Source organism: Emys orbicularis, chromosome 1 (assembly GCF_028017835.1).
Source record: "Emys orbicularis isolate rEmyOrb1 chromosome 1, rEmyOrb1.hap1, whole genome shotgun sequence".
NCBI lineage: Eukaryota > Metazoa > Chordata > Testudines > Emydidae > Emys > Emys orbicularis.
In genome coordinates this window covers 85,886,870-85,949,327 of record NC_088683.1, presented here as the reverse complement: position 1 = coordinate 85,949,327, position 62,458 = coordinate 85,886,870, and the positions used below count along the sequence as shown (strand labels likewise).

The following is a 62,458-nucleotide window of genomic DNA, read 5'->3' as shown; positions in this document are numbered from 1 at the left end:
CACATCAAAATACCACACATAGAGCTGTAACGTAGACAGTATTATACACAGTTACCTACTTTGCACCTCATTTGAACAGCTGCATAAAACTTGAAACAAAGAAAAAAACTCTCATATAAGAGTAATATTGGTAAACTAGGACCCATCTCAACAAATATATTGGTATTTTTACAGTGTATTTACTGTACTTCAGATGCCATATACAAACCAATACTTACTGTTTATTGTTAATAATAGTATCTTATTAAATATGAACCCTTCTCTCTCAAGAGTCCCTGTTTTATCTAGATATTTGAAAATGTAATAAACAACAGGAGCCTATAATCCATAGATCCAAGTGTGATTTAATGTAATTTCTTGTCACATGTCATCAAAGTACTTTCTTCTGAGTGAGGATAGGTGTCAGACATCATGTGTGCTTGAGTGATGACAGGTGCTTGCTTTTTATAACCCAATTTATTTTTTAAACTCAGTTTGCAGCACATATTGTATCTGGGGACTGCAATAGGGATTAAAGAAAAGAGCGGCTGTATTACCAGAATGTGTTGCCTTGAAGATGTAGGCAGTCACAGCAAGCCTGCTACCATCTGCTCTGAATGCTGATGACTCTCCTTTAAGAAACAAAAATAGCAGCTGCTGCAGCTGCTCCTGAAAATTTTGCCACCTTGTTCTGAAAAATCTGATTTGTAAGTAGTTTAAATCACTCAGACAATTAAGCAGATTTGAAGTTGTTTATGGAAACTTTTCTCAGCTATTTGTTGGAGACTGTACTCTGGAAATATCTGCGACAAGTATCTGCGACAAGGCTAAGAATATATAAACCAAAGTATTACTGGTTAGAGTTAATATACTGCATGTGCTAGGCGTATTTTGCATTATTGAGATGAGACTGACTAAAAAAAAAAAAAAAACCCAAAAAACCTCCATACCTTTTTTCCTTCAATTCTTTCACTGATGTATGGCTTACAGCAAAGTTAATACTTTATGTGGGCCCAGGACACATTACAACCTAAAAGGAAGGCTTCAAGATATACTGGGTTTGAGAAGTGTTTAAAAAGAGTTAAAATATATACTGATAAAATATATTTTATCACATAGGTAGCATTTCTGAAGAGGCAGTCTGTTAGCAAATCTAAAAGAATATTTGAAAGTAGTAAGCCCCGAAAAAGTGGCATGCCCATTTTCTGGGATGATTTCAATGTGAGGCATTTAAATTATTTTAAAATAATGGCTAAATAGCACCTTACTCTAACACTTCCATAAATTCAGGTGAATGTTGTTACCCCACATACATGTACAGATTTGTCAGTTTTTCAAGAATAGACATTAAGATTAATAAAATCACTACTACTTGACTCAAACTGGTGTACCAATATATCATTTACACATTAGTGTATTTTATTGAGACAGTCATACAAATGGACAAGTTCTTTCTTCTTGTGTGCAGCAACAACAGTGACCTGGAAGCAGTATATTATAATTGTACCTAAAGTGCAACTGAGATGTTTGTCAGGCTTTCAGATACCACGGAGAGTTTGTAGGGCTGGTAGTGAGGAAATGCAATATTTGTAAACAGAGCAAAACTGACATGGAATCATGGACGACAATAAACAAGCAACCTCAGGATCCATTTATACAGTCACTCTTCAGAGCAGAGCCATGTGGTCTCTGAAAGCCTCCCTTCACAATTTCCTACTTTTCTGGTTGCCTGCTTGTTTCTCTCAGATGTATACAGAACATAGAAATCATATTATCCAGGCCTGTGGTGACCAAACACTGAGACCTGCAATGTCACATCACTGGAAGCCTCACATCTGTATTTAATGTGCATACATTTGAAAATTTTAAAAAAAACAAACAAAAAAACGTCTGACTGGACCTGTGCCTTCCTTGGCATGATGCAAACTATTACTTTGATTTATTGTATAGTACCCAGAAGTGTCACAGGCACTTCACAGAAGAGGGAGAAATTCATAGGGCAAAATCCTGATCGCACTGAAGTCAATAGCAAAGCTCACTGACGTCAGTCATGCCAGGATTTTACCCATCGTCTTTGCCCCAAAGAGCTTAGGCCCAGATCCACAAAGGTACTTACATGCTTAAGTCCCAGTTTTAGGTTCCACTGCAATCCACAAAACCCCAGCCAAACTCTGTAGGTGCCTAAACTCATTCAACGCCTCAGTTTTCAGGGTAGACGTTCCATAAGGGATTGTTTCTGCCTCCGGGGACAAAGGCTGCTGCCTCCCTCTAGGTAGCTCACACCTAAGTCCCAGGGCAAATCACAGCCTTGGGGAAGATAGGTATTCATAGTCATGCATGAGGCCTGGTCCAGTAGGTAGCCTCTGAACACTCCTATGGGATCAGATGCCATTCAAAATGGCTGAAGGTAGTGATGGGGCCCAACTTAGCCCAATGATTAGAACCCTCACCTGGGATGTGGATGACCCAGATTTACTTTCCCCCCTTTCTATCAGAGGGGAGAAAGGATTTAAACAGGCTTCTCCCACATCTCAGGCACGCTGTGCTATGGGACTCCCTCAGTCTCTCCTGTTGAAGCTGTTCCATGGTGGCTAACCAGTGAAAGTGACAGGAACTGGAGGACTGGAGCTAAGGGTCTCCTACCTCAGGTGGCTGCCCTAATTACTGGACTAGTTTCCTCTCTCTCTCTTGCTCTGGCCCAAAGTCCATTTAAGTATCCACAGTGGAATAGTCATTGGGGCTGAGAGAGAGCAAGCAAGAATGACTCTATAATCCCGTGGTTAGAGCAGTCCCCCAGCACCTATCACCCTTTCCTTAGCATCTCCCATTGGCTACCTTAGGTGGCTCTGCACCTAGTGTGTTGCCTTTTGTGGATCACATTCTTAGGCACCCATGTCTCCTCAAACACTATATAGGGAGGCTAGGTGTCTAACTAAGCTTTCTGGATCACAGTGTTGTTTGTGTGCTTTTCTAGGTGCTGAAAAGTTAGATGCCGCAACGTTCAGTGATGCTATGCCTAAGTCCCTTCATAGATCCCTCCTGGCCAAAGGAAGTATAGACATGAAGCAATGAGTTAGAATGACAATCAGGAGGAGATGGGGCAGGAAACGATGAGAGCAACATCAAGATGATCATGTGGTTAATCCATTTAACGCATGTGCTCATCTTGGTGTTTTCTTTAAATATAAAGCAATAACTGGAAATAGTAAATGCAGTTCTGGTTGCTTAAGTTCATCAGCAGCAATAGAAATCGGAAGTTGATTAGCTCTGTGTTTCCCCTGTAGTTAGGGCTAGAATGCAGAAGAAACACTTCAGGACTGCATGACTTCCTTTGGCTAAAATATCTAGATTAGGGTGGCCTGTCAAAACCAAACCGCTCAGCCTCCCACTCTGATAATGCTATTATTTTCTTTAAACATGGATTACTAGAGATCAAAATGCCAGACTTTACAAGTGACCACACATTTAAAAAATAAAATAAATAAATAAAAAAGCATTACAAAGTTATTGATTCTTTTAGAAACCGCCTCACAAATATAATTAGTAATTTAAAAAACAAACAAATAAACAAAAACCAACAACCCACACCTTTGGGAGGATTCTTTATACAAAGTAGCGTCTGGTGCTATATTAGCATCTAAATATTTTATTTATTTTCTACATGATAAAGAGTTTTTTTCCCCCAGTGATAAGAGTGAAAATGTACTTAAATTGGTTGTACCAGTTTTACAATCAATTAGGACTATACTTTGTTTTCAGTTGGCAGTAGAATGGCATTCCACTTTAAGGACAAAAAACGTGAAATCTGAGCCTCTACATTTGTTTATTTAAAACACACCTAATTCATTAAATCTCTCATAAAACTTCTGAAACCAAGTTGGGAATAGAAAAATACACTACAAGGTCATCAGTTTAACTTAGAACAAATAATACAGGTCATCAGTTTAACTTAGAACAAATAATACAGATTCACAGAAAACATTTCTGAATGTGTCTAGAAAACTAAAATTTAATGTCTTGAATTAAATTTTAAATATAACACTTTACGTTAAAACTAAATAATATACACTGTGATATAAAATGGAGGTTATATTTTCAGGAATTCTCTCCCCTCAGGACATGTTGGCAATAAAAGATCTAGTATATTAGTTAAATATGGCACATGCACTATTGAAGTACATATAAGTTAAGCAAGGAGACTTGATATAAAAAAAATCCCTTGCTGGCAAAATTGAGACCCAGGAACAGAGGCAGGTAACAAGAGAGTTTCAAGTATAGTTTAGAGAAGGAGTTTGGAAGGCTCTCTTTCCAAACTCACCTCTACATGCAATTTCATGATGACCAGCAATGGAACAGTGGTGGTGACCTGCAACGGATGTGCCATGTTTTCTTTCCTGCCTGAAGCCATAAAGGTCTTCCTATGCTGCTGGAGAAGACTTGGATTGGAGGGGCAAGCAGAGATGCCACTGAGAATCAGAGATGCTGAGGAGTTTCTAGACTGCTAGGTTTAGGAAACATCTGTATCCCAGGTTCAAGGAAGAAAGGAACTGGCCACCAAGGAGTCAGAGAGGAGGCTAGTACTTCATAACCAGAGGCAAGAGTTCTCAGCAGTATTCTACATGGCTGAAGTCGGAAAAGGATAGGCTGGCTGTGGTCACCAGAGAGAACCAGGAGGAATTCCACACAGCTAGGAGTTTCCAATCAATACCAGGTCCTCAAGACAGAAACTGTGGAAGATAATTTTCAAGAGCCAGCTGGTCCATGGGAATGGAGAGGTGTACAGGACAACAGTGGACAGCAGCTTGGCCCAACCTTAGAAAATATTTGTCTACAAAGAGTTCTCCAACCATTCAAGAAAGATAGATGATCCTGGCAGGGGATTCAAAAGAACATTCTGCAAGGACAGGCAGACAAGAGGACGATGTGCTGGCTTCCAGGAGCTAAGACACAAAAATCACTCTAATATTGGATAGGCTTTTGAAGTTCATAGGAAAGGATCCACCGGTGACGGTTCCATAGGCACTAATGACATGAGATATCTCGCAGATAATAGATGATTTTATGGAACACGAAAGTGTGCTGAAGAAGAACATCCAAACTATCTTCTTGAAGATCTTTGCTATCCCACAAGCAGAAGGCAGAAACTCTGGAAATGATTGGGTAGGTAAGTGGGATAGAGCTGTGAGGTTTTGGTTTTGTGGAACACTGATCCACCTTCTAGGTGGAGAGAGGGCTGTACAGTTTGGATGGCCTTCCCCTCAGTGGAAGTGGGATCAATCGTCTCAGGGACAGACTGGCTAGAGTAGTCAGATGAGTGTTAAACTAATAAAAGAGGAGGGTAAAAAGAGGGAAGAGACGAGTGCTCAGTACAAAACTGAGATGTTGAGAATAAAATTAATCAAGAAACCAAAGGGCATGAAGAGAAGAAATTACTGAATTGCCTATACACCAATGCTAGGAGCCTGGGTAATAAACAAGAGGAATTGGAATTGCTCATTTATGAGCATAAATTTGCTCTAGTTGGTATTACTGAAACCCAGTGGGATGATTCTCATTATTAGAATGAGAAAATCAATGGTTATAATCTATCAGGAAGGATTGAGGGGGGGAAAGGGGAGGGGAGGGTAAGTAGCACTGTCAAAAATGGTATTATCTGTTTCCAAGTCACTGATCACTCGGAAGAAAATGATCTTGATTGCTTATGGACCAATGTCCTTATAGATAAAGCACAAGATGGGGTACTAGTTGGTGTCTGCTACAGACCACCAGATCACACTAGGGTTTAGGATGACTGGTTCCTTATGCACCTATTTATAACGTATATTAGAACCTCAGAGTTATGAACACCAGAGTTACAAACAGACCAGTCAACCATACACCTCATTTGGAGCTGGAAGTATGCAATCAGGCAGCAGCAGAGACAAAAAAAAGGGGGGGGGCAAATACAGTTCAGTGTTGTGTTAAATGTAAACAACTAAAAAAAATAAAGGGAAAGTTTAAAAAAAAATTGACAAGTAAGAAAACTGTTTCGGTGCTTGATTCATTTAAATTAAAATGGTTAAAGGCAGCACTTTTCTTCTCCAGAGTAAAGTTTCAAAGCTGTATTAAGGCAATGTTCAGTTGTAAGCTTTTGAAAGAACAACCATAACATTTTGTTCACAGTTATGAACATTTCAGAGTTACGAACAACCTCCATTCCTGAGGCGTTCGTAACTCTTAGGACATGTCTACAAAGTTAAGTCGACTTCATGTAAGTCGACATGGAGCCTCCGATTTAAGCAAGTCGATCTTGCATGTCACACTACGCTCATTGTGTCAGGGGAGTGCATCCTCACTAGCAGGGCTTGCATCATCGCATGGAGCACTGCACTGTGGATAGCTATCCCACAGTGCATGTAGCCGAGTGGAATTTTGGGTTGGGCTTGCAATGCCTTATGGGACCAAAACATTGTCACAGGTGCTTATGTGAATATGGCGTTAGCCTCCCATGATGCACTTACCTCCCTCCCTGAAATCAACAGCAAACAAACCAAATCTTTTTTGCAAGCCTGGGTTACCCACGCGGACACCACAGCACGAAAAGCATGGACCACTGTTGTTGTGAGTATTACAAACACCTCGTGCCTTATCCTGCAGTATTTACACAGCCGATACAGGAGCTGCTGCATGGAACAATGTGATGCCACACAAGCAGCTCTGCTGGAAGACAGAGAGAGGAGCAATTCGTAGTTGCTGATGCCAGTCACACATCAACTTGACATGGTTGAGCGCCATTTCTGGACCCGGGAAACAAGCACTGACAGGTGGGACCGCATCGTCATGCACCTATGGGATGATGAACAGTGGCTGCAGAACTTTCAAATGCATAAGGCCACTTTCCAGGAAGTGTGTGAAGAGCTTTCCCTAGCCCTGAAGCACAGCAATACTAAATGAGAGCTGCTCTGACAGTGGAGAAGTGAGTGGCAATCACTCTATTGAAGCTTGCAATGCCAGACTGCTATCGGTCAGTGGGGCATCAATTTGGAGTAGGTAAATCTAACATGGGATCCAAGTTTGCTGGGCCATCAACAGACTTCTGCTAAGAAGGGTAGTGACTCTGTGCAGGACATAGTGGATTGTTTTGCTGCTATGGGGTTCCCTAACTGCAGTGGGACAATAGACGGAACGCATATTCCTATCTTGGCACCACACAACCTTGCCAAAGAGTACGTAAACCGAAAAGGATACTTTTCAATAGTGTTGCAAGCGGTGGTGGATCACAGGGGCCGTTTCACCGACATCAATGTGGGATGGTCAGGAAAGGTGCATGACGTGCGCATCTTAAGAACACATGTCTGTTCAGAAAGCTGCAAGCAGGGACTTTCTTTCCAGACTGCAAAATAAGCATTGGTGATGTTGAAATGCCAATCGTGATCCTGGGAGACCCAGCCTACCCCTTGTTCCCTTGGCTCATGAAGCCATAAACAGGCAGCCTGGACAGCAGTAAGGACCGTTTCAACCATAGGCTGAGCAAGTGCAGAAGGGTGGTGGAATGTGCCTTTGGATGTTGAAAAGGTCGCTGGCATTGTTTGCTTACTAGGTTAGACCTCAGTGAAAGCAATATCCCCATTGTTTTTGCTGCGTGCTCCATAATATCTGTGAAACAAAGGGAGAAAAGTTTCCGCCGGGGTGGGGTGTTGAGGCAGATTGCCTGGCAGCCAATTTTGAGCAGCCAGACACCAGGGCAATAAGAAGAGTACATCAAGGGGCTCTGTGTCTCTGTGAGGCTTTGGAATACCAAACTGTCCCCTCTGTTTGCATTTTCTCCCCAGTAAACTCCACCCCCACCAACCACCATGTGTTGGATGAATAAAGAGCCTTTTCTCCTCAATCTGTTGAGTTTTATTATGCACACAAACACCCAGAGACAGCAAAGAAAAGTAAGATATCAGCCCTTTTGCCCCAGGTTAACACTGTGGGGGGAGAAACAAGGAAAGCTGGTTTACAGATGCACTGCAGTAACAATCAAAGGTGTGGGAATGGGCACCTTCTGGTCCTTGTACCCTCTCCTGGTGTGGAGTGAAAGGGATACCGAACTCCCCCACCTCATAGGATGTTTTAGGGAGGAAGATGTAGAACTGGGTGATTATAGCAGCAGGCTCAGCAAAGGCTGCAGAGGGACCGTAGCATCCAGCTGCCTTTCTTGAACCTCAACATGTCTGTTCCTTCATAATCCACAGCATCTCTTCCTGCGTGGCACGCTCTTGTTCCCTGCACACTCTCCTGTCCTCCCTGTCCATGTCCAGGTTCTTGGACAGTGTAATCCTCCATGCTCTGTCTTGTCACTCTTGGAGGTGCACCTTAACTCATTAAACATGTCTTCCCGAGTCGTCTTTTTCCACCTTCTAATCTGGGAAAGTCTCTGTCCCGGTGTGGAAGATGCGCTGACGGAAAAGGTTTCAGCTGCAAGGAATGCAAAGCACAAGGGTAGCATTGACACTGCACACATAGTTTTTGGTGCAAGGTTAATTTTTTTAATTTAAAAAAAAAAAAAAAAATCACCCCTCAATACAGTTCACTGCAAGCCACAAGGTAATCACAACTCCTGGCTATTGCAAGAGTCGGTTTGCTGCTCCAGCTATGGTGAGTAAGGTGGTAAGAGGTCTTGTGCTGCTGCTTTTGTGAAGACATCCTTGGGATTGGAAGTTGGAACTTGAGAAAAGCCCCCTTTCTCCTAGCAACCTGGATGGTGCTTGAGGGGAGGCACCATTGTAAAGCCCCCCAAATAGTTTGGTTTTTTTACAAAAGCAGCACCGGGTTGGGGGGGTAGGGAGACAAACAGGAAGCCCCCCTTTTTTTCCAAATGCTTCTTGCAATACACGGTGATCCCTTCCAACCACAACCCTGGCACATTTGGGAAAGCGTGGTTGTGTGACCCAGATGTCACCAAACGGGGCGGATTACTTGTTGAATTATTTGCGGTTTAAGGGCTAGCATTGAAAACTTCCCCATTTCCCCTATGTGATATCACTCTCCTGAGGATAACAGATGCTGCAAGCGTTTGGATGCAGACCAGGTCCTTATGCTGCAATAATGTGTTCTGCAATGGTGCCAGAAGAATGAATACTGAAGTGGTGTGGGAAAGTGTCCTACTCTGGTGGATGAAATAAGGCAGCCCTTCCCAGAAACCTTCTGCAAAGGATTGCATTGTACCTCCATGAAAGCTTCCTGGAGATCTCCATGGAGGATTCCTGGACCATCCCTGTGCACATAAACAGTCTTTTTTGGAGAGCACCCTCTGCGTAGCTGGAGTGGCTACCGATACCTACTACACTTACTTTTTTGTTCAGATTAAACATAAAAAATAGCAGCATGTAACCGCTACAGTTTGATTGGAAATGTATACTCACCAGAGGTGCCTTCCCCAGCATCATGCTCCACTGCCAACTGGTCCTATGAAGGGATGGGCTCTAGGGTTAAAAACAGTTCTTGGCTGTCGGGGAGAATGGATCCTCCGCTTGCCTGCCTCACATTCTCGTCCTCTTCCTCACTTTTGCTCGAGGCCACCTGGGGCTCCTGGGAGGTATCCATGGAGCGTTTTGGGTTAGTGGTGGGGTCACCACCGAGAATTGCATGCAGCTCCTCATAAAGCAGCATGTCTGTGGGGCAGAACCAAAACGACTGTTCACCTCATCTTCTGCTACCCTTGCTGAAGCTCCTTTATTTTCACGCAGCACTGCTGCATGTCCCTGGTGTAGCCCAAGCCTCGAGCAATCTTGGCATAGATGTCAGCATTTCTTCTGCCAGATCGGAGCTCTGCCTGCACAGACTCTTCTCCCCCCCTACCCCCACAGCAATAAGATCCACCGCCTCCTGTGTACTCCATGCTGGAGTGTGTTTGCGGCCTTGAGTCTCCATGATCAGCTGTGCTGGCAAGCTCGCCACGCTGAACAAACAGGAAATGAAAATTCATAAGTTCCCATGGCTTTAACAGGGAGCGGCTGTTTCCTGTATACCTGGCTGACATGCAGTGGAGTTGAAAGTGCTCTCCAAAGCGGTCATAGCGGAGCATTGTGGGACACCCCCTGGAGGCCAAATTACACAGTGCAGTGTCTACACTATCCCCATGTTGACCCGTGGATGTCAAATCAAGCGCTACGCCTCTTGCGGAGGTGGAATACAGAAGTCGACTTTACAGGTCACTTAAGTTGATAGAAGGGACTCGGTAGTGTAGACACATACATTATTAGATCGACTTAACGCAGCTTATGTCGACCTACATTTGTAGGGTAGACCAGGCCTGAGCTTCTGCTCTATAGGAAAATAGCTGTATAATCATGGAGGACTTCAATTTGAGTGATATATGCTGAAAATCTCATGCTGCCAATATTAAAACATCCTTGGAATTTCTAATGTTTAGATTAATTTCCTAACTCAAAATATGTTGGATGTCTTCTTGATATATAAAAAGTTAATGGTACCTTAGGTACAAGTGATCATGACATTTATAATGTGCAAACAGAAAGTCCAGACCAGTGATGATAATATACACACACTGCTTTAACAGGACCGAATTCACAAAGCTGAAGACAATTCTGAGCCAAAAATCAGCTGGGAGGAAGAATTTAAATCAGGAAAATGTAAATAATAATTGGGAATTGTTTAAGAAATCTTCACTAGATGCCCCCAAAGCCACAATCGAGGAAGATGGCTGTTAAAAAAAACCACTTTGAGCTAGAAGGGAAGTGAAGACACTTATAAAAAATAGTAATATGGAAGAAAAGGGAAGTGGATAGTAAGGAAAATAAATCACAAACTAGTAACTGTAGAAAATAGATAAGGGAGGCAAAGGGACATAAGAAGAAAGCTATAGACAGGAGAGTTAAGGACAATAAGGAGATGGTTTAAGTTTTATAATTAACTGTCAATCAACATGAGTTTGAGGAAAATAGATCCTGACAGACTAAATTGATGATTTTGAAGATATTTTATTTGAGATTACAAGTTTGATTGATAAAGATAGTTGTGTTGATGTACTATACTTAGACTTCTGTAAGGCATTTGACTCGGTACTGCATGACATTTTGATTTAAAAAAAAAAGATATAAAATTAACATTGCACACAGTAAATGGATTAAAAACTGGATGATAGGTCTCAAAATGTAAATGGGGAATCGTCATTGAACAGGTGTGTTTCTAGAGGAATTCTGCAAGGATCAGTTCTTGGCCCTAGGTGCATTAGCATTTTATTAGTGACCTGGCTGAAAACAAAAATTTGCAGAAGACACAAAAATTGGGGGAGTGGTAAATAATGAAGACAAGTCACTGACACTAAGTGATCTGAATGCTTGGTAAACTGGGTGCAAGCAAACAATATGCATTTTAATATGTCTAAATGTAAATGTATACATCTAGGAACAAAGAATGTAGGTCATGCTTATAGGATGGGGGACTCTATCCTAAAAAGCAGTGACTCTGAAAAAAGATTTGGGGGCTGTAATGGCTAGTCAGCTGAACAAGAGCTCCCAGTGTAAGAAAATGGGCTAATGTAATCCTGGGATGCACAGAGTAATCTTGAGTAAGTATAAGAGGTTATTTTACCTCTGTATTTGGACTGCTGCTAGAATACTGTGTCTGGTTCCGCTGTCCACAATTCAAGGATGTTGGAGAGGATTCAGAGAAGGCCCACAAGAATAATTAAAAGGATTAGGAAACATGCCTGATAGTGATAGACTTAAGGAGCTCAATCTATTTAGCTTAGCAGAGAGACGGTAAAGGGGTGATTTGATTAGTACATAACACAGGGAACAAATATATAATAATGGGCTCTTCAAACTAGCAGAGAAAGGTATAATCCAATAGCTAGAAGCTGAACAAAGACAAATTCAGACTGGAATTTATGCATACCTTTTTAACAGTGCAAGTAATTAATAATTGGAACAGTTATGAAGGGTCATGGTAGATTCTCCAGCATTGATCATTTTAAAATCAAGATTGGATGTTTCTCTAAAAGATATGCTCAAGGGAAATTCTATAGCCTGTGTTATACAGGAAGTCAGACTAGATGATCACAGCGGTCACTTTTGGCCTTGGAATCCATGAATAAAGCTTGAAACATTCATATAATATCTACATTTAAAATAAATTTCTACAAAATGTAACTCTTGATGAACAGTAGTGGAAGTCATTTCTTAATTATATTTAATCTGGTATGGTTAATCTCCGGCCCTAAAAAAGGTATTGTGTAGCTCTAAGAGCAGAACAACCTTCAAATGTGCATATAGCATATTCCTTACAGGAAGAAATCCCTGGAATGCATGGCAATAAATATTTGCAATACATATTTTCCACCTAAGCAATGTTTAGTTCATTGTTTAAAGTACATACATAATGTATTTGTAAATTTAATTTTTTCATGTTCTTTATGCAGTGAATCTACAAGTTGAATTTTAAAAGTACCTGGATGAAATATTGAAAAATCTCAATGTTTAAAATGAAAAGCAACTATTTTAATAGTGTGTGAATTAGACATATTGAACCATATATACAAACTAACCCTAAACGTCTGACTTTGACCTATAAGGGAAAGAAAATTAAGAGTCAGGTTGGGTTTGAAATAAAGTTTCAGCTCTATTTTATTTACAAAATTACAACATATCAAACATAAAACTAGTTGCCTGGTATTTTAAATACAGGGGAAGATTAGAAAGCTGGTTTTGTTATTTAAAGGAAGAAATTAAGTACCTTATTTTGGTAAGCTTATATTTCTTATCCCAATTTTGAAATGGCCAAATCAATATATGTTACATTTTTAAAAGGCTAAAACTTTCAGGGTACATTTTAAGAGGTCATTAAAGACTCATGAAAAGAACAGGAGTACTTGTGGCACCTTAGAGACTAACAAATTTATTAGAGCATAAGCTTTCGTGGGCTACAACCCACTTCTTCGGATGCATGCATCCGAAGAAGTGGGTTGTAGCCCACGAAAGCTTGTGCTCTAATAAATTTGTTAGTCTCTAAGGTGCCACAAGTACTCCTGTTCTTTTTGCGGATACAGACTAACACGGCTGCTACTCTAAAGACTCATGGAAAGTTTTGCAAAGCAGTCTATTCAGAGACTTGTCATTTTCTATATTTCTTCCCAAAACCCATTTTAAAACAAAACAGGCTCCTCCAATTCTCTACTACTCTATTTACCCTGGTTGTAGTGAAACTAATTTTTTCTTTGACGCTGCTGTGGATTGATTATGTTGTCAGAGACAATCAGGAAGCAAAGAGAAAGAACAGATTAATGTCTTCAAAACACTGATCTTAATGCAAGTAATTTTCTTTACAGATAACGTCCCTCTGAAGTACTTCAACTAATTTCCCTGCAGACAGGCATTCTGTTACTACTGCTTGTGTAATGTAGTTACATATGATGCTTGGTTTCTTATTTTCAATCTCTCCCCATCAAAGCATACCCATATAAAGACATCACCACCACGTAGCTTAAATTCATGGCAGATGTTAAAGTATAACTGAGTTTAAAAAAATTAACACAAATGTAATAATTAACAATACAAACCTTTACAATCCTTACATATAAGCACACGCAGACTGTATCTTGTACAGGCTAAGTCCTGTATAAAACTGCTTTTCATATAAGAAAGTGAAACAACAAGGAATTCCATAAACAAACAAACAAAAAATCACAGAAATAAGGAAAAAGTCATGGATCATTACTAAAGATGGTATTTTAATTATGTCCATCTTTGCTGGGGAAGAGAAGGAAAGTTGTCCCATTATATCATTAGTTATGGCTACAGTCCCACAGTTAGATCGATACATGTGGAACTTGTGTGCTATGTATTATGGGATGAGAAATGAGCAGAGGTTTTGTGGAGATTCAGATGATATTACGTGGAAAATTTTCAGCAATGAGTGATATACAGTACTACAGGTTAACAGAAAAGCCCACCCTGAAATATGGACCAAATCCAAAACCTGAACTCAATGAAAGACTGACTCCATCTGATTGTAGGACTGGGGCCTGAACATGTATATTTAATTTTAACAAATACAACCACATTTAAAAAGCTATCTTACAGTGGTTCTGACAAAGCAGTATACCATGCAACTGTTTCTCACACGAAGATTATAGAGCCTGATCTAAAGCCTATTGAAGTCAATAGGAATTTTTCTATGGACTTTGGACTGGTCCTATATGAAGCAATTTCAGACAGACATTCATTTTTCTGCAGCAGGCAGAATTTAAACCTCAATTATCTAATGCTTAAAGCCAATTTGATCCAAAACAAAATAATCATTTACATAAGCCATGCCAGTGAAAGAAAACTAGAGGCACACATTTAGTTTGGTTATTTTCTTATTTTAACTCTGTATCAGAGTCAACACTGAAAGCTTCCTGCATAATATCCATCCCAATCTTTTCTAATAAAATCTCTGCTTGTTTCTCATCCCCAACTACACAGAGCCCTGCACAGATACAAATTTTGTATCCGCATCCAATCCGCAAACATGGTCTGTGGATATAAAGTAGATATCTGCAGATTTTCAGGGCTCTACAACTACACAGCTTTTGTTCTTGTATTGTAAATTTTTTCTTAATGCAGCATTCAGCTTCTGGAGCATTTTTCAAATTTATTTATTTATTTTTGGTTGGTCCCAAGTGTGTGGGGGGGGCGGGAGGGGGGAAAGGGAGGGAAGCAGGCCCTCTCCTTTTTAAATAGGGGTTTCTTTTAGATTTTTGACTGCAACAAAGAGCCACACGGTTTATCACTGAAGTCAGACACTACAAGTCTGAGAGTTTCTTTGTGTACCTTATTGCTCTCTAAAGCAATCCTTGGAAATATGTAGACTATTATGCTGAAGACCTTGCCCTCTGGTCCTGCTGAGAGCCCAACAGCCACATGTTTTTACCATGTGCTTGGTTTTCCTAAAATTCAGTCTTATAGGCAACGACATATATGGATTTCAGTTATTTCTCCCCCTCCCCCACATCTTTAAACTCACTTTCCACCTGCACTATTAGTATTATAGTACCTAGGAATCCTAGTCACAGCCCAGGACCCCATCGTGCTAGGTGTTGTACAAACAAAGAATAAGACGACAGTCCCTGCTCCAACGACCATACAATATAAGAGACAACAGATGGATACAGAGGGGAAACAATCAGACAATATTGGACAGCATGAAGAGGTGGTTTTCATGACCTTCAGATCAAGATAATAGGCATTATCACACTCACTTCCTTTGTGTGGACTGGCTAGCTCACTCATCAAGGTGGTTTCTAATGGTTTCCAACAAAAACCCATCTAGCTACGCTGGGAGGCCTGCAAGACACCTGCTGACCCATTGTCACTGGCAAGCCATGACTCACATTCATTGTACTAAGTCAATAACTTACTGTTGCTTCCTAACAACCCTGCTCCCCAAAACAACTCTAATTTGTTTGATCCACTTTTCTAACACATGGTAGATTCTTTAGGGGGCAAGGACTATCTTTAGGAGTGTGTAGTCTCTCCCTCAACTTAGTACAATACCTCCCCTCTACCCTGTGGCATCCCTGAAGTCAAATGACCATTAAATATCACATTCCCCCCCCCCCCCCCCCCAAAAACAAACCAACCCATCAACCAACCAACCAAAAAAACCCAGCAGTTAGTTATCAACAAGCATAAGAGCTTGCTGTTGGCAGTAGTAGCACATCTCAGTGGATCGGGGGGGGGGGGGGGGGAGGAAGAGAAGGAGACAGGAGGAGACAGAAAGCACTAAAAGCAACTGGGGCTAAAAGATTGAGCTCATGGGAGACTACCATCCCCTACCCGGCTGGAAATTTCCAGCCAACAACTGTAGTGCAGTCATGTGTTTTCGATACAAGTGAATCTGCAAACACTGAAAATAGAGGTGCAACAAGTTGCAGAATAGAGGGGTACTGTGCTTTGGTAGCTGCTGCCAGATGTTCTGGCTTGCTACAGGGGGACAGAGCCTTGCAGCAATCTCCAGGTCCAGCATGTCATACATATATCAGGCCTTGGTCCCAAGGTACTCCAGAATTAGGGTTCCCCAGAAAACAGACCAGTGGTTAGACCAAGAAGGCATGATGGGATCAGAGAGCTCTACTCTTGCACACTTCTAGGAAATCAAATCAAATTAAAAAAAACTTCAAGTGGGCCTTGGAGCCTGAGTTGGGGGATTCTTGTCATATAGACTGAAGTCTCTTTAGATTAGTGGATATTGGGTCTGGACAGTAGCATAAAGGAGTTTTGCTCAAAAACAAGAACCCCAGTTTGTTTTGCATTTCAACCTGGGCAGGTTTAGGTTATAGTGAGTCTTGGCAGTCCTTGTTCAAGCTCTGTTCTATTTGAAAAAGCAGACATTAAGATAATCTTAAACCTTTGCCGGTTTATAAAAAAAGTGATGACTGAGCAACAAAAACTGTGGACTAGTTCCCCTATGTAACCACATATTTCTATTACCCTGCTCTGTTAGGGAGAGTGAGTGAGTGTGTGTGAGCGAGCGTTTATCAGAGTAGGGTCTTCATCCCATTTGCAGCTTCTGGGAGCTACTGCAATACAAGTATCATCTTTGCTATTTTCTCTACCACCATTTCATTTACAGAAATTCATCAAACAGTCTCTACTCCACTAATATGAATAATCCAACCATCTGATATTTGTGCACTCACTTGTATATTAGTTGGGGGGAAAGAACTGAGGTTCACAGGAAACATTACTATCAGAAAGTAGCAAGTTTCAACACAAATTAGAAGGAAATACAACCTGTGCAGTTAGGTTCACTTTATTGAATACAGTCTGAAATCTGATAGCTACAGCAGTGTATAAACAAACTTTCCTATAGTTCTAGGAAACAAATTGAAAAAGGTCTTCTACATTGTAGAAGGCAGCCATAACTGCTGAGAGTCATGCTTAGATATTGAAACTGAGCAACTGCAGAGCTGCAGTGTCGAGTCTATGGCCTCATCCAAAAGAGGCTAAATAGTAAGAAGGGAAGATGTTAACACATCAACAAAGATGCTGGTATACCAATCTGATATATCAGTGACACACTGGGGTCCCCTGAAAGATAATGAAGTGTTTCCCCTTAAATCCAGTTTTAATAGCTTATTTCCAAAAGGTTTTTAATTTGATTACTGCAGTACTCTTGTGTTTGCAAAAAAACAAAACAAAACAAAAACAAGAGCTAAAAACCCCACAGGATTATGGTTCAGTACAGACTAAAAATGGAGGTTGATAGCTTTTTGGCTTGGTTGATTAGTTGCATAAGTTTGGCCAGAGAATCACAAGCACAAGCCACTTAACATTGCAAAAGCATACCAGCATCAGCACCTAACTAGCCTTGGAATCAGACAACTGAGGCCATTTACTTATTCTATGACCTTTCCCATCTAAAGCTGCAGTCTCTCCCACTGCCTGTGGATCACCACTTCAAATATCACTTGGTGGCCATTACAGTGCTCTACACCATTTTCTTCAAACATAACACTGTGCATCTTGGACAGGATCCCAAGGATCTGAACATACCTTGTTAAAGAGACTGCAGCCTCACCCCCTCCACTCCCATCAAAAATATGATTTGGGAAGGCTCTGCGCAGAACCTTATTTGGAGGCATTTTAAATCCAAATTTAAAATGCCTCCCCCCAATAGACTGACGCTATTTTGATGATAAATTCCATGCTGAATTGTACAGCTGGATACTCAGTTCTTTGGCTGATCTTAATAGTTGCATTCAAAGTTACTCTACGTGAGATATATTTAGAAAAGATATTTATACCTGGTATTGATACTCTTTCAAGTACTCTTTTAATCTTGTTGGTAAAGGCAGTTCCAAGATCTTATTTGTACATTTGTTTATAGTTATTCTACAGCGATGTTGCAGAGATGGAGTTGAAGTATAGAGAGGTTTGTTCAAATAAAGATGCACTATTCCATTTGATGAAGTTTCAGGCCCAGTTTTTCTATCCTTGCATGTAAGAACGTAATATTCAATCAGATGGACCACACTATCAAATTGTTTAAGCCGAGATCTGACACATATGATGGAGTCCAGTCTGAATTTGCCGTCTTGATACTCGATACGCAGATTGGTTGGTCCAGCTGATGTTTTTACGGAGATAGTCAGTAGATACTCTGAATGGGAGCTGTCTCTAACCAAGAAAGTACCTTCAGGAGTATCTTGTAATCTCTCTTTGGCTTCAGCAACATTCATACTGCCCCAGTACCACCCTGTTAGAAGAGGGAGATGGTTTGTTGTTTTTTCTCCACACACAAAAAAGTTTTTGTAGAATATTATTTCCTTTAATCACTAGAAAAAGCAAGTACTATAACTTGCAAAGAAGCAGGCATTGTATAATGTCTATTAAATATTTAACTTAGTTTATTGTATGGTGTCATCATGACCCTGTCAGATCACTATTTCCATGTGTATTCCTGTGTGAATAAGTATTAGATTTCAAAATTTGCTGACAACTATCATGTACCATCCTGTGTACAACATTCCAAATAAGTTCATATCAAACTACATAAATGCTTGAAGTCAAGAATGATTCTACTTTTAATAATTCTGGTTAGCTTATTAGTCAAATGATACCTGTATTAGTTAGAAATAAGACAGTATAAGTAAGAGGAAATCCATGTTATGAGACAAGGCTTCCATTCTGGCAGTCTAATGAAGATAAAAATTGTGCATTTTGTAATGCCTTTGATTGTCCCTTGACCTGCAAGTATCCCTCACTTTAAAAACCAATAATTTCTAGAGCTGTATGATGAGCTATTTTTCCTTTTCCACATTTGAGTGATATAAATATAACTGAAAAGGTTTTTAAAAGTGTATGGGAACATAAGAGGGCTAAGCTAAACTCTTCTGGACTTTGGGAAATTCAAGTTTGATACTATTTTTAACAATTTATTTCCCCCTGGACAGTAATTCTGAATTCCATCTGGGATAACAATGCTATTTAAGTGTTTCATTATTTTATTAAGACTTAATTTTTATAGATAAAGTGAAGCTATCTTTAACAAAAAAAACATGGTTCTCACAGAGAATTTGGAAGAGTAGTTTTTCCACCAGATACCATCCTTCCAGAACAGGCAACTTGAAGTTATTGAGGATTTTAAAAAAGTTTTAAATTTATTTTAAAAATAGAAACCCAGTAATCTACAATTGGATTTATTCCCCCGTTCATTGCTGCGTATGGGACTGAGGTTTTGTCTCTTCCTTTTCCTCTACCTAAAGATAGAGAGAGAGGAAACAAAGCCCCCTGAGCTGGTTTCTGAGAAGCAGTCACCACAGCAAGACCATTTTTTTTTAAAACCAGAAGTTAAAAGCGACGTGGTTCCATGGCGCGCAGCACTGGGTGATCCAATGGAGAGCGGATTAGCACGAAATTGCTACAAATCGCTAGTCCGCCCGCAGCCCGAGGGAAGGGAGTCTGGGCAAAGTGGCTCCCCCGCGTCCCGCTGCCTAGCGGAGAGGCTGCTCGGCCGGGGCTAGCCGGAGGAAGAGGCCCCTCTGCCCGCGGGGTCGGAGGGGAGGGGAGCCAGCCCCCGCCGGGATGGGGATGTGACCCAGCCTTTGGGCTAGTAGACAGTTTATTTGCCACTGAAGGGAGATACGGGACGCTCCCACCAGTCGGCCGCTGGCCAGACTCCCAGGGCCGGGGGAAGCAAGCCCGGCTCCGCAAGGGGCAGCGCTAGGTTGAAGCACCTCCACGCCGAGGCCGCCAACACCTCCGCCTCCCCAGACAGCAGACACGTGCCCCGGGGCTAGGCCCTGAGCTAGCCCGGCCCAGCCGCGAGGTGCGCGGTGCATGTGCCCGGCCGATCCCCCGGGAAAAGCGCCTGCCCCCCCACCCGCTCGCTTACCTGCCCGCCTCAGCTCCTCCATGGCCGCGACCAGGCGCTCCGCCGCCGCCCTCTCGGTCACCTCAGCCCCGGGACCCCGCCACTCGGTCCCGGCCCGCTCCGCGCCATCCGAGGACTCGGAAGAGCGCAGGGTCATTTGGGGGGAGGCAGAAGTCACCCGCCGGTCACAGCCCGGGAAGGACGGGGGGCTCCGCTCCAGCCCCGCGGCGCCCGGCTCTCAGCGCCGCTCGGACATGGCCCCAGCTCCTTGCCCGGGGCGCCCGGCCGTCCTCGCCCGCCGCAGCCTGCAAGCCGAGAGAAGAGCGAGATTTACCGCCGAGCCCCAGCCCGCGCTTCCCCGCACCCAGCCCAGCGCCCACCTCGCGGGTGCCGGGCGGGCGGAGCGACCTCTCCCCGCGCCCAGTACGGGAAGGAGCCGCCCGCAAGCGGACGGGGCAGCCCCCCGCTCGGCGCGGAGACTCGCCTCTCCCGGAGCGGCGGACTTGGCTAGCAGCCCCGGGGGCGCAGCTCCAGCTGAGGGGCGAGTCCCCAACGTGTCCGCGCGGGGAAGGAGCGGAGGGGCCGCCTCGCTCCAGCCAGGGCACCGCCGCTGTTGCTGCTGTCGAGGAACACGCGGCCCCGCCAACAAGCCGCCTGACGCGGCCGGAGCCGGGCGGCCGCAGAGGAAGGCGCCTGGGGAACCGAGCCCAGCTCTTACCTTCGCCTCACCAGCGTCCCTGGGTCAGTAGCCGGGCGGTGGTGGGGGGGGGGGACAGGGGGCTTGGAGACAAGGAGAAGCCAGGTGGGGGTCGGCCCCTGGAGCCCTGCCCGTGGGGGCCGCCGGCGGGCTCAGGTGGGGGGCGAGCAGGTTGCTCTTATTCGCTGGGCGAGCCGCGCGCGGAAGCGGGAGGCAGACGAGGAGCCCCTCTCGCCCGCACCACCCAGGCCTCTGCTAGGGGAGCGGGCTCGAGCCGCCGGGACAGCGGGCCACCCCCCGGCAGCACGGAGACGCGTGCACGTATTTAGCCCAGGGCGCCCCCCGCCTCTCCGCGCTGGTGACTGCACAGGCTGCTTTCCAGGAACTTTCCAGGAACCGCATCATGTGACAGCGCCAGCTCTGGCGCCTCCGCGCTGAAGGGGAGCCGGGCCGGAGCCGCCGTCGCCAGGCGTGGAGTAGCCCCAGCAGCCGCCCCTCCCATCCCGCACGGCAGGGAGGAGACACACCCGGCTGGGGTACAACACCGACCCCTCTGGCCCGGGCTAGGGGAGGCCTCCCGGGGCTAGTGAATCCTCCCTACGCCGGCGCATCGCTGCCCTGCGGAGCCCCGTCCTCGGGCCCACGCGGTCTGGGGGCGCGGCCGGAGGTCGAGGAGGATAGGCTGGGGTCAGCAGGCGAGGCCGTACGTGTCAGGCGGCTGCTGTGATCGCAGCGTGGCTGGCGGACGCAGCCCGGGGCCAGGTGTCGCTGTAGGGTCGAGCCGTCCTCCCACGCCCTCTGCCCCCGTGTCGGCCACACATACCAGCTATTCCCTCTGTCCCGGGAGCCCAGCTCCGTTAGCGGGGGCCGGGCTGATTGACCTAGGAAACCCTCTTCTCCTCCCGGGAGTGATCGTTGCTTTTCGGGTTACAAAACAGGGTCCCTCCTTAAGAACCGGGTTGCGCTTTTGGACTGACTCCCGCGCACCGCCCGTAGCAAGCGGATCGCCCTCACCTGGGGGCACCTCACCCTGCCTGCACGCCTCAGGAGTTGGGCGTCCCAGCCTGTCTCTACGCTTGATGTTGCTTCCTTTTCCCAGGGAAAGTCGGGACTCGGGAGCTGTAGCAGCACCTGAGCCTTGCGCAGTAATAAAAGGGCTCGGGAGTTCTCTTTCTCTGGGGAAATCAGTCTCAGGCCCATTAGGTACTTAAAGGGACACTGCCAAGAGTTAGAAACTCTTTATACAGATATTTTTATAGTTGAAACTCCTGCCCCCACACATCCAGGCACTAAAATATCTTATTATTAGAACCATCTACTAGTCTATTTTTCCATTTTTATATAATCTGTAAACCGCTTTTGGTGGGGCTCATAAAAATGGTGCACTGTAGTCTTTCTGCTGGCTTTGCATTAGCTCCTAAGTAACCAACGCCATTCAGCATTGCTTAGGGCTGTTGATGTTTTGGTAGGAGGCTTGAAAGGATTAGATTTTTGCCTGGAAATGTTGATAAATATGGATTTCACTGGACAGACACCTGTGAAAAATATTTCCATTGATAATAATTGAAATTTACAGATAGGCAAAGTAAGAAAAATGCTGCTTGACAACTTTTGAAAGTTGATTTAAGGGTATTCAGTTCGTGTATTTTGATGTGAGTTGACAGCTAGTGTTTTAACAGTTATAAAGTTATAAGTCTCAACATCTACTGTCATTGAATAATTATTGTCTAACCCCCTATTGTCTGATTCACCATAATTTCTGACAGCTGTGAACATTTAAAATTGATAAAAATAGAAAAAGTACGCTTAAAAATAAACAATTATCTGTCAAATTATAAAATAAATATTGCTTTGTGCCAACCCTATTTATTATTTAAAAGCAAGCAAAATAATAACCATGTTAATATCAGCTCTATTCAAAACAGGAAAAATGTCACAAATTGCCCAACAGAAGAGGGCAAAATTGGGATGGAAAATTGTTTTTAGGTATCATGAGATAAAGGATTAGAAAGATTTTTTAAAAATCCTAGAGACTCCATTAAAATACCTAATTGTGTCTTTAAAAACTTAAAATCTGTGGCCCGGGAAAGATGCAAACATATGTATAACATTGCTAGGTTTTGTGGCATAGCAGGCAAAAGGGTGAGGTCTAGTGATAAGGTAATGTGAACTTTACTATTAATATGACTTCTGAATAAAAGAACGTAGGTAGAATATGTATATGGATTCACTGTCCATACAGAGAGAAAGCTCTGGGAGTGTCAAATGTCTTTTGAGTTCAAACTTTGGGGTAACTCCTGAAATAACTACTTTAACATCTGAAAGGGGGGACTGTTTCAAACAGCTGTGTTTAAAAAAAAAAAAAAAAAGATTATTTGTAATATATAAACATAATGTTGAGGATGTGGACAAGTGGAGAGAAAGATCTGAGTTAGTTTTGTTTAGTTTGCTAGTTGCCAAAAAGAATTGTTAATATTTAGCTGGCCACTTATACAATTCATGAGGCTCCCTTGAAATAATCTACTTTGCAAAGTGACTCTGTAAATATGGCATTGTGGGCTTCCATGTTTATAATGTCTCGGTGATTCCAGATCACATTTGTTTAGTTTGAACAAAAAGATGGCTTTAATTACTGCCAGCATCTCAAATTCAAGATGGGAGTTAAAAATCAAGCAGGCTTCTTTCTGACTCATGCATTGTCACCAGTGATATAAAGTAATAAAGATTTTGAAAACCGTATTCTGCTCCTATTTTCATCTGTGCAATTCAAATGTTTTCAGATTCAGCTCTCTGTTACTCCTGTAGAACTCATTTGTTTCCAATTGCACACATGTGATGGGAATCAGAATATGTCCATATAGTTCGGAACTTAGTTAATTCTGATGTTGATGATGTGAGCACTTGAATAGGATTTAGCTCACTCTTGCAGTTTCTGCATTGTTAACAGGAGTTTTTAAAAAAAGTAGTGCAAATGCATTTTTGTTGCTAAAATAATTGTCTCTCTGAAAATATGCTGGGAGCGGATCTGTTGCTCAGGAAAATGCTATTTTAATATGGTAGCTTTTCAGATTAGGACCACATTTTAAAGCCACTCTGATTCATGCTGGAAAACTTTGTAATGTATCCTACCTAGAGAAAAAAGCTGCCCTTGTTACAGATTTGCTGTATCTTCTCCTGTTTTGTTAGTGACATTTGTATGTAAATTGTATTTTAAGATTTCTTTTGCTCCTGCTGTTTATTTCTCTTTGAAGTCCTAATCCCCTGTTTGTAAAATCACAACTGGCTGCTGTAAAAATGATTGTGATGTCACAAGAAGGAAATTATGACTTCAGATAGAGAATAAACCACAAGGACAAAGAAAGTTTTAAGAAGTAAATAACTTATTTTCATTCAAATATCACTATAAAAAGGCTAGAACAAAAATTAAATAGAAAGTATATCAGCAGGATCTCTTCTGAATAGAATGCTCTATTAAGTTTTCCGTTACAAGTTATTATCTTTTAAAAATAATGTTAAGGGACTGACAAATTTACAAAAGTGAGGAGATTCAAACTTAAGGCTACAAATCCATTGCTAAAAAATCACACCTTTGTGGCTCATTACTGTAGTTCAAGACATACTTAAGTTTATAGACTGTTTTGAGACCCCCATAAATACCTGTAGGCTTGACAAGATGAGTTAACAGTTCGCTGTTCCTACCTATAATCTGTTAGTCAGTTTTCCTTTTGGCTTGTACTAGTCTTTCAAAATGTATAGGGGAGAGAAAACATTTTTTTAAATGTAGGAAAATATAATTCATTTAAATTAGCTGTGGGATTTGGGGGCATGTGCAGTATGTTAAACTATACAGTATATACATTAAACTCTTTTTCTAAAAATTGTCTAGATTGCAAACTGATGGTGCCCCTTTATCTTTTTTGGCACTGCTATTTTGGGTGCATACGTGGTCTGTCCTGTACTACACAACAAAATTAGAGAGAATGGAGGAGAAGGAAAAAGGAGAAAAATGGAGAGAGGGGAGAAAAGAAATAGTAGTAAACTCAATTCTTAAAGTTTAGCATGGAGTAGTGCAAACTGGAAAAAGGATTTTAAAATCTGGTCCCTAACAATGGTTCCTCTGGTCAAAAAGTCACAGATGTGAAGGGAGAAAGAGTTAATTTGCTACAAAACAGGGAGTTTAAAGTGATCATTTCAACTTGAACCAAAAGGTGTATTCTTGTGTCTCCGTGCTTTATGGGAACAATTCAAAGGGAAGTGTAACATACATGTATAGTTGAAACTTCCAGTTCTTGGAGTGTGTTGACTAGTTAATATTCTGAAGCTCTTCTGAGTATTCAAGACAGGTTAAGTCAGTTTTTAGGACCAATTCATCCAATGAAAGATTAAAAGCATGAATTTCAGAAGTCTCTTGGGAACCCTTTCCAGACACTTTCTACAATGCATAAATCTTCTTGTTTAGTCCAGTGCACTATCCAATAGTTGAACTGATGTACGTAGTTTTTATACTATTGAGAATACTTATACACTTCTACCCCAATATAACGCAACCTGATATAACACAAATTCTGATATAACGCGGTAAAGCAGTGCTCTGGGGGGGGTGGGAGGGGGCGGAGCTGCGCACTCCGGTGGATCAAAGCAAGTTCGATATAACGCGGTTTCACCTATAACGCGGTAAGATTTTTTGGCTCCCGAGGACAGCGTTATATCGAGGTAGAGGTGTATTTTCAAAGTGCTATTGAAAATCAGGAACAGAATACACTGACTGGCATGTCAGACATGCTTTCAGTGATGTGCTCACAAAGAGGAGGGGTGAGAGACTGGAGGATTTATTTGTGTATTTTCTCATTTAAGCAAAATTCTTTTTTTCATAACCAAGGAGGGAGGCAATAGCTTTTGGCAAAAACGTGAAGTGCCTTTTGATGGAAATGTTTTTACTTTGTTCTTGAAAAGTATGCTGAGTTTATTGGCAGGTTAGCACAGTGTTTTATTTGTGTAATGGAATGGAATGAGTGGAGGAGGGGGCCTTCACCCAGATTATTGGCCAGGTTAAGGTTGCTTTGTGCTGCTAAGTAGATGTAAAGCAGGTTTATCCAGCTACTGAGGGGAATATATGGACAGTGTAAATGAGCCTTTCCTAATTCTTTCCATCCCTGCCCCTCAAAGCCCCAGTGCAGGATATATAACTAGAACATCCTTGTACTCTGACAATTCCCAACTGCTGGAATAGTTCCTTGGCCAGGGAATATATTTCTTAAGGAGTTCAGTATTGTTTCCCAAGCATCCCCAATTACTAATTATTTGCTGTATTTTGACAACTCCTTACCAGAATTGATTTAAATAACACTTTATAGCCACCAGCCCTCCACACCATCCCACGTTTGTAACAACCAACCAAATACCCTAGCTTCTGGGCTGAGAAATGGGCATGCCAAATTTCAGGCCTTGCAAATTATAACAAGCAAGTTTTACATACACCCCAAGAACAGGGTTTTTGATGGAACCCCTGAAGACTCCTTTGGTTCCTGACTCTGCAGCCAGGAGGAGAAGGAGAAGGGCTGCTTCTTCTACAAACTGTTTATGTTCTTTCCATCAGTTTTATGGATTGAGTTAGATAGTTCCTAAAACGTAAATAAATGCAACAGAGATACAACAAATATTTTTGTAAATGGGATTGGCCTGCTCTTTCCAGCCACTGAAGGAACAGAATGTTTTTATGAAATAAATCATGATTTCTATCAAATAATTTTCCTGTTAGCTGCCACCAGTATTTCCTGCCATTTTAGCTATTTAGATGTGAATTCTTAATATTCTGTATGAATATGAAAGTGCTAAATGAGAATACTCATAGATTCAATATACTCAGTCATTTTTCTTTTGTAAATCGCTGAAGTTTCAAAAGACTCTCTAGTTATAAAAGAAATGCAGATCAGGAGATATCTGAATTAAAAGAGCAAAATTAAATGACAAAATAAAAAGACCTGAAGAAGGGCTCTGTGTAGCTTGAAAACTTGTCTTTTTCACCAACAGAAGTTGGTCCAGTAAAAGATATTGCCTCACCCACCTTGTCTCTCTAAAATAAAAATATTATTTTCCTGCAGAGATTGTGGTGAGAGAAAAGGATCGTTTCCTTTATTGGATGGCTAGATGAATGGTTGCCAGCAAACCTAGAACTCTGAACATAATCTTCTTCCTTTTTTCTTTCTCATTTGTTTCCTCTGTCTGTTTCTTTGCTTTGGTGGTGATGGTGGTGGTGGTGGTAATGCGTGTGTGGGAAGATATGGCACTAGGACCCTTCTCTCATCTCATGATATGCTTTATATTATAATGTTTATATTGTGGTTGCACCTAGAGGCCTCAACCAGGTTGGGGCCTCATTGTGCTAGGCGCTGTACAAACATACTTAAGGAACTTTAAGAAACATGTCAAATTCAGTATTTTCATAAGTTTTGCAAATATATTAACTGCATTTTAAAGTAAAATAGAAACACACATTGACTTGATACTTTGGGAACTGATTGGAAATGCTGGTGCAGGGGAAGTGGAATCTGATGGCACAGAGAATCAAACATAAATCATAGCATTCCATACACATATACAGGTCCTGTCATATTAAAGGATCTCAAGGACTCTACCAAATAATGGGGCAAATCCTGTTCTTCTTTGAGTGAGACCAGAGAGGGAGCGCACTCACCCGGCCAAGATCAAGGAGCCGGCCACTGTGAGACCCCAGTTGGGTCACACCACCTCGGTCCCTTCACCTGCTAGGGTCGCGTCAACCCCTGCCCCGGTGGCGGCACAGTTGAATCCGGACCCTCCCCATTTGCCGGCCCCACGGAGCCAACAGCTACAGCTCCCATCGACTCCTGAGGCATTTGTGGCAGCCCATGACTTGTTACGCCATACGGCGCAATTTTTCCCTCCCAGGAGGGACAAATCGCCAGAACTGGGCAGTCCCACGGCACTGTCAAGGGGAAAGTCAGCGATGATGTCGCGGCACTCACCATTCCCAAACCTCCACTCAGCAGGAACGGCCCAGATGTGGGAGCCATGCTGGTTCCCTAGCCCATGCCACAAACTGTTGGTGCCCCGCAGTGCAGCTCCTCAGTGCAGCTCCTCAGAGACCTCAGAGTCAGAGTCTGATCCATTTGCTCAGACAGCAGTAGGAGCAGGAGATCAAGGATCGTCATGCTTACCCAGCACCGTGGCCCGCTCACTGGCAACAACCGACGCAGTGGCTCTTCTGGAAACCCTGGGCCTTCCACCAAAGCCAAGGGCGAAGCCAGGGGTCCCAGTCTAGAGTGGCGTCGGTATCTTCAGTTACCTTTATACCACCTCCAGCTCCGGCGCCTCCGGGAGTACCAGGAGTAGCTCTGGCTTGCAGCTCCGTGTTTCTAACCAGCGGGCCATTGTTAGCAGGTACTGCTGTAATACTTGCGGAGCAATGGCTAAGTTTACAGAGCTGCTCCCGCAGGACTCCCATGCCGAGTTTTCAACACTGGTGGAGGAGGGGAAGCTTATCTCCTAAGCCTCACTACAGGCCGCTCTGGACGGGGCAGATGCGGCTACTCAGGTTATGGCCACAGGGATTGCCATGAGAAGGAGCTCCTGGCTACAGATGACTGGTCTGCCTTATGAAGTCCAGCAGACTATCCAAGATCTTCCCTTTGAGGGGTCAGCTCCCTTTTTCCGAAAAGACAGTTAAAAGGCTGTATAGCTTAAAGGACTCGAGAGTCACCCTCAAGTTGCTGGGCCTCCACACTCCTGCCACCCAGCGGAAGTACTTCAGGCCGCAACCCCCTCCACGGTTCTACCAAACACAGAACTGGCAGGACGGTTCCCAGAGGAGGAACAGGAGCGGCAGGAAAAGACAACACCAGTCCTCAGGCCATGACTCTGGCCAATCCAAGTCATCTTTGGGCCAGAAACAGGCCTTTTGAAGGTGTGCACAAAGACAGTGCACTAGTGCATGGACTGAATCCAACCACCTTATCGTCTCATCCTGACTATCCCCTTCCTACCCTGCATGGGCCCGTATCACATCGGACTGATGGGTGCTCCGCACGGTAGAAAGGGGATACTCACTCAAATTCTTGGCCCTCCCGCCCTTCCACCCTCCTAACCCCTCCCTCACGAGCAACTCTTCAGACAGGAGGTGCACTCGCTCCCATCGCTGGGAGCAGTGGAAGAGAAGCCCTAAGCAAGGGCTTCTATTCCCGGTATTTCCTAATACCGAAAGCCAAAGGGTCTCAGGCCCATCCTAGACCTGCGAGAGCTCAACAGGTTTATGAAGAAACTCAAGTTCCACATGGTCACTTTGGCCTCCATCATCCCTTCCTTGGATCCAGGGGACTGGTATGCCACCCTCGACTTGAAGGACGCGTAATTTCATGTAGCAATCACCGCGTTCCACAGAAGGTACCTCAGGTTTGTGGTGAGCAACAACCACTTCCAGTTCACAGTCCTTCCGTTCGGCCTGTCAGTGGCGCCTTGAGTATTTACCAAATGCATGGCAGTCGTGGCTACGTTCCTGCAGAGGCGGCAGGTACAGGTGTTCCTGTACCTCGACGACTGGTTGATCAAAGGCTGCTCCAGGGCCCAAGTGGAGGCACAAGTAGACTTCATAAGAACAACATTTGACAGACTGGGCCTTCTCCTGAATGTGGGGAAATCTATGTTGTTCCCGGTTCAGCGGATAGAATTTATAGGGGCGGTACTGGACTTGACACCGGCCAGGGCATCCCTCCTGGAAGTGAGGTTCTGGGCCTTGGGTGATATCCTTCAAAGTCTCAGGCAGTTCCCCACCACCACAGCAAGGAATTGCCTGAAACTCCTGGGACACATGACTGCTTGTACCTATGTGGTGCATCACGCCAGGCTTAGACTCCAGCCACTTCAATCATGGTTAGCCTCAGTGTATTGGCCAGATTGGGACAGTTTGGACAGGGTCATGACTGTGCCTTGTGCAGTCCACGACTCCCTCCTGTGGTGGCTCGACCCGCAGGTAGTGTGTCCAGGGGTCCCCTTCACCAGCCCCCAGCCATCCCTCTCACTAGTGATGGACGCGTCAGCCTTGGGGTGGGGAGCACATCTGGGAGACCTCAGGATGAAAGGCCTCTGGTCTCAGGCGGAACTCGCTCTCCACATCAATGTCAGAGAGCTGAGCAGTCCACCTGGCATGCCAGACTTTCGCCCACTTGGCAGGGAGATGTGTATCAGTTATGACAGACAACACCACAGTGATGTTTTATATCAACTGATGGGGGGTGCACGTTCCTCTCCCCTGTGCCAGGAAGGCTTCAGGCTGTGGGACTTTAGTGTGGAGCATTCAATACACGTGCAAGCATCGTACCTCCCTGGAGTACAGAACGAGTCGGCGGACCATCTCAGCAGGTCGTTCCAAGGCCACGAGTGGTCCCTATGCCCGGATGTCACAAACTCCATCTTCCAACGGTGGGGCTTTCCCCAAATAGACCTGTTTGCCACACGATGCAACAGGAAGTGCCAGCAGTTTTGCTCCTTCCTGAATCACAGCCCGGGCTCCATTGTGGATGCGTTCCTCCTCCCGTGGGGAAGCCATCTCCTATACACATTTCCACCTATCCCTCTCGTTCACAGTGCGTCTCAAGATACGGAGGGAAGAAGCTTCGGTGGTATTGATAGCTCCAGCCTGGCCCCGCCAACACTGGTCTCTCCTGGAAATGACCATGGAAGCCCCAATCACCTTGCCACTCTTCCTGGACTTGATAACTCAGGATCACGGCCCTCTCCAACACCCAAACCTCAAATTGTTGCACCTCACGGCGTGGAAGCTCCATGGCTGAACCTGATGGAGTTCTCCTGCTCAGACCTGGTTAGACAAGTCCTCGTTGGCAGTAGGAAACCTTCCACCAGGGCTACCTACCTGGCCAAATGGAAGAGATTTTCAATTTGGTCGGTGCAACACTGTCCATCTCCGATGCTTGCTCCATACCACTTATACTGGACTACCTTCTCCATCTTAAGCAGCAGGAGTTGTCCATGTCGTCAGTAAAGGTTCACTTGGCCGCCATTTCGGCCTTCCATCCAGGCGCAGAGGGCCGATCGGTCTTTACCAACCCTATGGTCAGCCATTTCCTGAAAGGTCTTGACAGGCTATACCCACATGTCCGACAACCGGTCCCAGCCTGGGACCTCAATCTGGTTGTGACGTTGCACTCTATATGATTTTATGAAAATATGCTAATGAGTGTGACTATAATGTAACTGGAATATCCTGCATGCAAAAGGTCTCTTGTAAGGTATCATTACAAAGTTTATAATCTACTGGGTGTGGTCATCCTATTTGTATGTATCATTCTTGTATATGAAACTAGAAATATGAAATATAACTCTGAGGGCCTATTGTAATTATGCAAAGTGTGGGCCATTAATGGTGGTTTGGAATCTTGATGGCTCCCATTAACCAGGACAATTAACTGTGGATGGCTCTGTTTGCTTGCAGGCCTTCCTGTGAATCAGGCAGGGAGGAATGAAGGCTTAGGGTCTCACAGGACATGTGACCATGTCACCTGGTACTGGAATCCATCTTAAACCTGGTGTTTTTCCATTTAGAAGGAGGGGTGGGGACCAGAGAGACAAAAGATTCCCGCCTTGTGCCAAAGCTATATAAGGGGGTGGAACAGAACAAAGGGGACTGCAATCATGAGAAATCCCCTAGCTATCACCTGAGCTGGAACAAGGGCTGTACCGGGGAAAGGATTGTGCCCAGACTAGGAAGGCGTCCAGTCTGGGAAAGAAACTTATTGAAACATCTCTGAGGGTGAGATTTTATCTGTATTCGGTTTTATTACTGTACTAGGCTTAGACTTGCGTGTTTTATTTTATTTTGCTTGGTAATTCACTTTGTTCTGTCTGTTATTACTTGGGACCACTTAAACCCTACTTTTTTATTTAATAAAATCACTTTTAACTTATTAATTAACCCAGAGTATGTATTAATACCTTGGGGGGAGGGGGGCAAACAGCTGTGCATATCTCTCTATCAGTGTTATAGAGGGCGAACAATTTATGAGTTTATCCTGTATAAGCTTTATACAGGGTAAAATGGATTTATTTGGAGTTTGGACCCCATTGGGAGCTGGGCATCTGAGTGTTGGAGACAGGAACCCTTCTTAAGCTGTTTTCAGTTAAGCCTGCAGCTTTTGGGGGATGTTGTTCAGACCTGGGTCTGGGTTTGTAGCAGGCTAGCATGTCTGGCTCAAACCAGACAGGGCACTGAAGTCCCAAGCTGCCAGGGAAAACGGGTTTAGAGGTAGTATAGGCATATCAGTTGGCAGTTCCCAAAGGGGTTTCTGTGATCCAGCCCGTCACACTGGTCCTTTCCAAACTGATGGGGTCACCCTTTGAACCACTGGCGATGTGCTCCCTGCTCTACCTCTCATACAAGGTGGCGTTTCTGGTAGTGATAACCTCGGCCAGGAGGGTGTCTGAGCTCAAGGCCCTAGCATCAGAGCCTCCTTACACGGTGTTCTATAAGGACAAGGTCCAGCTCAGGCCTCGTCCTGCTTTCCTCCCGAAGGTTGTCTCCCAGTTTCACATCAACCGACATCATCTTCTCAGTGTTCTATCCTAAGCCGCACTCCAGTGCCAGGGAGCAGAGGCTTCACTTGTTGGCCGTCCACAGAACGCTAGCTTTCTACATTGAAAGGACAAAACTGTTCCAGAAGTCCATTCAACTGTTTGTGGCCATGGCAGACAGGATGAAAGGTCTTCCAGTCTCCTCTTAACAAATTTAATTGTGGATCACGTCCTGCATCCATGACTGCTATAACCTGGCAGGGCACACTCCATTAGGGCGAAGGCTTCTTCAGTAGCGTTCCTGGCGCAGGTTCCCACCCAGGAAATATGCAGAGCAGCGATGTGGTAGAGCAGTGCTCCAGTCATCTGAACTCTGACCCCGCCTCCAGAACTTAGGGCTGGGAGTCACCTGATTGGAATGAACATGAACAAGCACTCGAAGAAGAAAAAACGGTCACTCACATTCTCGTAACTGTTGCTCTTCGAGATGTGTTGTTCATGTCCATTCCAATACTCACCCTCCTACCCCTCTGTCAGAGTAGCTGGCAAGAAGGAACTGAGGGGGTGGCGGGTCGGCAGGGCTCTATATTGAGCGGCATAGAGGCACGACTCCAGGGGGCGCCCAGGCTGACTGGACGAATCATATGCGCTGACTCTGTGGGTGCTCTGGGGCTGGAGCATCCATGGGGAAAAATTAGTGGATGCTCTGCCTGCACTGGCAGTCAAGCTCTCCTCCTCCCCCCCCCCGAGCGCGTTGCATCCCCGCTCCTCTGCCTACCTCCCAGCGCTTCCCACCCAGCCGTTTGGCAGCGTGCTGGGAGGGTGGTGGAGGAGTGGGAACATGGCACGCTCGGGAGGAGGTGGGGAAGAGGCGGGGCTGGGGTGGGGATTTGGGGCGGAGTTGGAATAGGGGAAGGGAGGGGGCGGAGTTGGGGCAGGACAGGGGTAGGAGGGGCAGGGCAGGGCAGGGGGCAGAGGGGGTCGCGCACCCACTGGTGGGAGCAGAAGTCGGTGCCTATGTGACGGGTGCTGCCAAATTCAGACCTGTTGTTGAAGTGACATTGTCATTGTTGTATTTTTTAAAGATGAACTAGAAAACAAACAAACTTGAGATCCCTGAACAATAACAAAAATAAGTGAGATTTTTAAAAACAATATGCATGTGAGCACATACATGTGTTTTAGTAGAATATCTTTTCTGACTGCTCTGGGCTATGTCATGCATTGTGGATTTTTATCACTCATTTTTTTCTCTGAGCTCACTTGCCAAATCAAATTTATTCATAAAGGTATAATTTATCTGGAAAGATGCCTGAGGCACAGTAGAATTTCAGGCCACATCAATCTAGGTCCAAAGAAACTGCAGCATCTTCTGCTGCGGAACAGTTTTTATCCTGGGAAAGAGCTGAAGGACAGTAAACTATTAAATGAACTTTTTGAGACAGAGGCTGGACACCATGCAGGATGTTGGCACAGCTACACAAAGGTATTTAGGTGCCAAATTCCCAGGAGTCTCTGTGTCTGAAAGGGAGCCAAGAATAGACTCTCTGACCCAGAGTGTCAGCAGCTCTGTACTGCAAGGTGTAGTTTAGGGGAGACATTGCCCCTCCCAAACTGCAAGCCTTGGGAAAGCATGGAATTTGCTCCCCCACACACGTGGCTCCATTGGCCTGACTGGAGCTGTCCCCCCCGCCCCCCCAATGTAGAAGTCAAACTACAGCTATGCTGTACTGCTAAATCAAGCAGAACTGGCCCTGGGAGAATCAGGTAAGATGCTTTCCAGTACCCACAGCACCTTCCTTGTAGCTGGAGAAGGAGAAAGTGGTAAACACTTGTTTGAACCCCAGAGATCCTTTGCTGCTCTTACAACCCCTTGTGTCCATCAGCATGACATACACTAGAGCAGAGGACTAAACCAGCACACAGTCAGTCCAGAGTTGGGAGTTCAAAAAGGACACCTGTGCAGTCCCTTCCTCAGTTGTGCTGTGCTCCTTGTCCAGAGCTGAAGATCTGGGCCAGTATTTAGATAAGTACAAAAGCTGGAGTTCAAAATGATAGATCCCGAGCCTCGTAGCTTTGGCCTTGAGGGTACTGTACCACCTGTGCTGAAAGACAAAATGACTATCCTCACATTTGGATGACCTCAGTAAGAGACAACATAGCTGAAATTTAAGAGTGGCGAGGCTCCCAGCGGGAGCTGAATCCATGACTAAAGAGCATTATTGTATCACTTTGATCTTTTGGACAGATCTCTCGTCAGAGGAGTTTTTGTTGTTGATAGCCTGAAAATGTCTAAATGAAAACAGATGGGTGTCAAGGTCTGCATTTGAAGCAGTCAGTTCTGGTGGTTAGAGCTATAGTCAAGAACAGGTAAAGAGTTGGAGCTGGTTGTAGAGGTGGGACTGAGCTGAGGGCAGCTGAAACCCAAGGTTGGGGACAGACTGTGGGACAGAACCGAGATCAGAGTTCATAGAAGAGCCAATTCAGGATGGTAGTCAGAGCCCAAACACAGGGCAAAGGTCAAAGCCTGATAGGAGTCACTCTGGGGGTCAGGAGGCAGCTACAGGGCTGGAGTGGGTCAGTAAGAGGGCATGAACTGTCAGAGGAGGGCACAGGAAAGGCTGAAGCAGGCAAGGCCTGGGCAGGAACTGGATCAAGGGCAGGCTGGACACCATAGAAGTCTGTGACACTGTGAGAAAACAGGAGGGTTCCTGGCCAAGAAATGCTGTTGTGCAGACTAACTTGCAGCTCTGGCATGGTCAGAGAAATACCAGTGCCTGGGGGTCATCTGATCCAGGTCCTGCCCAGGGATAGGCTGCTGCAGTACCCCTGAGTGCTGAGTTGCAGCAGGCTCTGCTTGAAGGATGAGTCAGTGCAGCATGCCTGAATAGTAAGTCACTGCAGGCTCTGTTCAGAGTGCAAGTCATGGCTGCTTAGTGAGCAGCCCTGGTCTAGCTGCAGGTTTCCCACCCATTGGGTATCCTAATCCACATACGGCATTGGTAAAATGTGAATTCTTTGTCATTAACAAGTTTATAACACCTCCTGTATCTATTTAGAACCTTTATATAAATACTTCCACCTCCCCTGCTTCCACAGACTTGTACTGGGATTGTCAGAAGGTGAGTACCCTGCTGCCTGTTTTTTAAGTTAAAGGTTAAAATAATATGTAAGTTACCCTGTTCTGCACCAGTTACTGTTTTGTTATGCTTTGTCTTTAGCTATGTTTATTATACCAATGAATGTGCAGTACTGTAAAGGAAGTAAAACAAAAAATCTTACTGTTAGTTCACTTTTACTCCTATCCCAGACACCCTGACTCCATGTATGACAGCTTGAGATAGAGTTCCTAATTTGATATGGACTTATTCTTTATTATGTTGTCAAAGGCCATGCCTGCCCTCTAGTGCTCCCTTCTGGCTAAATATGGCTCTGGTGAGGCTAGTCTCAGTTTTCCCTTTACTCAGGAACCCTTAAAAAGTCCACATTGCCAAGATATTTAAAACATTCCTCTTCTGGGGTCCAATTTATTAAGTCCTACACAAAGCCTTACGAAAGAAAACTCACAAGGGCTTCCTCCCAGTTTCTACTCAGCTGACCCCCCAGGGTCTGTTTTCCTTTTCTCCCAGCACTTCTTGCCTAGGGCTTGGCCTTCTCCAGAGGTAAAACTAGGATCTTTCCCCTCCTGACTCAAGGCACTGCAGGAGCCTTCTTAGTCCCTGCAGTGTCCGCAGACATTGGTTACCTACAGCTGTCTTCTCCTTTGTAAGGCCCAGGTGCCTTCCCTTTTGCTCAGTTGGGGAGCAGATAATCAGCCCAGGTGCACTGGACCCCCCTCCCTCTTAAAGAGGCCAGTCATTCAGTGACCTCTCCCCATCCCCAGAGTCTTTCTATACCCAAAGTTAGGCTCTATGGTCCTCTTTTTGTCAAATTCTCCAGCCAAGGGGGCACTTCTGACAGGAAAAGGTCTTGTAAATCTTTATTGATAGCCCCCATCTTGGCATCCACAATGTGATCAAAGCTTGGCCAACACTATGTCCGGTGCACTTCATACAACACATGTGGTCTTCAAGGGTTCTTGGTGTGACGTTGTGCTCTGTATGATTTTATGAAAGCATGCTGATGAGTATGAATATAATGTAACTAAAATACGCTTCATGCAGAAGGTCTCTTGTAAGGTATCATTACAGAGCTTATAATCTACTGAGTGTGGTCATCTTATTTGTATAAATGTATCACTCTTGTATCTGAAACTAGAAATATGAAATATAACTCTGAGGTCCTATTGTAGTTATGCAAAGTATGGGCCATTAATGGTGGTTTGGAATCATAATGGCTCCCATTAACCAGGACAATTGACTGTAGATGGCTCTGATTTACTTGTAAGTCTTCCTGTATATGCATGTGCTGGCAAGTGGGTAATGAAGTCTTACAGTGACATGTGATCATGTCACCTTAACTGGAATCCATCTTTAACCTGGTGCAATTAAATTGAGAAGGAGGGGTGGGAACCCAGAGGCACAAAGGATTCCCGCCTTATGCAAAAGATATATAAGTCGGTGGAACAGAACAAATGGGGCAGCCATCATGAGAAATCCCCTAGCTACCACCTGAGCTGGAACAAGGGCTGTACCAGGGGAAAGGATTGTGCCCAGACTAGGAAGGCATCCAGTCTGTGAAAGAAACTTAATGAAACATATATGCATCCGAAGAAGTGGGTTGTAGCCCACGAAAGCTTATGCTCTAATAAATTTGTTAGTCTCTAAGGTGCCACAAGTACTCCTGTTATTTTTGCGGATACAGACTAACACGGCTGCTACTCTGAAACCTGATCTCTGAGGGTGAGATTTTATCTGTATTCAGTTTTATTACTGTACTAGGCTTAGACCAGGTCTACACTACCGCGGTAGTTCGACGGCTGACAATCGAAGTTCCGGGTTCGATTTATCGCGTCTGGTCTGGACACGATAAATCGATCCCGGAAGCGCTCGCCGTCGACTGCGGTACTCCAGCTCGGCGAGAGGAGTACCGCGGAGTCGACGGGGAGCCTGCCTGCCGCATGTGGACCGCGTCTGAACCGTGGTAAGTTCGAACTAAGGTACGTCGACTTCAGCTACGTTATTCACGTAGCTGAAGTTGCGTACCTTAGTTCGAATTTGGGGGTTAGTGTAGACCAGGCCTTAGACTTGCATGTTTTATTTTATTTTGCTTGGTAATTCACTTTGTTCTGTCTGTTACTACTTGGAACCACTTAAATCCTACTTTCTGTATTTAATAAAAACACTTTTTACTCATTAATTAACCCTGAGTATGTATTAATTCTGGGGGGGGAGGGGCAAACAGCTGTGCATAACTCTCTATCAGTGTTATAGAGGGTGGACAATTTATGAGTTTACCCTGTATAGGCTTTATACAGGGTAATATGGATTTATTTGGGGTTTGGACCCCATTGGGAGTTGGGCATCTGAGTGTTAAAGACAGGAACCCTTCTTACGTTGCTTTCCGTTAAGTCTGCAGCTTTGGGGCACGTGGTTCAGACCCTGGGTCTGTGTTGGAGCAGGCGGGCATGTCTGGCTCAACAAGACAGGCTGCTGGAGTCCCGAGCTGGCAGGGAAAGCAGGGGCAGAAGTAGTCTTGGCACATCAGTTGGCAGCCCCAAGGGGTTTCTGTGATCCAACCCATCACACTTGGCATGTCATAATTTGTACTTTCTGTATATTTTGAACATCCAGTCCTTGGGCTACCTGTGAAGTAAGTCAGCAAGGTCAGGCTGTGACTCTGATTAAATTTGTATAAAGCTGTTTCACTACTCTTTGGGAGTTTTCCAAAATACGCATAACCCCCATCAGCACGGAGAATGACCATGACAATATTTAACCTCCTCTTGAGGTTTCCAGTTACTAAGGTCAGAATCACCTTGGTTCAAGCTTTTAGGGTTTCATTTAACTGAACCCCCATCTATTCTTCTTCCACCCACATTGTTATATGAGTAAGACCTCCCCTTTCAGCTCCACTATGTCCTTTCACCACTTTCTCTTCTCCACATTTTTGTTCTTCCATCACCAGAGCTGGGCAACTGATTCGCAGTTACAAGGTGGACCTCATGGTTTTACCACCCTCCCCCCCCCCCCCCCCCCACTTTTGCTGCTTCTTGGTGCTCTCCTCTTCCTCCGCTTCTGGCACAGCTCTTTGTGCAACTACTCCTGTGTATCCTGAAGATGTGACTCTAGGGTAACAAACTCTTCAATGGACTTGACTGACCTGCTTTCTTATTGGCTCAGAAGGCTTGTGACATTGTCTAGCTTGCCTTGCAGTCTGGTGACTTTATTAACCTGCTCCATTCACTTTCTCTCGCACTCAGCAAGTACATTGGCTTTGCATACATGTGGGGGTGCTTTATATATTTTTAATAATTGTGTAAAAAAAAAAAAGTTTGGAAGTGGCTTCTTTGTGTTCCTCTGCATGTGTATGTCTAACTTTCTGTGCTTCTATTTGTGTGATTTGTGCTGATTACATCTGATGTTCATGTGGTCCCTGTCTGTATTTGCAAAATTGGCAAAGCCCTGTTAGGTAAAATCTATATATGCCTTAACTTTTCCATAAACTCCAGTTTTCTATACTTTGAATAAAGAGAAGGAATGGGTGGGTGGGACAAGGTAGTCTGCAAACATGTGTGCCTTGCTCACCAACTATGGGCTATAACTTGGTTGTAGGCACAATGGTTAGATGCACTCTTGCAATCAGACCTTTTGACAAACTAGAAGAAGTAAGAAAGCAAGCAAGGCAGCTTTTTCTGAAGATCAGTCGTGTGAGCAATTTGTTTTCATTTTAAAATAGTTAACTATCGACCATTACGTACATTTAGTTTGCAGCAGTGTGTATATGTTTGTATCTGGGGGTATGTGTATAGCACAATCCAAGACCACACCTCAGTAGACATACTTGTGCTAGTTTTACCTATGCTAGCACTGCTAAACTGTAGTTGTGGTGTGGGCTGTACAAACCCTCCTGGAATCTAGCTGCAAACTCAGTTTGCTGAAGCCCACACTGCCACCTCTACAATGCTATTTTTAGCCAAGCTAGCGCAGGCCTGCCTACCCCAGTTGCAGTCACACCTTGGATTGCACACCCTTAGGCTATGGCTACAGTGCGAGGGTGTGATTGTAGCAAGATTCAGCATATTTTACCTGCTTTAGCTCTAAATATTTTGCTCATGTAGCAAACTACAAACAGAAAATAAGTATCAACTCCTTATGTGTAAACTGCAAGTGAAACTGTGATTGTAGCAAGGGTAGGCGGACCCCATGCTAGCTTTAGTTTAGCCAGCATAGATAAACAGTAGTAGGCATAGTGACACAGGCTTTATCACAGGCTAGTAAGCAACTGAGTATATAGCCAGGCTCCATGGACGGCTTAAACTCAGATTGCTAGCATGCGCTACCATGTCTCCACTACTATTGTTACCTGTGCTGGCTAGATTAACCCTGGCACTGTTCTGTCTACCCTTGCTACAATCATACCTTCACCTGCAGTGTAGACCTATGCAAAAGAGATTCATGCTTTTTGTTTTCTGTATGTAGTTTGCTACATAAGCAAAATATTTACTGCTAAAGCATTTGATGTGCTGAATCTTACAGAAAGTCTTTTGTTTGTGTTTACAGTCTTACAAATACTAAAATGTACATTCTGAAAGAGTTAGTTTGTTAGCAGAATTGGAGATACTTTGTGATAAGAACAAGCAAAAATGTTATCAAATCCTTTTACCAAGAATAGTTTAAGCAAAGTGTGCATTTTGTCTCATAATTTACTCAACTCATCTCTTTACTCACGAGTTGAATACTGTCTCTCTGATAAAAAGTTAACAGTAAATACATAATGTATATTTCTCAGTTAATTTCTTTTAAAGTTTTTACTATAACATTATTTTGAAAAAATAAATATGAGTGTCTGCATACTTTGGGGTTTGTCTACATTAATGTTATCAAAGCTGGGTGTAAAACATGGGGAAAAGAGGGGGAATTGGGAGCAGGGTCTGATAGGAAGGTGACCTGGGAAGCCTTGCTACCAGTGATTCAGAAAGTAATATATTTTCTCTGTGCTTTATAAAAACTAGTTTTAACAGGTGTCTGAGTTACAATGGAAAACTGCTACCTGATGATCACTGATAAAGTCCCTCTCAGAGTGAAATCAATTGCTTCTTCAAGAAACTTTTCTCAGGAGTTTGGGACAGTTTGAGCAACAGTCAGATGACCAGTGCTCTTGCTGGGAGGGGGGTATGCGGGGGGGGGGGGGGAGAGGCAGAGTGAGGGCAGCTGTCTTCAGCAGTGTTATTGAGCATGCTCTGTCTGTGCAACCCAAGCAGCAGATTGAGGGGGGCACATGACCTTGCATGCCCTCCCCCATGTGTTGCCTCAACAGATGTCTGCAGTTTTCTTTTTCATTTGTCAGTGGGCAGCCACAACTAAGAATGTAGTTTTGTATTTTCAATGCTTGTTTCTCTTCAATTCTGTGCGAACACACATTAGGGCATTTTAGTTAATACTTAGATGTATTTTTCTGTATTTTATCCTTTGCACATATGCTACACATCTTTCTTTTTACATTTTACCTTTTCTCATATATTTAGTTGCAGCTCTTTATCATTTCTAGGGTTGGCACTACATGTAAGTTATTGGCTTAAAGGATCTGGCCCATTAACTAAATCCTAGTGGCTTCCTTCCCTAAAAGAGGTGGGCCTTGGGTGGAGGTCATAGGATTTTAAAACATCTGCTTTTGCATTTTAGCTTTTTTCCCCGTTATTTTAGCTGTAGTTCTTTTTCATTTGTAGGGATGGCACTATAGGTCAGTCTGGTTTTGTGGTTCTGGGCCATACACCAAATCCTATTGGTTTCCCTCCATAGGGCCCTTGGGGAGGTCATAATGGCTTGGGCCAGGCCCATCTCCAGTTATTCATATAGGATCATTTAGATTTACAAGTATCTATTTTAACAAGCCTCTGCACATATTTTAAAAGATTTCACTGTGTTTATGTTCTAGCTTTTTTTTTTTAAATGCATTTAGTTGTGTGTCTTTATAATTTCTAGAGATAGTGATACTTATCAGTCACTGGTTTAGGGGTTCCATCCATCCACCAAATCCTGTTTTCCCTAAGTGAGGGGATCAGGAGTAGAAAGGGATTAGGACAGAATCTGAAGGGCAAAGGTTTAGGTCAGAACATCAGTTTTGGGATATCATAATTTCCTATGATGTCTGGTTAAGGCAAGACTTCTGGTGACACTGAGGAAGCTGGGATTTCTGGTGATGTCATCCTCCTTATATTATCCCTCAATCTCCTTGACATTTAGTACTACAATACAACTTGCAGGGCATAAACCAACCTCTAACTAATTGAAGAAAACTCAGATTATCCCATAACTGCCCACACTGCAGGGTTTTTGTACCACTAGCTGGTGCTGGCCACTGGGTCTGACCATAGGTCTGATCCAGAATGGCAATTCCTATGTCTGTCCATTCCAAAATAAGATTCCTAGCTATTTCTTTAACAGATATAATAGAGATTAGAATTATTTTAAAAATGATAAGTGTTGGCTGAAATTTCAGCCCAGATATTTAGCTTATATGAGTAGGAAATAGAGAGAGAGAGTGAATAAAATGAACATTTTTTAGTGGTTTCATAGTTAAGGTATTGAGATTTGTACTTAGAAACTGTACTTACAATCCTTCTACTTCACATGTAAATAACTAAATGTAGCTTCCAAATCTAACACATTAACTTTTCATGGATCAACTGAATTTTCCACAAAATTTTCTAACTTTAGCAGAGTAACCTATGAAAATGAGCTCTATTTGAAATTTTTCCTGAGAGGCTCACATTTCTAGGGATCTCTCTCTCATAATAGCTCAAGGACAAGGCCATTTAAAAATTTAAAACTTCAACACAAAAACAACTATTCCCTATATTTGATCTTCACAAAAACTAGCTGATAGAACAGTCAAGTTCTGCTAGCTACTTCTATTCTCTGACACCACCAGCCTGTCTGACCAGCATCACTCCTCACAGTGACCCTAGGGAGCCAGTGAGACAGGCATGGTAGCAGGGAATATGTTTGAAAGCTAAATGTGGTAAGGGATTTGAAAGTCCTGTGCTGAGAAGCAGAGTTAGGAGGTGAAGTATGTTAAGGTGTGGTGCTGTGCAGATGTGGGTGCTTGGGGATAATTCCAGCTGTTGGGGGGGGATTTGGTGGTACAGGGAAGACAGCATCTATGTGGGAGGTGGGACATGAGGTCTAAAGGGGACAATACATATCAACATTGGTAGCAATGTACATGACAAGCTATCAATATTGATTTAAAAACAAAACAAAACACCAGCTTGGAAATCCCTCCAAATTAAAATAAAATAGAATAAAAAGTCAAGATTGTATTGACTTTTGCAACCTTAACTGACCACAAAAATCAACTCTCAAATACCACATTATTTCATAACATTAACCCTTCCTTATACATTCCCATCTAGTTACTACGACACCTTACACCAACTCACCATTATTTCCTCTGTTGCACTGCTGTCACAAAAGCTTCATATGCAAATTAAAAGAAACCATAAAACACATGTGATCTGAACCCGTATTCATCCCTTGTGCACTATTATGACAGTCTTCGTACAAGAATGCCTTGTGAGGTATCATTTGAAAACTCATAACTCACTAGTCAATATTGTCCTGATAAGTTGATTGGATTTGAGTAGTATGTGGCTGCTGTGTATAGGGTTCCTGGGTTGGAACCTACTGGCCACAGGTAAAGTGGCATAAACTCCAAAAGGGGGCAGGGCTGATTTGGGAGCCCAAACAAAGGGCTGAATTTAAAGGGCTCAGAGCTTGGTTGAAGAACCTAGCAAGGGCAAAGAGACTTATTTGCTGGACTCTTTAATATCCCAGACTAGATTTGTGTGACTTCACTAGAGAGCCAAACCACTGAAGACCTGCCAAGATCATTCAGCAGTCTGCAAGGGTCACTAAGGGCAAGAAAAGGATTGCGATACCTCATCCAGTTGCTTGGAAGCTTCAAGAGGTGAGTGCCCTTTTACAGGCCCTTTGTGATATCACCCTTTTTATATGAGAAACAATAAAATGTGATTATAATATCCCAATTATATCATGCTATGCCTCAAATCAAAATTGGGTGGCCCACTTTTTACTAGTCTAAGAACCATAGAAGTCAAACCTGCAGGCCCATCGTGCTTGTTGTACAAGCCATTTTCATTTGTTTTCTACTGTGCACGGTGTTCTAAATAAGATAGTTAAATATGGTAGAACTAAGACTCTAAATTGTATTAAAAATAGAAGTCAATGAAAGCTGATGCGGGGGCGCAGAAGGGGCACCGACATTAAAGCGCTAAGTCAGCGGTACGGGCCGGTACTGGCGGCTACTTTTTACCGGTACGGCGTACCAGCCCATACCACCTTACTTTCACCCCTGCTTATTGGCTCAATACAAGGATAATTGGATGACAATGGCCTGTGACATACAGGAGCTCAGACTAGATCTAACGGGCCCTTCTGGCCTTAACTTGTATGAAAACTCCTTGGTGCAACAAAGCCCAGATGTGTTCACTTTAAAACATCCTCCAATCTAATTCAAGCTTTCCGGAGGAGGAGGAGAGCTGAATTGGAGGGTTTATGTCTTTGTAGTTGGGGGAGTCTTTTACAGTAATGGCTGACAATAGGTCTGCTTTGCCTTTTATTGTAATGTATAGTTAATACATTTATCTGAACTCACTACATGCTGGGGGGAAGGGGGGGGGAGCCATTCCCAAGGCTGGGTCACTGACTTACAAACAGCATCAGGAGTGTTACTCATCTCAAAGCCTCTCTTTTTGTGCATGTGTGTCCCTACACGCTTCAAGCTACTTGCTTGCCACAGATCCACTCCTGGCAGCAAAGAAATCAAGTGAGTATCCTCTTTTCTCTGGTGCAGGGAATGAGAGCCCCTCCTTCTACCTGATTCCTGCCCACTGCCTACCGAATGCATTTTTCAAAGTAACAGTGTTGATTATTAGATTACTCTTCATTTTAAAAAGTATAAAATGGCTCTCCAGTACCTTTGGCATAAATTACAAAAAACAAATCAGCTAAAACTGGCAAACAACCCTAGCAACAGCCATTAGCACCACTCAGCCCACAACAGAAGAACCCACACTCCCATTCAAACCACAGCCCTCTTCATACCCCCTCCATCTTCAACATGCAAGGTATACCTGTCTTGCTGCATACATATGGATGGGTTATTCCTCGTTTCTTAAGTATTTCAAAGCCATGAGTCTACTTCAGAAAAAGCTATTAAAAAAAAAAAAAAAAAGTCATGCACACTTCCACCGTCCCTCCTTTCACAATATTCCAGGATACAATTCTAAATTATAGATCTGCTTTGAGACTAGTCTAATTGAACTCTTGTACAAGACTGCCCTCTGTTGGTTCTATTAGTAATCTACAGCAATGGTCTCCAAACTTTTTTGATCGCGCACCCCTATCAGTAAAAAGTTTTTGAGCACGCACCCCCTGCTGCGCCGAAGCGCAAAAAACAAAACAAAACAAAAAAAACCCTCCTCCTGCTGTGCACCCCCAAGGATCCTCTTGCACACTCCTTGGGGTGCACGCACCCCACTTTGGAGACCACTGATCTACAGAATCACATCATTCGTACCTGGGAAAGGGAAGGCCTGTTTTGACAAATTAAAACCTCCTCTCGTGCATTGCTGTGATGTCTCAGGTGTGTCTGTGGAGGTTTGGACAGTTTATTAAGATGAAACAATCTTCCTTGCACTTGGAAATAAAGAACTCAATCCACTTAAATTATATATGACCTGGGAACAAGCTTTCTTTGGTATTGGACTGAAATCAAACTTTCCCCAGTCATAGGGTAGCAAGCATAGAGGGCTTAAAATCAGAAAAAAACGAAGACCACAGTAAGGTAGAAGGATGTAGGATACCAAACTCTCTCGGTGACCACAGATAGGGGCAGGGTTTGAAAGGCAGCATTAAAAAAAAAAGCATCAGATACATGTGCATGCAAAACACAAGAAAGTGTCTAATAGAGCTGTACAAAACTCTTAACTCAGAGAAATTTGCCTGCTTTCAGGTTTTATTACAAACATAAGACTAGGGCCAAATTTGTAAAAGAGATTTTGGTAATTCTGGTCTGACTTCAAATGGACCTTGGTTGACTAGTTTCAAGTGAATCCTGAACCATTCAAACTCAGTTGTACTCTCCAGTCAGTTAGGTTTGTACCCATCTGTCATCTCCTGTCTTGTACTTAGATTGTAAGTTCTTTGGGGCACGGATCTTTTTTGTTCTGTGTTTGTACAGTGCTTCAGGACTAGGGCTCCTAGACACTACAATTAAACAAAAATATGGTTAAGCTCAAAACTGTAAGTCCAAGTGAACTGAAACAATAGTCCAGAAAGCTCTCTTGCTAGCCTCTACACAAGCTGTTTAAAGCATGGAAGAGAATCCTAAAGAAATCTACCATTGACTGATTTTTGTTTTAGAGCATCCAACTGGAATGTTGGTATAGGATGATAACCTGGAAAAAAATCAGGAGATGGGAAAAGGCAGAATGGATACTTCTGACACTACATACACCACCAAAGACTATGGGTTAATACAAGGAAAACAAGAAAGCAGAGGGGACTTTATAGTAAGGGTGTGTTTTAGACTCTGAATATCGCAGAATTGGAGAGAAGAGGCAATACTGTTAATAGCCGTATTTTAAATCTTGAAGATTTTTAGCCACCAAGGATATGTCTGCACTGCAGCTGGGACTGAGCCACCCAGGCTGGGTAGACAGACTTCCGCTAGCAGGGCTCGAGGTAGCGGCCTTAAAACTGTGGACATTGCAGTTTGGGCTAGAGAGTGGGCTCTCAAGCCCACTGCTATTTTAATTGCGCTAGCTCAAGCCTTGCCAGCATGTCTACATGTGGCCTGAGAGGATGCTTCCAGCTGCAGTGTAGACATACCCCCCCAAGACATCTCAGACATTTTTAACTCTAGCTGAAGATATTGGACCACAAACTAACTGAATTTAAGATGCAAAGAAGGGGAAGAGTAGCATGTAATGATATTCTAACATGAGATTTCTGTAAAGCAAACTGTTATAATGGAGAAAGACACTGGGCACCATAAAATAAAAGTTTTGGATGGGGGGGGGGGGGGGAGAGAAATGGAAAGTCTAAAGAAGGCAATTTAATCAGAGAATCTAGCGGTTTTTAAATTTGGGATTAAGCCAAGGAGGGGTAGATTTAGGCTCGGTGATTGATTACTGGAAGTTTTAAACAATCCATCTCTCTGTTAGGGCTTTCTATAGCATATCATTGTAGTACCTAATGCTCAGGACACTCTGCATACTTAATAGGTTTGGGGAAAACCACTGAGGGAAATAATGCCAACTGGAAGGGTGAAAGGCAATTCCAAACATAGCAAGTCAGTTCTCATCAGGGGATTTTGCAGGACAGCATCACACTATCACTGATTATTTGAAGGAAAAAACAAAAACAGGTAAAGATCAAGTCTTATTTACTTATCATGGGAAAACTTGGCAAGGCATTAATTTCTTTGTAAGAGACAGCATGAAAAGGTAGGAGCAATATATTCAGAAGGAAAGTTAGGTTCAGAGTATTACCATGTTAATAGCATCTAATCTCCCCCACTATGTCAGGCCTACTTTAACTATGCCTCCTTTACAATCTTCAGTATTTGGGGGCATAATCCGTGTGCAAGACAATACGCCAGCCAATTTCAGAATTAATTTTAAACCAGCTATCTTGACTGCACAGCAGCAGGAGGGAGTGCGACTACTTCATACCCTGCTAGCAAGAATGTCTGTTTTGGGGTGGGGGGTTGGTCAAACCAACCAACTTGCATTTAGATTTGGATAAATGCTTTTTTAAAATTTTGAATTTTACAGATTAAACTATTTATCATCTAAATACATTGAATTACCTTATGTATAGTTTTTCCATGAGTATATATTATATCATGCACAAAAGTCACCATTCACTGTCATGTGCTTAAATAATATAGAATTATTTGCTACCAGTTTTCATGTACCGGAACTTTCAACTTCACACATCACTTGTGCTCTATTTCTTTTGGTAAGAACATCTTCATTATCCCATTAATTATTATTTACAGCAACCTCCTTAGTGTACATAGCTCTTTAGAGGATGTTAACCCTTACAGCAGACTGACCAATTTTTCCACTCCCCCTCCCCTATGGAAATAAAATGCTTTGTAATTATTACCAAAAAAAAAAAAATTGGACTTGTTTGCAGAAACAGTGATCAAAATGAACTGAGGATTAAACCTGTGTGGTACTCAACTGTCTATGAAAATTAACAGGTCTCACACTAGAGGTGAGACTAGATGATCATGATTGCTTTTGGCCTTGGAATCTGATCTGGCAGTATGACAGAGGCAATGCAACTGTGTGGGTAGGACAATGGACAGACACAATAATGTCCAGCAACCATGACATTTTTTCCCCTAGGTAGGTCAGGCCTTAAAAGCCCAGAGGACAAAGAGATGTAGGAACAGAATCTGTGTAATGGTTGCTGGAGGCTACCATGGAAAAACAAAAAAAGCAAGCTACCCCAAATGCCCCAGCCCCATTTGGCTAGGCACTATACAGACATTTTAGATGTTAGCCTGGAACCGAGCTTCAGTTACACTGAAGTGTTCGGAAGTAATGTCAAATACAGCTAACAAATATTTATATGTATTTATACTTAGTGCCATACAGCAGGAATCATTTCTTTCATTAAACAGATTAAATGGGTCTGGTTTCAGTCCTCTGCCCCTTCCCATAAAATGGAGTATTTGCCAGGCTTTCAGCCTTCCAGGGTCCAAAAGGCAGCTAAGCTTGTCATAGATTAATGCTACCGATTAGCTCAAATTGCCTGTAGTCAAACCCTATCTTCCACTGTCCTGACTACCCACAAATTTCACTCACGTGAGGCAAACTTCAACTAGAACATGGAGGATATAAACCTCACAATCTTCTGAACTTTAGAGAGACTCTAGAAAAAGTGTTTCTTAAGGGCCAAGCCTTCCCAGGTTGGAAAGGCTCTGGTATCTTCAATGACTACCCTGCCATGGCAGACATCCCTTCCTCCACACAGCTACAACCATACAGTCATGTGCATCTGACATGACCTTACTGAATGTTAGCTTTATAAATAGCTACATTTGGAAGCTCCAGGCAGTCTGTAAAAATATGAGTAATTATACCATGAAACTAAGCTGTAACTAGAGCTAGCCAGTTTCTGTAAGAGATGATAATTTTAGACACTTGTAAGGTGGTACCTGGAGGCAATTACATTACTTGCAACCATCAACAGCTGTAGGAGCCTAATATTATTTCATCTCAATCTTAAAGGTCATCTGTGTTTCACTTATTTAATTTCAGTCTTCTAGGAAGCTGGAGGCATTCAGCTCTGTTGCTGGACCTTTCCATCCTGATCATCTGTTCCTACCCATACAAGAATTCCAGAATCAAGTTTTATTTATGGGAAAAAGACTAATGATAACACTAATACAGAATTGATCAGCAAAACTCCTGTTTTTGTGGTTTAATTTCCAGTATGGTTAATGACACAAAGCAGAGACACAAATTATTGTAATCATCTGTCTTTAGGAGAATTGAGTTTCTTGCGTCTTCTGTGATACCTGGAAGAAAAAAGAATTGCAGTGATAACAATTTGGAATGTATTCTTGGATTTTCCTGTCAGGATTTGTTTGTAACCAGTAGTCTACAGCCTACATATTAGTAGTGCTATAAAAAGATACACAAGAGCTGATCAACACATTTGTCTCCTGTTCACAAGGTGTTACCTACATAAATAACACTGCCCCTTCTACTGCTGCATGAACAAGTACACAATACAACCAACTTGAAAATTCACATCTGAATTTTGTACCTACTTTAGTTACAACCACCACGACCAAGATTATTAAAAGCAATTGGCAAATAAAACTTCAGTTTTTTCAAGCTTATTTATTCTATGCACTTGACAGCACTTTGGATAAAATTCATTTCACTAGATGGTCAGATAGCTTCTCCCTTGCTGAAAAGGGTCCTTAAAACTCAAGAAAATAAAAAATGACCTGATCCTTCATCAGGATCTGCTCATATGACTCCACCAATGACTCCCTCCCACTTTCTAAACGCATTTAAAACAAAAACAAACAAACAAAATCAGAACATCCTTAAAAAAAAAAAAAAAAAAAAAGTATGGCCTAACTGGTATCATTTTTTAAATAGTCAGTTTCACTAAAAATTCAAGTGGACAGTGTCCTTTCAACTAAAACTAGCACTACATTAGATCAGAAGAAGATATCCCTGATTTCATATACAAGAAAATGAAATTTTGTTGCTTATTGTGAAAGAGCAGAGTTTTTACAAGTTTCTACAATCAATTCTTCCTCATCTAATCTCATATGCTCTTTCTTATATAACTGCAGTCATTCAGGGAAGAATTTGGACCAGCTCTTCAGTTCCCTGTTAATTTCAGCCAACTTAAAGTGTTATGAAGCCACTTTAGAAAGGACTCTCATCAGAGGCTAAAACAGGCTTTGTTTCCACTGGCACAGCTGAACATAGATAGTGCTTAAAGTGGAAGTAACTTGATCAGGAGTGCTTCCTCCTCACAAATCTTATCTTTTAAAAGACTGCAAATATAAGAGCTGACAATGCTTCCCTATCACAGGCCCTTTGAGACAAAGGAGCATCCACGGTTTTTCACAGTAACTTAAGGCTCTAAAAGCAACTGCTACTAGGAAGGATTCTAGAAAGTTATCACTGGAGAAGGTAAGTATTCAAAAGGGGTAGATAATGCTGAGAATTTTAATTTCCCAAAGGCTATAAGTCTCTGAAAAGAAAATAATTTGACCAAAGTGGGAGAACTGAGGTCAGTAACTAAGGTCTTGTCTACACGACGGACATATTACCAAATTTATCAGCGTTGCCGATATTGGTGTAGCTCCACTGTTGTTTGGAATGTTGGAAGCCCTAGTGTAGACTGCCACTGGTAAGCACTGTGTCAAACCCTGCTCAGAGCAGGTCTAATCGACAACAGAGATATTAGGCAGAAACTAATGTTCTTGGTCAAAGGTACTTTACATAATAGATTGGTTTCACAGTGAGACATTAACGAAGAATACAAGAATTATCATCTAATCAATCAGATGAAGAAAAATAATCTCCTTTGACATTACTATACAATACCCTTTTTGGTGCGATTCTAAGACCGTATCGCCAGTGAAAATTCCTTAAGGAATTTATCCCTATGTAAAATTAAGTGTTATGTAAAATACTTAATAGTTTGATGCTAACATTACTATGTCATACCTAATGAGTTACCGTCGGAGTGAATTTAGCCCATGTTATTTATTCCTCTTTCCCTTCAACCCCCAAAGGACAAATACTTCAGAAAAGACACTTACTGTCCCACAGGGTACCAGCGATGTTTTGTTGTATAAAACATTTTGCTGAGCTCCTCAAATGTAGGACCTTTGCTATTCTTTAGCTCCTTCACTTCCAATCTAGATTTCAATACTTGATCATGTGTTTCTTCTTTGTTATCCACTGGATCTGGTCGAGGTATGGGCTACAATATCATCAGTAATGAGCACATTACTTTAGTAAGCTTTTAGTATTTTTTAACTCTAATTAAAACATTTAACCACTTCCCTGAACTGTTCACAATCCATCACTGCAGTATTTTACTAGTGCACAAGAATTAGAAAGTGAAACTGTCTCTAAACAAAAAGTCTATTTAGTCTGTTTTATCTTATCCAAGTTGAATAAGTGCAAGGAATACAAAGGGCACAAATGATGTAAAGAAAATTAATTTATCAAAATCTAAGGTTTTAGGCTCCCATAGACTGCCAGATTCGCTTTGATTAAAATCAATCTACTCTGTGCCTGTCTTACTCTGGTTGTAAATCTCTTTCCCAGAATTGTATCCCCCATGCCTACAGGGGAATCTGTCTGCATCCCCTGCAGGTGAATCTCTCCTGTGGACTCTATAGCACAGAGAGATGAAGTGATTGGTACAAGACCACACAGGAGTGAGTGGCAGTCAGGAGGAAAACCCAGATTTGTTCATTCAGGTTCATATACTGTACACATCTCAATAGTACATTTTCCCTGCTCCCAACAACAGTTTGAACTACCTCTAGATCAGAGGTGGGCAAACTACAGCCCGCGGGACCCTCCTACCCGGCCCCTGAGCTCCTGCCCCGGGAGGCTAGCACCCAGCCCCTCCCTTGCTATTCCCCCTCCCCTGCAGCCACAGCTCGCTCTGCCGCTGGCGCAATGCTCTGGGCAGCAGGGCTGAGAGCTCCTGGGGCAGCGCAGCTGCACAGCCAGGGCCTGACCTGGTGCTATGAGCTGCTCTGCAGCATGCCTGGCTCCAGCCGGGCAGCGCAGCTGCCTGTCCTAGTGCTCTGGGCGGTGTGGCTGTGGCGCCACCAGTGCTCCAGGCAGCATGGTAAGGGGGCAGGGAGCGGGGGGGGTGGATAGAGGGCAGGGGAGTTCAGGCGGCTGGTCAGGGCAGGGGTGTGGATAGGGGTCAGGGTAGTCAGAGGGCATGGAACAGGGGGGGTTGAATGGGGGCAGGGGTCCCGGGGGGGCAGTCAGGAATGAGAGGAGGGGTTGGATGGGGTTCCGGGGGCTGTCAGGGGACAGGGAATGGGAGGTTGGATGGGGCAGGAGTCCTGGGGGGCCGTTGGGGGCGAGAAGTTGGGGGGGGGGGTTGGATGGGGGGCAGGGCTGGGCCATGGCTGGCTGTTTGGGGAGGCACAGCCTCCGCTAACCGGCACTCCATACAATTTTGGAAACCTGATGTGGCCCTCAGGACAATAATTTTGCTCACCCCTGCTCTAGATAGTAGCTAAATTCATATCACGATATTCTGGCCATGTTATCCAGTACACTGAGACACTTCATGAGAGCTAAAAAAGGGATAGCCCAAAAGAACATTGTTGGCCAAATTAAAGATTGTCTGTGCTTTCAAGCAAACAGGAAACATAGTTGTGCAAATCTGTATATACCTTTGTGTGCTCATATGGAATTTCAACTGAAGGATGGTAGCAGACAATTGTCCTTCCATCTGATGTCATGGCAAGTTCCACTTTACTATGAAAGATGAAAACATTATACAGATCAGTATATCCCCTTATTCCTATAAAGTCCACCCCCTTGCTCAGGTGAGAGCACTCTGGAAGAGACATGAGTCAGACTGGCTGACCAAGAAACGGGCGGAAAGTCTAGGGTATTACGTGCACAAGTTGTCTTTTGAACTTTAGATAGCAATCTTGAAAATTTTACTCACTCAGGCTAGGTCTACACTACAGCGGGGGGTCGACCTAAGATACGCAACTTCAGCTACGTGAATAGCGTAGCTGAAGTGGCGTATTTTAGGTCGACTTACCTGGCTGTGAGGACGGTGGCAAGTCGACCGCTACCGCGCCGCCGTCGACTCCGCTACCGCCTCTTGCCGCGGTGGATTTCCGGAGTCGACGGTAGAGCCATCAGGGATCGATTTTATCGCGTCTTCACTAGACGCGGTAAGTCGATCCCCGATAGACCGATTGCTACCCGCCGGATCGGCGGGTAGTGAAGACGTGCCCTAAGTGATTTAGCAGACTAAGAACCACTGACTTTCAATGGGACTTAGACTTCCGAGTCACTTAGACATCTTTGAAAATTTTACCCAACACCAGGGTTAAGTGCATAAGATTTCCAGATAGTTTCCTTGTAGTATTTTGTATCTTGTTTGTTTTTTTGAAAATATTTGGAAACTAGGCTTAAAATTTCTACAAGATACCTAGAAGCCAGAAATAAAGCACGAAAGACAATGGCAACTAGCCCTCTCAATAAATTCCAGGGCCAATGCCCTACAGAAGAGTCCAGCACCTCTAATCCACTGGGCAGGAAAGGGAGCTGGGATTTCTACCAAGTGCTAGGCCCTACCAGTCAGCTTCTACCTAGTAAGCATGATAAATGTGAAGCTCCACCAAACTCATTCTGCTGGAAGAGATGAGGCTTGTCTCATCTTCCCTGGAGAGCCTGTTAGCGTCTATGAGGTGAGAGGATCTACACTATTCTAACCTCCTTTCCCAGATTTCTATCCAGTAAAGAACTCCAGTAACTGATTATGTTGCTACTCAACTTTCCCAAGCAGCTGCATGGAAGTGCCATGACTTTTGTCTAAGTACTGAAAAGCAGCCATGCTCTTTAATTTCACCGGGCCCCTTGACAAACCTACGAATATCAGCAGAGGCACTACAGCCCTTTGTCTATAGATTCAGGAAGACAACACTGCATCGATTTTTCACTTGATTCACATTTGGAACATTAGTTTCACAAGCCTTATGTCTAGAAACAAGGCTCTTCAGAAAATGGCTAGATCAATCCAAAACTTGCAAAAGGAATAATTGGCAAAAGAAAACAGCAAGACTAACAGCAGGTAGGGCAATTACTCCAATATTTATCCCTGAAGCTATGGGTCAAATGAAGTCCATAGTGGGTCAAAATAGATTTGATTCTGTACCAGTTATAGTCTTCTGGAAGGACTGAATATGTAGATTTATGGCGAGCACAATGCACTGCTCCATCTGCAAAGATGAGAAAAAACACCAGTGAGAACAAATGAAACTGCAACAAAATTAACTTTACACCTGCATTCCGTTATCTCAAACATGAGTGAGCTCAACCAGAAATGCACATTCAGTTTAAGTTTAACCAATCCATTTAGAAAGTGTCTGGAATATCATGCCAATATTTCAATCCTATTATAATACATATTTCTAGAACTGCAACTGGCCCAGTACGTGGGTGCTATCCCAGGGTTATCCTTGTAGTACTCTAAGAAGTTGCAAAAAACCCATACCATATCAAACTGGCCAAGCACACTACTCCTAAAGTAATAGTTTCTTACACAATGAAATAAGAACACTGCTATACTAGAGGGTTGCATTACTTTGTTGCTTCTGTAGGCCAAGCTGTGCACTCAATTAGAGAAAGCCCCATATTAAGCTGCTGCCTGCTTCAAGTGTGTGTACAGGAGTGATGACGGGACCATGAGGGAGGCAGAAATAGGTATCAGGGGAGGTGGAGGTTACATTCCCCAACCCCTGCTCATAGAGCTGCCTTGCCCTTTACCCTCTAGTTACTCAGCCTATGCCTCCTTCCTCTTCTCACCTGATCCCAGAGGTTGATCCCCTTGCCCAAAGCCCTGGCTGGGAATCAGTTCCCACAAACACAGGGCCTGCCTTTCTCTTTCCAGGCAATTTTTGCAGAGGTTGAGCTGAAACCCTAAGGTTTGTTATAGACAGTCTCTGCCCTGTCCCCCACTTTTAGTCCCTGATTTTTCCATCTCTACTTCCCCCATTCCTGGTCCCTGCTTCCTCACCACTCCCCACCACCACAACTCCCAACCCCCTGCCACTCCGCCCCGAGGTCCCTGCTCTCCCCTCCCACTATCTTCCAGTTCCTGCTGCTTCCCCCAACCCCACTCCTCCCTGCTCCATGTCCCTGTTTCTCCCTGACTCCCAAAACTCCTTCCTCTAAAACGCTTACTTTTCTTATACTCCAGGCTACAGACAATCTCCCCATGCAAGTTAAGATACTGCCTTTGATATGCAGCAGCAGGGGACACCACAGAGATTCCTTTGCCTGCAGTACTAGGCAGTCTGATTTTCCTGTAAAGCAGGGTGTCCTGGTTTTCCGATTTTCACCAAAATCAATTGGATTCTGCCCACTGATGCCTAGAACATTCCCTGAAATGTTGGAATTGATCAGATGCAGTGTTCAAAAACTATCGCATTACATACAGACAAATAGAAATGCCAAGAAGTTATGTAGAACCTTGCTTTGCTGGGCTAATAGATGTATAGAATGAGATAAATTATGAATACAAAGACTGTTATCCATGACAACATCCAATTCCAAAAATGCTTTCATGTTTCATAGAATTGCAGCATCTTCACTTTTCCCCAAAACTGTTTGGGGTTTTAGTTCAACAGTAATTCATGAGCTCATGCCTCATTGTTTCTGGTTCTGGCCAGATCACAGGGTAGTAAACGCATACATTTTATAACTATCTTATGATGTACTTTTCCACTTGTGTGGGTTTGTTATTTTTAAACATTTGAGTTTCAGTGTGTCTCCACTTTGAAGATGATTTTATCAAGAAGTATGTGTAGTAGTAATCTGAACTTAGATTTATGGGTTTTTTTAAACTGACATTTTTCAGGGATTTATTAGGATGACATGCATATCTGTGTAAGAAATTAGGCTCATGAACGTCAAACCCATTACTGGTATTTGAAAGTGATCATAAAAATAACTAGTCTGGGTACAGTTCTTCTAATGTTCCATTATTTTACTGTTTACTATAAGTATGGATATTGTTAAATATTAATACTCCATTGCTTATGGCAGATATGACACAAGTGTCTTACTTCCCACATATTTCACAAGAACAGGCACAGAAACCTAAAGCTAGGCCTAGTCTACAACAGAAAGTTTTACTGGCAAAACTCTACTTTTGTTGGCACTGCCTGGTGTTCATTACACTTACAGCTTCAGTGTAGCAAGAGATTTTATTACCACTACACTTCAAGCTCTGAATTACATTCACAGGAAATAATAAGGAGTTTGGGAAGCAGAAAACCCAGAATCAGCACAACTGTCAAAACATTTTTCTTCCAACTTTCGCTGTCACATTTTAGAAGACGTGACATAGCTCATCTTCGACTTTATATGAAGACGGAGATACTATAAGATTTCCTTGGCGGTGCTTACAACTCCAGATTCCCAGCGCTTTTTCTTCCACATATTGCTATCTTCAACTAACACCTCCCCAAAAGCCAATCTGAAATACTGCAAAATCAGGCAACATTGCATATTATTGCTCCTTGTTCAAGAGAAGGTAAACACGAGCCTAAGAAATCAAGTTTTCAAATCTCAGATTCCTCCTAATGTTAAATGCTCTTTAAAGCTTGGTTAATGGAGCTAATCTATTTTAAAGTTCAACACTAGAAACTTCAAGGGCAACCAAGTCAAAACGTGACTTAGTAACACAGCACATAACTCCATAAATATCAAACTTTAACCAGGTGAAATATAAAGGTCACTTCCCTGCCTGTGTTACTGTAAACTTTGCTCAGAGCTAAGTACCAATGCAAGAGTCTTTTAAAAAAGAAAAATTAGAAAACCAGAAAATTTCTAAACATAGGATTTTCATAAAGCAGCACTATTTCTTACTCTGTACTGAGGCCTGCCTACTGAATGTTGCTACATGCATCCACATAGTATTGGACCACACAGCTCTTCTCAATGCTATTGCCATGGTCACAGGAGACAGAAAATTGGTGCTGGAGAAAGAAATATTCTGGACGCAAATGGTATCCTTTTTACTGCAGTACACACTTCTGAAGGAGCAGGTTTCATCACTGTTTAGGAGACAGAAGGGTTGACAATTAGTTTGTTAATAAAAAATTCAAGATCTATGAAAGATACGACTTGCACAGCACCTTATATATTGTTCAACAAGTGCTGGAAATATTTGTAATGAGTTAAGAATTAGCATTCACTTACTACTGAGGGAATTCTGTGCCAAAAAAAATAAAAATTCTGCGCACAATATTTTAAAATTCTGCATAATTTTATTTATCAAAATATCACAGTGATTATATTGTGTTATTTTGACAAATAAAATTATGCAGAATTTTAAAATTTTTAGGCACAGAATTTTTAATTTTTGGTGTAGAATTCCCTCAAGAGCACATTAGTTCTGTGTGGCACAATCTGGGTGTGGGCAGCTCAGTGGAGGGGTCCAGGTGTTTGTGGGGAGAGGGGGATCAGGATGCAAAGGGGCTCGTTGGGGGGTTCTGGGTGCAGGGGAAATAGGGTTCTGTAGGGGAGTCCAGGTGAAGGTAGTTAGGGCTCAGCTGAGGGGGAGGTGTGGGGGCTCAGCAGGCAGTCTGGGTGCTGGGGGAGTTGGGGTCAGGATACAGCTGGTTAGGGGCTCCCAATGCAGAGGGTGAGGCTCGGTGGGAGGGTTCTGGGTGCGGGGGGGAATAGGCTTGATGCGGAGGGAGTTGGAGGGAGGGCAAACGGGGAGCAGCTTCCCGTACTGTGACCCCTCCCCCCTGTGGCTGAGGAGCAATGGGGCCAGGAAGGGGAGGAAGGGATCACTGTACGCGGCGCTGCTCCTCCGTCTGCCTGACCACCCTGCACCTAACCCCTCCCCACCAAGCCTCACCACCCCCCCCACCCAGAACCCCCACCCCACTCTTCATGCAGACTCCTCCCCCCACCCCCCCAAGGTGTAGAGCTTCCTGCAGTCGGGGGAGATTTCTGGGGGTTGATTTGACCCAGCCCTGGCTGCTCCGTGCAGGGGAGGGGGGAGAGAGACTTATCTGCGCTGCCAGGGAGGGGTGAGTGAGCACTGGTGCACTAACAGCAGAAGCTTTGCAGGAGAAGGCACCTATGGTGAGTGTTCTACCCACTGTGCTAAAAGTTATAAGGTGGATACCACCACCTCCTCCAACCACTTGACTTATCTTTCCTTCCCTTCATGAACTGCCCTGCAGCTTAGGCAGGAGATAGGCGTCTGGATGCTTAGAGTAAGGAAGCACTGCGCATGCTCAAAGGCAGAAAGTTAGGCACCTTGGGAACTTTTATCCTGAAAATGTAGGCACTGAGTGAGTTTAAGCACCTACAAGGTTCATTGGAAGTTTTAGCAATCACAGTGGAACCTAAAACTTGGACCTTTAAGTATCTCTGTGAATCTAGTCCTCGATCTCTATAATACACAGTGTATGGGCCTGGCTTCTTCAGATCTTGATAAGAACATCAGCATCCTTTATAGAACACTTCAGAATCAGTGTTGTCAGCAAAACCACGCCTCACAGCAGACACGTATAGGATCTGGCACTGCTATCAAACAGATATATTTAAAACATTTCTCCTTGAGGCCTAATAGCTATGCCAATCAGGTGTGTAAAGAGGGAATGACCTGCCAGGTAGCTTGCCTATAATGAAAGACATCCTATGCAACTTCATCAGAAACAAATGCAGAGCATGTCTAGTAACTGCCACACCCCATTTCTGGATCAGGACATCTCCGATAGCACTTTTCAAATATGCTGAGACATAACATCACAATGTTAAGTGAGCTGAAAATATTTTTGTTGCAGCCTATGCAGACTGTTCTTGCACATCACACTAAGGACTCATTAATATTACCATCATAATGTAAGAGAGGTGTAAGATAATGCTGTGTTTGTAAGTTAAATTTTCCTGGGAGCACATAGGTAATAAAGATAAGGTTTACAGCATGTGTGGTTAGCAAGCAGATAGAAGCGGAGATCAAAAAGAAATCTTTACAGTTTAAAGCACCAAACTGTAGATTCATTCTCATGGGACAAGAGTGCCACCACTTTGTGTACACTGCTTATACAGGGGAGTGCCAACAACCTCTGCATGCATGGCAGGATCTACCACGACACTGTCAGGCCTTCATTGTCCTGAACAGCACATAGTGCAGAGAAGGACCATGGTCACCTTAAATTAACCTTGAACCATATAGTGAAACTTTGTCAGCACAAAACTGATACCTGTGAAATACTGTAAAGGCTTTTTACAAAGAGCCACACTCAGAAAAGTTAAGCTCCACTGCTTCCGCCTTCTCTTTGGACTTCAAATAAAAAACAAAACTAAGTTACACTGGGACTATAAAAGCCTTTAAAAATATTCAAGACAGATCAAAGGATGGAAGATTAATATATCATGTTGTGGGGAAAGACTCCTGTAATCTTCTAGGTTGTCCTGTCATCAAAACTAAGGCCACTTTACTTATGAACAAGAGCATCCACACAGCGATTTCAGGAGCTGTAAATTATGTGCATTAACTTCATCCCTCTATTGTGTTCAGGTAGACAAGCCCTTATTAAGGGAAGGGAATTTGAGGGAGGAAAAGCCACTGTTAATTCCTTTACATTAAAATGCTTCAACTGGTTTTCCATGACACCCATATAAATGGGAGGCTGCAGACAATCAGATGCAAATACTTCTGATGCAGTATTAACCACACAATCAGCATGAGAGTTGCAAAGCCATGAACAATAATGGTGCATCTAATATACGAGTCAGCATTATAGTTTGTACCCTATGCTAAGACAGTGTGTGTTTTTACCATGGAGTAACTAACATGCATTAGCTATCTCATTGTAAATACATAGTGGACACAAACAAGGCACTTCAGTTTCACCAAAAGACAAACTAGGTAAGGTCAGCACTAGGACCCCATCCAACCAATATAAAGGATTAAGGTCCCCTCAGTCTTTTTTCTCAAGACTAAACATGCCCAGTTTTTTTAACCTTCGGGTCAAGTTTTCTAAACGTTTTATCATTTTTGTTTCTCTCTCTGGACTCTCTCCAGTTTATCCACATCTTTCCTGAAGTGTGGCACCCAGAAGTAGACAATACTCCAGTTGGGGTCTCATCAGGGCTGAGTAGAGCGGGACACTTATCTCCTGTATCTTACATATGACACACTTGTTAATACACCCCAAAATGTTATTAACCTTTTTCACAAAGGCATCACATTGTTGATACATGTTCAATTCATGATCCACTACAATCCCCAGTTCCTCTTCAGCAGTACTACCCTTTAACTGGTTATTCCCCATTTTGTAGTTGTGCATTTGAGGTTTCCTTCCTAAATGAGTACTTTGCACTTTTCTTTATTGAATTTCATCTGGTTGATTTTAGACCAATTCTGTCATTTGTCAAGGTCACTTTGAATTCTAATCCTGTCCACCAAAATGCTCATCACCCCTGCCCAGCTGACACCATCCACAAATTTTATAAGCACATTCTCCACTTCCTTATCTATTTCATTAATGAAAAGCTGGACTAGTACAGGACCCAGAACTGAGCTATGTCCATGTACTTTGACAGCAAACCATTCATAGCAACTCTGAATATCTTTCAACCAGTTGTGCACCCACCGTACAGTAGTTTCATATAGACCACTAACATTTTGCTAGTTTGCTTATGAGACTATCGTATGGGACGGTCAAAAGCCTCAATACAATTAACGTATCACATCTAATGCTTCCCCCTTCCACTGGGTTTACAGCGGTAAGCCACAAAACAGCAACGACAACAGTTGTTTGACCCTCCGGGGTTCCCAGCTTCTCCCCCCCCCCCCCCCCCGCCATCTTGCCCCTCCCCCGTGAACAGCAGGGACCACGCTGGAATCCCAGTAAGAGGGAGTAAAGGCAAAGACGACGGCAGACGTTACTGCGCATGCTCAGTTCGCAGCCTCATTAACTGTCGAACAGCAATTCGGTTTAGCGGCAGGAGCAGATTGTGACGTTACGTCTCCGGCCGCTCACGCGCTGCTCAGCCTCCCGCCGCGGCCCATCATCGCCTTTCATCCCTCTGCGTCCCCCTCCCCCGTACCCGTGAGCCCCGGCCCCGCCGAGCCCACCAGTCACACAGCACCGCTGGAGCCCAGAGCCAGGCCGCGCCCGGCCGGTTGGGACCGACACCGATGGGGGAGCTGCGGTTACCTGGCCCGGCCCAGAGAGCGGCGCCATCATCTTGTTCTGTGAGGCTCCACAGATTCAACTGAGATGTTCAATTAATCAATCAGTCTGTAGGTACTGGCCCAATGCCTTCCTCGCGATGCCCGGAAGCAGTGATGTATATTTCCTGTGACGTAGACACACCCTCAAAGCATGATGGGAAATGTAGTCCAAAGCAGTGTATAGGCAAAATACAAACAGCCAGCGCTAAACCTCCCGCACGAGGGGTGTCCTGCCAGGCCCAGCCCCGTCCACCACCAGCCAGGGGTGCCTGAGCCAGCCCCACCCCTCCCTCTTACTTGCCACCAGTGGGGGTGCAAGGCCAAGTCCAGCCCTGCCCATCACCAGCTTGGGATACCAGCCTCGCCCTGCCCCCCCTCCAGATAGGAGTGCCAGGCCCAGCCTTACTCCTAGGGGTGTCATGGATGTCAGGCCCAGCCCCACCCTGCCTGCCAAAGGAGTGCCAGACCCAGCCCCACCTCTCCCTCATGTGCCACGAGAGGTGCCAACCCAGTCCAACCCTGTCCACCACAAGCCAGGAATGCCAGACCCAGCCCTGCCTGCCACCAAGCCAGGGGTGCAGACCCAGCCCCGCCCCTCCCTCTTGCATGCCACCAGCTTGGGGTGCCAGGCCCAGCAGCTCTGTCCCACCACCAGCTAGAGGTGCCAGGCCCAGCCCCTCTGTCCCGCCACCAGCTAAGCATGCCAGCCCCCCTGCCTGCCACCAGCCAAGGGTGACAGGCGAAGCCCCCACCATTCCTGTCACCAGCCAGGAGTGCCAGGTCCAGCACTGCCTCTGCCACCAGCTAGGGGTGCCAGGCCCCAGCATCCCCCCAACCCTAGTGGTGTCAGGCCCAGCAGTGCCCAGCCACATGGCCTTTAGCTGAAGTGCAAGGTCATCTCCATAATGTTACCTCAAAGGCTGTTCTCTTCCGTCTTTATTTAGGTAATGCTTCCATTAATCTTCAGTGGGAGCCTTGTCTGAGATAAGGGTTGCAGGACTGGGCACAGGTTATTTTCATAGGTCACTGATAAATACCCAGCATTAATTCTAGGCAATTTACAGGCAATGTCCAATGACTTGTTTAATTTTTGGCTCCTTAAATGCTGCATGGTTAGATTCTTGTTTACTGGCTTTTGTTTCTCTCCTAATGGTCCCTATATTTGGAGTAGCATTTAACAGATACTTTATTAGATGGAAACAGGAATTTACACAGAGGAGATCAGACAAGTGGTCCATCTAGGCAAGTTGCTAAATTGAGATGTTTCAGTAAAAACATAAAATCCCTACAATGCATAATGACATATTAACATGTCCATGGGGAATTTTCTTCCTAAGCATTTAGTAATAATTCAGTGATAGCTAGACAATAAAATATATTGATACAATAATTTGACAAAGCACACATATCAATTGATCAGTTGAGTCCATAGCTTAGAAATGCTCCTAGATTCTTGCCGATTCTAACCTCTCACGCACAACAGCATCCACGAGTAAAGCTTTTAGTATCTCCAGTTGGCTAGAAGACTGTCCCATCTGGCAGACAATGACCTGCTTTGGTTATACAAGCATATGTCACCACCTATCTGAACTACAGCGAGGCAATACACCTTGATGGTTGACTATGGTTGACAACTCTGCTCCTCAGGCTCAATGGAGCTCTGTACAATAAAGGTAAAGGTCATCTGTTCAGAAGACAGAGCTTTCTTGGGACA

The 62,458-nt window shown here is 43.8% G+C and overlaps 2 protein-coding genes across 2 annotated transcripts; both read right to left on the bottom strand.

Annotated features, from left to right (window-relative positions):
* Positions 1-16,745: 16,745 nt before the first annotated feature.
* SOCS2 (suppressor of cytokine signaling 2) lies at positions 16,746-19,981 on the bottom strand. Its single transcript, XM_065414337.1, has 2 exons — positions 19,846-19,981; positions 16,746-18,207 (listed from the first exon to the last, which is right to left on the bottom strand). Exons 1-2 carry the CDS (start codon positions 19,979-19,981, stop codon positions 17,750-17,752), a joined length of 594 nt encoding a protein of 197 aa, XP_065270409.1. The 3' UTR covers positions 16,746-17,749.
* A 28,709-nt stretch (positions 19,982-48,690) lies between these two features.
* On the bottom strand, positions 48,691-60,876 carry MRPL42 (mitochondrial ribosomal protein L42). Its single transcript, XM_065418963.1, has 6 exons — positions 60,728-60,876; positions 56,409-56,596; positions 53,692-53,755; positions 52,190-52,274; positions 50,579-50,742; positions 48,691-48,802 (listed from the first exon to the last, which is right to left on the bottom strand). The coding sequence occupies exons 2-6, from the start codon at positions 56,491-56,493 to the stop codon at positions 48,757-48,759; spliced, it is 444 nt and encodes a 147-aa protein (XP_065275035.1). The 5' UTR covers positions 56,494-56,596; positions 60,728-60,876; the 3' UTR covers positions 48,691-48,756.
* Positions 60,877-62,458: the final 1,582 nt, after the last annotated feature.

What these genes read in the sequence shown, in the direction of transcription:
- SOCS2 (XM_065414337.1), bottom strand. Translation starts at nt 19,981, where the DNA reads ATGACCCTGCGCTCTTCCGAGTCCTCGGATGGCGCGGAGCGGGCCGGG. An exon ending in GGAGGAGCTGAGGCGGGCAG is followed by an intron (nt 18,208 to 19,845) that starts GTAAGCGAGCGG and finishes CTCTTCTAACAG; the next exon opens with GGTGGTACTGGGGCAGTATG.
- MRPL42 (XM_065418963.1), bottom strand. Translation starts at nt 56,493, where the DNA reads ATGGCAATAGCATTGAGAAGAGCTGTGTGGTCCAATACTATGTGGATG. An exon ending in TAGGCAGGCCTCAGTACAGA is followed by an intron (nt 53,756 to 56,408) that starts GTAAGAAATAGT and finishes TCATCTTTGCAG; the next exon opens with ATGGAGCAGTGCATTGTGCT. An exon ending in TTCCATATGAGCACACAAAG is followed by an intron (nt 50,743 to 52,189) that starts GTATATACAGAT and finishes ATGATATTGTAG; the next exon opens with CCCATACCTCGACCAGATCC.